Source organism: Tetrao urogallus, assembly GCF_951394365.1.
Source record: "Tetrao urogallus genome assembly, chromosome: 11".
NCBI classification, from domain to species: Eukaryota; Metazoa; Chordata; class Aves; order Galliformes; family Phasianidae; genus Tetrao; species Tetrao urogallus.
Window position 1 is genome coordinate 9,203,947 of NC_136824.1, and position 60,948 is coordinate 9,264,894.

The window sequence follows — 60,948 nt, forward strand, 5'->3', positions numbered from 1 at the left end:
ACCAAGCCGTGCATCGCTGCCCGGTGCTGCGCTGGGTCTCAGCCCAGAGGCGAGGGTGGGACCTGCAGCCACGTACCATCGTGTTTGGCATCAGCGATCAGCAGTCAGACATTCTAAATAAAGTCAGAGAATAAAATCTGGAAGCCGTGTTAGTTTCTGTTCCGTTGGTTTTTGTTTCGGTTTTTGTTGTTTTTCGCTTGTTTTTAATTTAATCTTATAGATTCAAACCCCAGAACTCCTGATGATTTCAGAAAATATTGGTAAAGTTGGCCTTCGGTCTGGGGGCAGTTCTGAAGCATAGGTTAAATTCACACGGAAGGTTATAAGCAAAGGCAAGCTTGTTGAGCTGGAGCATATTTTTAGCATAAACAAACACTTAAAGATAGAAGTGTCAGAGTAGTTACTGTCTTTTGTCTCCATCTGTTACCTGCTATTTCAAGCAACAGCTTGAAGTTCATGTTAACTATCATGTGTCCAATCTTATTTAATTACTTTGTAGTGAGTGAGATCTGAGGAGATGAACATCAATTTAATCTTAAGCAGAGCGGGAGAAAGGGACAGCAGGATTTTAGTAGTGCAGAGGAGTAAACGATGGCCAAATGGCACCTCTACTTGGGCTTCAGCAGGAGTTGTTTTGGACTCACGAAGGACTGATTCTGTCCATGGTTGTTAGCAAAGCAGGAAGTGAAACAGTGCAGGTGCTTTAATACACATCTCTCTGGCAAAGGGTTGGACTGACAACGTACATCAAAACAGAAAGGAAACCTGGATTTCAGGAGATTATAACCACCTCCACGTAAGAGGGAGCACTGATGTAGCAAACCAGAGGCAAGAAATAGGGCAATCAAAAAAATCAAGTGCACACTTCAGCAGAGTGCTGCCTAGTATGTTTCTGTAAATAACTTTTACACAGTAAAGAGATGTTGAGGAGCACACTATCAGCAGCTTGTTTCTGTCAGCTGGATAATTCAGTCACCTCTTGCTGCCCGTTTGCTCTCAGCTGTTTCAGATGAGAGCTGCCTTTGGCACCTGTGTGCACTTGCTCAGATACCTGCTGCCTCTCTTCACAGTGGGAACCTTTCTGCAGGCAGTGAAGAATCAGGAGCAAACACCATTCATTATACAAGGTAATGGTTTGCAAAGAAAATATGCAATCACGACCATCGGGCTTTTTGTAGGAGGTTTGGTGCTGTCCGATGTTCACCTAAAGCTTTCCAGGGCATCTCAGAACTGCTTAGGGGGAACAAGATGTTAAGCTATGTGCCTCTTGCAAGGGTCTCCTGTCTCCAGAAGTGGCCCAGCTATGTGTAACAGTGAGATCACAAACTTGGCAGAAGGAGCTGTAACTCCTCAAACCCCTAGGATGCCTTAGAAGATCTTAGCCTTACTGTGTGATTTGTGTCTCTTACAAGAGCTGGAGCACATTGGTGAGCTTTCACTGCTATAGAAAATTGAAACATTTGTCTGCTTTTTTTTTTTTTTCTCTCTGTAACCCATGAAGATTTTCACTAGCTAGTGAATGCACTATATAATTATTATTTATTAGACTTGTTTTGTCTGTGTAATGCTTTTTTCTTTGCATTACCAAGGAAGCCATTGAGGTCTGTTAAAGTCAATTTTTTTTTTCAAGTTTGATTTACCTTCATGTAGACTGTGTTAGGCTTTTAATCTTCTATCTTTCCATGACTGTACTCAGCTTCTGTTTTTCTGGTTGGTTTGGGTTTTTAGTCTTGGTGGGAGGAGGAAAGAGAATGCTTTAAAGCAGGTCTCTCGTTTGCCAGTAGCCTAATCGTGCTCTGACTTCAAGTGCCCAATCCATTTCTTTAGAAAGGTAAGAGCTGTTAGTCATTCCAGATCATTGTGCCAGTTGTGCACTAGGCTGGTATTTCAGTAAGTGAGGGCAACCTTGAGTCTGCTGTGATCATATCCTCCCAGTGAATAAACCAATCCTTGGTGCTTTCTGCCATTGAACCTTCAAGTGGAGAATTTTGAGAATCAGAACTTGGCTGAGAAATCAACCAGATAATGTGCTACAGGTTAACTTCTCAGGTAGCCTCTTCTGTTTAATAAACATGTGGCCTTTGTTAATCTTGGAGCCTTGACAGTGTGCTGGTGGGGCCATTCCACAATCACTGGAAGAAGACTGGTGCTGGGTTTGGCACTGCTCAGTGTGACAGCTGTAATTTACATTTCCTGCTACACATTAGTCTCCTTGTCAGTATGAAGTAGTTTGGGTTGTTTACAATATTTTTTGTCTGTAGCATTACTGTAGTTGTTGGGTTTTGTTACCCTGCAGACAAGAAAGTCCTCCAGCCAGGGGAAAAGAGCATGGAGAAAGGTTCCTTCTAATACAGATTAAAATCAAATAAAAAAATTATAACTGATTTTGGAAGGGATTGGATCAGATCTTATGTACCTAAGGAAAGTCATCAAATGGAATGGGGAGAGAGTAACCTAGAAAAATATGTTCCTTTGCTTTAGTTCTCCTGCAGATCTGAGACACTGCAGAAAGAAGCCACCAAAAACTGCAGAATTGAGGAGAGCAGATCTATGGAGGAGTAAAGAAAAACTTTCTATATTTTGGACAGTATAGAGAAATATGCTGCAAAAAACTGGTGAGACAGTTGGTACCTACTGGTTGTGGGCAGCAGGGGTATGGCTCTTAAATTGCTTCACATGTAGCTCACTTGCGTAGGTGAACACCAATTTTTTCAAGTTCACGGAGAGTATGCAAACTGTAATCATCAAAGTTCTGGTACTTTGGTGCTTTGACATTTAAAGAGCTCTTCCTTCAACTTCAGAATGTTTAAGAGTTACAACCTGTTCTTGAAGTCTGAATGCCAGGAATAACCATTTAACTGAGAGTGATGTGTAATTCTGAAGCAATAAATACAGAGAGGAATGGTTATTTTTGTGTGTGAAAGGGCAGGCACTTTGAGAGGGTCTTCGTTTGGATGCATCATGTGGCATTTTGAGACTTGTTTTTTTTTTTGCAAAAAGTATATATTTCCTAATGATAGGAATAAAAACAACTGAGATGCCGACATCTGACATCTGTAGGAGCAGTGTTCGTTCCTGGGGTCAATGCCCCATTTCTGTCACTAGTTGTTTACCTTTTTTTTGGACCTTTGCTCATGATAGAAGGCAAAATCCAATTCAGTACTGCATTTTGATCATCAGTTGCAAGTTTTTTAACCTAAGGCAAACCCAAAAATGTGTTGTATCCCTCCGAGTAACAAAAAAACCCTCTAGAAAGGTGCCTTTGGTCCATTATGTCACATTTTTCTTCCTCAGTTGCTCAATGTTCACAAAGTCAAATCAAGTAAATCTTTTTCTGTTGTGTGATGACTGAAGTTCATTCTGCTGTGCATTGCAGTTAGAAGTACAAAAAAACCCAAATATCCCAAAGGAAATGTGGGGAGTGTACAGCAACATAAGTTCCCTTTATCAATTAGATTTTGTCAACCCACGAAGTTTTGTACATAGCACAAGCTTCAAAGATTAAAATGGGAAATTCTGAGTAAAAAATACCACTTCAGAAAGATTTCTCTTAAAAAACAAAACCAGATCCCCTCCAGTCTGAGGGTCTGAGTTTGTAGGTAGGTTTGTGACAGTCAGCATACTTTGACTTCTGGTTTATTTCACAAAGGGCTCAATAATCATTGAAGAAGCAGTTCTTAACCTGCCAGCTTGGGGAATTCATGAAACCTGAGCAATCTGTCAGTAGAGAAATGTTCCCAATGCTGCCTTGCTTACCTTAGCTAGCTTGTGCTTTTTTTAAGTTAGATTGTGCCAAACACAGTTGTATATTTTTTTATATCTTTTGGATAATGTTTGTCAGATTCTGTTTTGATACAATTTGGTGATTCAAGATCATCTATAAATTGTTGGATAAAAAAGTCATTCTCTGTGATACCAGCTGACAAATGAAAAGTAAGCTGTCACTCCCTCCATCCTGAGTGGGCAGTTAAGCTGGACTGCAGTTCGTACCCATGAATGTTATCTCTGCAACAGGGAACAAAGTGTTTGTTTGTGTTTGTCTAATAACAGTACTTGATTTACCCTTACTGCTGTGTCTCAATGTTTTCATTATTGTTAAAGCACTGAGTGCATATTTTCCTGTGTTGTCTGGATACTCAGAATACATTTCCTGCATACAGTACAAATTATTTGTCATTGTCTCAGCTGTGAATGTTTATCTGTATGGCATGATAGGTAGTTTATTACTGCTTGTCAGTTTCTTTTTCTTTTGGTCAGTCTTACAGCCACCAGCACTAAGAGCTGTTTAAGAGAACCCAAACAATGAGTTCAGTATGATCACTAGCATGCCTCTGGCAACAGGAGTGTGTCTTAATGTCACTGTCTGTTCACTGTGACTAGTAGCTCCTTGTTCCACTTGTGCTTTTCAGACCACTGATCTGGCAATACACATTATGGGAACATTGTTACTGTTTTGTTGGAGCTGTATGTTTTTTCACATGACCCAGTGCTGGCACTTTGGGACAGGTTTCTTTCATAGTCTCAGCTAAAGAATGCATGGCGCTCAATAAGGTTTGCATTTTCCCGATTGAATGATTCAGTAGAAAGAGAAAAGTCTACCAAGGCAAGAAAGCAGTCAAATATAAAATAAGCTTGAGTCTCCATTCCCTCAAGTTAGTTTTGCACAGATACGAAAGATGATTTGTGTTAATATGGAATAAAACCGACATGGCAAGGTCAAGCCCTGCTCTCCTTACATATTCCATAGTTCTCTACTTATTAACTAGATATTCAAGAGTGAATATTTTATGGAGAAATACCTGAGCTAGTCCTCCAGCATGTATAAGGGTTAAATCAGGCATCCAGGAACAACCAGGCACCAGTAGGCCATACAAAGCAATCACGTAGTATGGCACGGAGTAGAACATATATGCCAGCATCTGCATTTTAAACACAAATATTAGTTCCTTTGCAATATGAGGGAGGTACATTAAAAGTTAGCCAGCTGTTGACTGTAGAATTGAGATTATTCAAAACTTTGTATCTAAAACCTCTTTGAGAAAAGAGGATGCTGTTGACTGGATCCATACACCCCCAGGCCCCAACCAGTATCAATGGCTGTTGTCTCTTTGCCTGATCCAAATCCTCTTTATCCCAGGACATGTTTTCCCTCATCATACTGCTTGCCATCCTGAGACCATGCCAATAAGCATGGCTTGTCCTAACTCAGCATCCAGTACATCCACTGGATGCTATTCAGAGTCCATTTCTCAAGCTCCATAGTGCTTTCTGTTTTGGAGTGAAATATATTGAAGTGTGAAATGTATTGAATATACTGAATACCCCTTTTTCCAGAAAGTATAGGTCACTGTCTGAATGGTGAGTCTTCTTATCACTTCAGGACCTGTCCTTATAAGCAGCAGACAGGGTTGCAAAAGAATGGCAACTTTGCAAATATTACAAAACTGAAGCAAATGTGCATTTAAATAGGTTTGGCAGGAGGCATTGTGGTTGAAGGAGCATGTCATTGGTGACAGAAGCACAACATGAGCTTAAGGAACCTAGTTCTGCACCTCTTTTTGCTCCGCTATTCCAGACTGAAGGTCTGCTTTGTCCATCTAAGAGAATAATGATTATAAAAAGCATGCGGATCTATCTCATGAAATATATTTAAAAAAGCCTGAGTAATTAGGATGTGTAACTCCAGGTAACAGATCTGAATCAAGGTTAAGTTTATCACAATGAAGAACTGGTATCCTGGAAGGCTGTTTAGTAGGAAATACAAAATACCGTTTAACTTGCCATAAACAAATACTTTCCTTCTTGATCTTGTCATCTGTGTAACCCGTGGCGTCATCTTTGTGCCAGGTAACAAATCACTTCGTAACACTGTACGCTTTCACAGTCAATGCTTTACCTGAAGCTTAGGATAGGCAGCAGGATCTTTTATATAAGGCTCGTGCAGTTGAATATATAGCCGGCAGAGTTCAGCAGGGCAATCCAGAGCAATCTAAGAAGAATTTTTAAAACTTCCCGTGAACAAAGGACTTTCTCTAAACCTGTTACCAGCCCTAAGGCTCTAGGAGTGGGCTGAAGTACTGCTTCCTATGAGACTTGCTTAGCATCTGTTCCAAAGGTGATTCCTTTAATCATCAATTTAAAAAGGGGAAACAAAAAAAAGCCTGAAATGCAGTCTCCTCTCATGCTGCTCAGGGAGGTGCTGAGGAAATGCTCACAGCATACTTGAAAAATTTTGGCTGGAAGAGAATTCAATCACTTGGCTGTGCTAGTAAAAAATATAACAATTATTGATTTGGTCTGACAGCCAGACTTTAATCCCAGTGAATGGGCTTTTGAATGGAAAATTGCTCAAGGAGTGTGAGGAAACTTCTGGTTAAGCACTCAAGTTTAGGATAGCAAGCTACAGGTGTAGTCCAAGAAAAGATTTGCAATGTGGCAAAGTAGCAGTGGAGAGCAATGCAGATTCCAAAGACAAGTGTAAACTAAAAACAATAATAATGATTTTTAAAGGGAGTAGCAGAGAGAAGTGGATTTTACATTCCTGTAGAGCGAACAAAGTTCCCAATAAACAAGATCCAGTTCCACAAGGAATGACTTCTCACAGGATCCTTAAAACACCTTCTACAAAAAAATAACTATTCTAAAAGGAGTAAGCAATCTCTATCAAGAGCTGCCTCAGTAAGACTTGTAGCAAGGCATTATTAACACATAGTCACCAGCAGGGCTAAACGTGACTTTTGCACAACCGAATATTATGTGTATTTGTTGTGTGACTTTGGCAAGGAATAGGAAGATTTACAAGAAATGGATATTCCTCCCCATTCTTTTCCAATATGAGCATCCAAGAAGGTCTGGGTGTGTTCTAATATATTACATTTCTGAGCACTTTCATAAAATCATGGCTACTGCAGCTACATGGAGATGTTTGGTGGATCTCTGTATGTAGAAGAAAGGCCAGTAAGCTGTTCCTGTTTTGGTTATGTAAAACTATATGGAAATGACCACGTACTATAAAGAAAAAATAAAAAATCAGCAAGTTATTCCTCATAGGAAATGAAGTGGGACTACAGACTAAAGTTAGATGCTAGAGCATGAGAGAATACTTCCCACAGCAAAACTGTAGGTGAAATAGCAGATCAGCCAGCACAAGTAGTGCTCTGAAGTAGCATTGTACATAAGAAATGAAGTGATCTGCAACAAGTTAAAAGGGGAAAAAAAAGGGGGAAGAAGGGGGGGGGGTTGTGAGGCAAGTTTTTGGAGAAACAGCAGAAGATGAGTGTAATTGAGGAGCAGAACTACAGCAGGGCAATCTGCAGTAGGTCTAAGATGCTTAAACATCTGAACTTTGAGACTGAATGATACACAAATTCCTTTCTGCTTAAGACAGAAGGCGTTTTCTTTACTAACAACTGGATTGACCTACTACTGAATTTATCTACTTCAACAAGCATTTTCAACATTGACTCATTCCTTCTGAAATTTTAATTCAATCAAGTGTGCTTAAAACAAACACAGAGACCAAATCATATTTGGTAAGTAGAAACAGCATAAGTTTTTTTTTTGTTTGGGGGTTCAGTGTTTTGGGAGTTTTTTGTGTGCTTTTTTTTTCTCTCCAACATAGTATAAATTAATTTTGTTTCCTATATAATTTCAATGAAGTATCTGTTTATAAAAACAGAGACTTAATTTAGTTGGCTTACCTCAATGTTTTTGAACATAAATGCAACTCTAAATCACTCAAAACAATTTTGTTCCATTGATCTGCACCTGGGATCCTATGTACTCCCAAAATTGTGTGCAATTTCTTCTGAAAAACACACTTTACATATGGTAAAATGGAGAAACAAAGAACCAATAATTATCCTAAATTTCAGTTTATGTATCTAAGGCCTATTCCAATCTTGATAATGAAGGAATTTTCCTTGACTGAAATGTACACATTTTTTCCACACAGTTGCAAAAGTATCTTTTAGAAAAACAAGTTTAACATTTTGACTGAAAAGGAAAGGCTGTAATATTGAAATATCTTCAACTTACCATGCCCCTGAATATGCAAAACCCCGCTGCCAGAACGAGATACGCAGCTAACATTAAATCCATTGGTCGCCTTAAGAGTCCTTTCTTCTGAACTTCCTGAACCACCTGCAATGCACAACACGTTTAATACATCCCAGCTCTGCCTGACATGTAATTAGCTCCAGATCATTCACTACAAGAAGGTTCAAGCAGTGAAACATTGTGATAGAAGCAGTTCACAGTTGTTACCTTATTTTTCCACTAATTTCAGGGACTGAAAGATTTCTGCATCTGAAAAGGAGACCTTGGACTTGACAGCGTGCAGTCAGGAAAGCTAGTCTGAATAAACTCTAGAAATGGATGGATCCAACTGAAGCCATTTCAATATGGATTAGTTAACTTTCAAAGCAACTTAAATAATGGTACTTTAACCCTGAACTCACATCAATCTTTAAAGCAGTATTACAAACTTCCTTTAAAGTTGCATCTGTTGTTAATTTAAATGTAGAAAAGCTTTAGAAGCATTGGTTTATTATCTCAAACATTTGAAACTGAATCTAAGGACTGTTTGGAGGGACAGCAAAATGAGAGCTCATCTCATCAGTGACAGTGAATGCTTATTTTCAGCAGCCTGTGATGCTACTGAAATTAAAGGAACGTGGATAAAAGAAAAACATTTCTGTGGTCTCTGCTGAGATCAGTGAACAAATACTATATCCAGATACGTAATGCAGAAATAGCTTCAGAGCAGGATCCCCTATAGCCCACCATGTGTGCCTGTAAGAGCTGATGGCTCTGTGTTACCAAAAGCTGTTTGGAAATCTAACTAGGAGGATGACATGGAGGAACAAGAGTGACTGCTTGGCCTACTTGGTAGAACATATTAGACTCATGGAAACCATTCTGGGTACAGTTTCAGCACTGCGTACTGACGGACAACATGGTAAGCACATCAGAGTATCTTTGTAGTTCAGGGGGAGAACTTCCCCATTTATATGTGTTAGTCATTTCCTCTTCCTTTTTATTTGCCATGTGTTGGCATGCACACAGCAAAAAGAAAAATCTGATCTCCTTCCTGTCTTATACTTGTGGAATTGTCTCCAAAGGCACAAAACAATAATTAGGATGTAGAGGCACAGTTAAAAGCACTTGAGATTACAATAAAAGCCCTAAAGAAGGAGAACTAATTTGCAAGCTCAGTTCCTGGGCAAGGACTGTAAGATCTGCACTGTAGTTTAACAAAAATAAGGCCGTTTGATACTCAAGCTCTAAGAAAGGGACGGCCTATTTATTTTATTTTATTTTTTAATCTTTTTCAGGAAAAAAAACCTGTTGCTTTGCAGTATTTGAAGAACTTTTATAAATGTTGCTGCGCTTAAATACATGCAAATAATGTATATATATTCTAACATTTATTCGAGAGAGAGACAAAGACTTCCCAGGGCTGTCGAGTTAAATCATCATCGGATATAAACTACTACATGGACGTTCCACTTAGTCTAAGTATGAAGCATACACACATTTCCATATATATTTATATGCATCACTCCCTCATGTCAAAAGGTACATTACTGAATGTATATATTCACTGTGATCACAAAACTACAACAAATTTTGGTGCAGTACTAGTTTGTGAAACGGCCAAGGTGCAGAAATGAATGCACCTTTTTTCTTTATGTCTACACTAAGCAAAATAGAAATGAAAAGCTTAAGAAGGGGGAAAGATGCACTTTACTGTCAGAGCTAAGCTGCACAGTAACTTTGCCCTATGCTTCTTTTTACACAGAAGAATCACATCAGCACATGCTGAAATGAATGAGGCGCTAAGCACAGCGGCCTGGCAGAGATAACCTGCTACAGGTCTCCTACTTACTGCAAACAAAACTGACCTCTGCACGGGTCCTGCCAACACTGCTGTTTCTTTTGTGTGGTGAGGAAATGTGCAGGCACATGGAGCATTTTCTCTCGCGTCCAGGAAAAGGAATTTTCCATAACCTCTGAGGGGCTCCTTGCATGCTCAGATTTAAGGAACAGGAATAATCTTATGAGCTGTCTGTAGAAGTCAGTCCCTCCAGAATTCATGTACAAATCTGACTTTATGTGTTTTAATTTTGTAAATGAATTTTAAATTACATTAACCTGTTCCCTGAGCTGATACACTTAGAGATAACCTGCTGGGCTTTGTAAAAAAAAGCATGGCACAGTTTGCTTTGATTCTAAGTGAGGGCGTAATTCTTCTCCTTTCCTATGCACCTCTTCTATTAAAAAACACCCAACATTTGATTATCTCCTTGAGTTTTGTTGCTTTGCTTTTGTTTGGGTTTTATTTATTAATTCATTTGTTTAACTTAAAGGTTTATCCTAGCCTTATAGCAATGAGTATTTTGGCCCCAGAATTGCATCTGTTGCTTCCACGTAAGTTCTTCTCCATATTTGCTCTATCACACTTAAAGTCATTATTAAAGTTTCTATCTAAACCTATACTGACTGCATGATAGCTGAAGCTGTTCAATCTTTCAGCTAATTGTAATTGATCTTTTGAAAGATCCTATTTCCAGGATTTACAATGATTATTTAAACTGATTAGCAGTAGCATTATACACAATTATTTCCTGGAAACAACACTCACTTTAGAGCTGAGAAAGTTTTATTAAAATAATAGCAATTTTGTTATGGCTTGAAGGTATTTTAAATTATACTGTTAATGGACCGAGATACAAATTTCCAGTTGTAATCCTTGGATACAGAGGATAAAATAGCTGTGAACAGAAAACGAGTTCTGAAAACGAAGTGGCTGGGCAAGGCTTGATGGCCCTGGTGAAAGGAATGAAGACTCTTTTTTTCTTTATGGTCTTCTAAGGAAAGGAAGTTCAGCTTCCCAAGAAAGGATTCACTTACAAGTGCACCGTCAAACTTTCAGCTCACAGGCTTCTAATTCAGTCTCTTTTTGAAAGAAAATTTAGAAAGTGAGTTTCCCTGGCATATGTACCAGTACCAAATCTAAGTAAGTGGTTGAACTCCTTGTGAGCGCTGGAGACGTGGCTGTATTTCAGCAAATAAACAACCCATCACATATTTACTACTACAGCAATTTCTGCAGTGTTTTCTTTGCTGGGAAAACAAACTGAAACCTTCACCAATTCTTCATGCAAAGAATGTTCTCACTAATACATTCAACAAAAGTCAATGCTACATTTAACTACACTTAACTTCTTCTAACAGATAAGCTTCTGGCTGATAATTACTGACAAGTTCAAGTAAATCAGCTCAGACTTCCACAATATGGGACGTGGTTTCCTGCAAGATCATACGGGAGAGTAGAAGGGAGTTTGGCACATACACTTTCCCTGATTTTTACCTTTAAGAAGGATGTGCCCCAAAAGCGAGGCACAGCCCATAGCTTATCTTCAAACTTCAGGAGATACGAAAGTCTGTCTACGCTCCTCTTCCTCACCTAAGATTCATCATGTGTGGATGGATGGCTGAATGTTCTCTTCCATACATTTCTGCAATATTTTTCAGTGCGTCATCTGCTGTTATTCTACTCCCTAGAATGTGCTCCTACTAGCTATGGAATAGTAATTCTTTTCATCTGTGTCTTTATTTTCAGCTATAGAATGAAGCTGACAGGGACTTGAGAGCTCTTGAGATGCAAAAATATTACTTGGTTATATTACAATATATTACATTGTATTATATTTACATTATATTTATTGCTGTGGCAATAAACTGGCTTGCAAATGGCAACAAAGAGTTAAATGTCTGTTCAGTGCATTCTATTACAGGGTTGTTTTATTTTGTTTGTTTTTAGTAAGACAGTGCATAAGCCATTATTCCATTATTTTATTGCTCAGTTATATTATTACAGACCAGCTATTAAATTCAATGGCAACAGCCTAACCAGCTTGTAAGTAAAGATGATTTTTACAATCTTCTTTGAAAACGTAAAGTGTAGAAACAATTAGTGAGTAATAATTGAACAATTAATATTACCTCTACAATCTAATATTGCAGAATACACACACACACATGCAAAAAAGGAAGGAAATGTTTAAATTACATAAAGTCTGTAAGTCTTCTACGGAAGAATATTTTTCTGTAGAAGGTCTCTAAGGATTTTGTGGCACCTTATGACATTGGTATATTTTAATGTTTCCATCAGTTGAGGAATTGAAACAGTCAAAAGCTGAATAAATAGAGGGAAGTAACAACATTACCTTTAAAAATGAGTCCTTTGCTTTAAATAGGAGAGAATTTTGCTATTCCTTTATCCCACCTTAATGATATGTTCTTGTAGTACAGGTATATTTACAGTGTCTACACAGCCTGGCAGCAATTGTCGTAACAGTGAACAATTATAAAGCATTCCTCTGCCACAGAGGGGCCTGGAAAACTCCATACAGACAATAGGCATATTTGAGTTTTTCTAACAGTAACCAACGCTTAAATACAATAATATTACCTTGACTGGAGTATCAGGTGTTGCTGAAGGTTGATTATAAATTCGGAACCCAGCCCATATGGGAAGGCAAATATATGGTACACTCAAGAAAAAAGCAGGACACACTTTTGTTCCGTATTTTCCTGTTAGAACAAAATGATCATAAGGTACTTGAAAAATCTGTAAGCTGTGCTGAATACTATGTATCTAATATCAAACCGGAAGCAGCTATGGTAGTGTAGACATAAAACACTGGAAGCTGCTGTGAAAGCAAAGCAGATCTTGAAAATCTGGTACTCAAACAGTGCAAGGCACGGTGAGACTGAACCTATCAGCCAGGAAGGCATGTCAGAAATGAGAGAAATTGTCCTTTTTTGGAGAGGACAAGAAACCACATCAGTGACTCTGTGCTAGGTAATCCTACAGGAATAGAGGGCTGTGAACTCTCCTAGTGGAACTTACTTCAAATAGAGACTATGCTTTGGAGAAAGAAAAAAAAAGGAAAAAAAAAAAGAAATTTGCCTATTTTTTAAGATCTGGTATTTTGTGGTTTTTCAACATCCTGAAAGTGGGGACACTTTAAGGCACCATGCACCAGAAAGACATTATGTGAATACTTAAATTACAATTCTAATCTCTAGCAGTTATGCAATGATTTATCTTAATCAAAAAATGTTCAATTTTGAAAACTGAATAACTTCCAGGTTTCATTTTGTTAAAGGTAATCTGGATGACCCTAATGCTGCTTGAAAGTCATAATATTAATTAGTAATTTTCTGCAAAATAAGTTTGATATTATTTACTTGGAGACAAGTACTGTATCCCTACTAAAATTAAACCTAATTTGGATGAAATCTTATGGGCATAGCAAAATACAATATTTTTATTTTTCCTTGAGAATGTGAATCAAAACAATTTCTTTTCATATTTCATATTTAAATTTTGAAATATTCTGTCTCTGTTATTGATAGTCCTAAAATTTGTCTTTCACTTCATTATAAACAGGAAGACTTGGAAGACTTAGATTTAAGACTGCAGCAAAGCAGAAATAACCTATTGCTGAATTTTGAAAACGTTTCACAGGAGAAATTTAGTTAAATAATTACATCCTTACCTACAATGTTTCCAGGCATAAAGACAATGATGCTCATGAAAATGGAACCCAACCAGTAAAGGCCAATGGTTCTATAGCTTTGTCTGTTAAAAATTAAAAATAAAAAATGTATAAATACAAAAACATCATTTTTGCACTATCCCTAAAAATCCACTACCCCCAAATCATCTTCAAATGTTATGATTGGTGTGGTTGTGTCCTAGTAAGCAAATATTTAAGATCTGTACCACAAGACAGCACTGGATTCTTGTTTCGAGGTGGGAATTTAGAATACTACACTCCTGTCTGAGCAGGCTATTGAATGAATAGTACAGGATCTGCTCATACTTAGTTGTCTGTCATTATGTTTCACACATCTGAAGGCTGACTGTGTGATTTTGCATGTCATATGTACGCAAATACGATAAAATAATAATTATTTATTAATTAACTGAATTCCAGTGTTGCTCCTATTGCCAGTGTGTGTACATTAGCCTCTGGATTCAAGAGTTTATCTTCTCAAACCTTCTTCAACAGAAATAAAGAAAAGAACTTGTAGAAAGGGCTGCTGCCTGCTAAGCAAGTGATTCTCTCCAAAATGGAGAGAGTATATCATAATGCTAAACTATACAGTACTCTAACTGTAAATATGCTAATGGGGGCAAGATATCTCATGGTTTTAATGTGTGTTCTTTTGCTTTTAACTAGCATAAAGCACACAGATGGACTGTGCTCAGGGTGAAGGAGAGAAACCATAGATCAATGGATTTGTTGGTCTTACAAAGCTGAGAGAAAAGGCAACTTGAAGAAGGTACAGTTCCTGAAAGTAATGACGTTTCAGTAGTGTTGCTTTAGCCTATGACATGAAACAGTCCTGAAAGAACAATCTAAATGCTACATAGAAAAGAAAGCCCTTCGTGGGTTAAATGAGAACACAAGCAAAGTAAGTATTATACAAATCAGAATGACTTACTCCCAAGCAATAGCTGCCACCATCAAAAGATACATCAGATAATGAGCAGAGCCATCCCAATAGCAGATCACATGGCCATATGCAGTGTTCAGATATGGTTCACCCTAGGGAAAAGTTGTTTTAAAAATCATGCAATGATTCAAGAAAGAATAATCAATTAATAAAGAACAGCAGGAAACGATTTGATAAAAGTAACTGATGATCATACAGTTCAGCAGCACACTTTTCGACTGTTAATAAAGATGTTTCCAAGCACAAACCTGATTTAGTAAGGATCAAGTGTAATGAAATCAGTTCTATGGTTACAGAACAGAGTGCAAGATGAAGGGAAATCTCCTGCATGTGATCATCATCACTGCTCTGCTATATTGCCGTATTTCAGTGTTAAAAGAAACAAAACAAAGACACATTTAACAAGTAACAAAGATACACCTGTCAACCTAGAGATCAACAGCAGTGCTGGACATGTTAATGATGCCAACAGGTAACTTTGTAGGCCCCAACTCGTTCCACACTAAAGCTCATGGAATCTTTTCAGTGACTTCAGTGACTTTGAGAGGAAGATCTTACTGAGCTATTTTTGGTGGATGTTGCTAATCAGCAGCCAACAGATTCTGCTGAGTAGGTGTTTGGCACCATCGTTTTGTTAACTCTACTTCAATTCCAAGTATGAAAGTAACTGGGCAAAAGCAAAGGAACGGTTATTATTATTTCCTTCTTGGTAAAACGTTTAGATATGGCAGCACCCATCCACCCCATGTGTTGACTATGGTTTTCAGCAACTGTTTTCCATCCATATAATGGCCATATAAGTTAATACAGAACAGTATTACTTTAATTAAATAAGGTTGGAGTTGAAAGGGATGTTAATTTTCCAAATGAGTCAGTGATTTCAAGTCAATGACAGTTTTGCCAATAACAACAATTAAACAGGTCAGTGACCAAATTTAAGAAGGTCCTGTTGAACATGTAAGAGACTTTTTTTTTGTGGCAAATACTGGAACAAGTTATTCACAGTGAAGATTTTATTTATATTTGTAAGCCAAGCAGTCCTTTACCTCTCTCAAGTAATGAGTCATGAATCCATCAATAATTCCATCTTGTTCCAGCCCAATTATTAGATTCACTACACTGGTAAAGGCAAATACAGCATAAACTGTAAGAAGACAGAAGAAAATAAATTAAAAATAAATAAATAAAAATAAAATTTAGAAATGTATAAAGACTTGAAATCATGCAGTCACCTCACAATCTAATAAACACAGTCAAGCAGAGATCCACTGAACTATACATATCTATTTTGAGTCACAGATATTTAACATACATATGATGTGACAATTTCACATCATTTTTCACATAGTTTCACATAGTTTTTCAATAGTTAGTAACTCAGGAAGTTCTTAGAAGGTTTTTCAAAGGAATGTGAAATCCCATGGAGCTGTAGGCACAGCCCCCGTGAATCTCTGTGGAAAAATCAGCATTTCCAGAAGGCCAAGTATGCTTTCAAAGATCTTAGTCATAAAGTGACCTTGATTGTCGCTACCTCCTGAAAAGGGATAGGACAAAAAAAAAAAAAAAAAAGAAAATGTAACTTGCCATTTTTGAAGGAGAATGCCATTAGCACATTAGCATTTGCCCCTGCAGTCCATGGGAGACCTATCCAGCAAGGCCGAGTGGCATTCAGAGTCGCTCATCTGAGACAGAAAACTTACTTATGTTAGGCTTTTTATTTCCTTTGACATCTGTGGGAATTGAGAGTTCTAACCTCAAAACACTGCAGGACAGATGCCTACAAGTTGTAATAAGGAGGAAGACAGAGGATAAATACACGAAGTTTATGTGCTGCTTCACCTACAGTCCAATGTTGCAAAATTTTCAGCTTAGAAAAAAATGGGCCAGCCAAAGACACAGCTGCAGTGTTTTTGCTCCAAGGTAATCTAAAAGTAAGGTTTCCTTTCAGAAAGTAATCGATATCTCCATGCTTTGATGGCAAAGTGTAAAAATAGAAATGTATAGAATGAGTTCTGAAGCCACGGTTAAATTCTAAAGCTGAAACAATCACTATATATTATCCTTCACAAAAATCGATACGTTCTGAATTTAGCTCCCATGTTAACAGGACATACCATAAAACAGCGGATCTTTTGGTGGTTTTCTTTTGACAAGAACACGAGCCAACAAAGCAATAAAAACCAGGACCAGTAATCCAACTGCAACAATTGACCAGGAACTGTAAAAGAGAAGTGGGGGTTAAAAGAAAAACAGGAAAAGAGGCAGAATTACATTTATTCAGTTTTTTTTATCAGCTGTTCTCAAATGACAGGCCTACTCTCACATGTATATACTCTTAAAGTAATTGTTTTTAATACAGAAAAGATTGTTCTAAAAGTCCATTTCATAGACTGTCATAGGGTTCATTTTGTAGTTTTGCATGATTTATGGGCCTGTCTTTTTACATGTGATTATCTAAAAAAAGAAAATACAAAAATAGATAGATAAACAAAATGTCCAGTAGTCAAGATTTGTCTGACTAAAATCAGTTTCCATACTGCTGTCTGCAAAAATAAATAGAAATGATGGAAAATGCAAAGGCCAATGAGACATGAAAGTCATGAATGCAGAGATTTCAAGGCCAAAAATAGGATCATTAAGGACATTAAGTCTGACCTCAGCAATCATTTACCTAACCTAGAAACTACGTATTTACAAGTAAAGCACATTACTTCTGCAGCTAAGAGCAGCAGTGTGGAGCACCTGTGATGGATCTAATTTCCAGTTTTGGAAGTGCTACGGAAGAGCCCTCAGTCCCCATAAAGCAGCACTGCTTGAGGTGATGCAGGAATGCAGGAATCAGCTCTTTGGCAGTAACACAGGTGGGCTCTGCAGGGCAGAGCTTTCCTCTGAGATACTGGGGGCTCTAATGCTGCTGTGTGAGCTGTTTGTAGAAAGGAGTACCAAAATCTTCAGCAGAAACCCCAGGAAAAGGTGCATTAAGAAAATGTGTTTGTGGTTTAAATCCCTGTATGTGCAATTGATTCTGTGAAGACTCTCTTCTCAGTCCTCAGTTTTGTGCTTGTGCACAGAGGAGAAAAAAATAAAAAGAGAGAAAAGTTAGGTAAACTCCAGAAGCACCAGCTAAAAATTTTTGGCATGTGATTATATACAGAGTGCCGCTATGTGTGTCCAGAAAACAGTGTATAAGCAAACAGTGCTGATTGTGGTGACTTCAGCCTTAGTGAAGCTTCATTTTAAATCACTGAAAAGAAGTGCAAGATAACCATTTTGGAATATACACCCGGATGCTTCCTGAACCGTGGTGGGTGCTCCCAGCCTGCTGGCTTGCTTCATGGCTTCAGTCTTCTGCCGCTCCGCTCCACCAGTGATGGATTTCTTCATGCCATTACAGCCGCTACTACCACAACAACTCTGCGCTGTGGTTTATCAATTTGAAACAAACATTGGCACCGTATCACATAAGTCAGCACTTCTCCAGCAGCGAGAAACCAAGAGAAATAATTAGGTTATGAGCCAGGAGGAGGCAAATGAGGAAGGAACGGAGGCAGTAAAGCCTTACAAACACGGGGCAGATATCCGTGCAGTGCAGCAAAGTAGCAAAACACGCGTGGCTGTGTGCTCAGCAGGATGCCGGGCTGCGCCCGCTGCCGTCCCTCGAGGGGGCGCCGTGCTGCGGGGCCGCTCGCATCGCTGCCGGGGCGGCTCTGCCCCGCTCTGCCCTCGCTCCGCCGGCCCGGCCCGCTCAGTCCCGCGGCCGCAGCCGCCCTCTCTCCCCGTGCCGCCGCTAAAAATACCCTCCGGGCTGCCCCTCGCCTCGGCTCCCCTCACCTCAGCCTCCCGCTTCCCCTCCCGCCCTCCGCCGCCCGCCTCACCTGCCGCCGGCCGCCAGGCAGTTGAAGAGGTACGTGACGGGGATGGCGGTGAGGGAGAGGACGAAGACGCCGGTGGCCGCCGAGGCGCTCATCCCGCGGCGAGAGGCGGCGGCCTCTCAGCGAGAGCCGCGCATCGTCCGCGCCGCCGCCCCTCAGCGCCTCCCGCCCCGCCGAGGGCCGCGCTCACGCGCCCGCCGCCCGCCCCACCGCCCGGCACCTCGGGCCGCCCCCTCCCGCCCCGCCGCCTCGGAAACCGGAGCCGCCCGTTGTTCCCCGGCGCTGGCGGCTGGGCGGAGGGAGCCCCGTCGGAAGGGCCGGCGCGAGAGGCCGCGGTGTAGCGGCGTCGGAGCCCCGGCGCGCGGGAACGCCGAGTGCCGGCACCGAGGGGATCCGGGCTGAGGGCCGGCCGGTGCAGGTCCGTGTCAGGCACGCAGCTACATCTCTGCTATCTGCGTTAGGATTTAGCTGAGTTTCTAACGAGGACATCGAGATTTTATACGTTTCGATACAGGAGAACCGCGCTCCCAGAATCCGGTGAGCGCTCAAACCGCGGTCGGTGGTGAGAGAGAAGCGTCCCGTGCTGCGCGTAGCGCAGCGTGTAGCGTAACTTTGTACGGGCATCCCGCACCGCTCCGCGCCGCTCCGTCCCGCCACGCGGCGTTCACCACAAGTGGTGCAGAGAAGGACAGCCCAGGGCCCTGTCCATCAGGAAGAGGATTTGCTGCAGCGTACGAATGCTCCCAGTAAATACCTGAGGAGTTAGCACCAGATAGAGGAAAGAACCGTTTAATGTGTGGGGCAAAGCTGTGAAGGAATTTTCAGTCATCTTCTGGAACGGATTTTTGGCTCTGAGAAGTGAAGGCTCTGATTCTTTTACACTAAGATAAGGAAAAACAGAAGTCCAGTCTTAGGATGTCTGTCATTTTGTATGTTTACATTCAGCAGACCATTTTACGTGACCATCTTTTAGAGGAAGGAACATGGTGGCCCACAATGTGTCTGTGCTGTATGCATTACACGCAAGCTGTTGTATGGTTATTTCAAGTGAGAAAGGTCTAATGTCTGTCCAAAGGAACAGGAATGGGTTAAACTAAACAAACGATCTGGTAAAAACATGATGCAACTCCTAAAAGTAATTTAGTCCACCCTAGTGTCAAAATTGCCTTTGGATGAGTCAGGGCTAAATTTATCACCTCCAAATGCCTACCTTTCAATGCACAGCCGGTTTACTTCTCAAGCTCTCAAATCTATAGGCTGCTCAGTCCTGTGCAGCTGCCACTGTGCAGTCTCAAGATTCACGTCTCAAACTTCATTCCTGTGTCCTTACAGTCAAATGCTATGTGGGAAACTTCTTCCTTAGCACTCTGCCAGCATATTCCAGCACTGATTTGCCCAGTGATTGCTTATCAGGTCCTATTTCAGCTTGAGTAAGAACTGTCAGAGCAAATTGGGCATGGCAGACTAACAACAAATTGCCTATCGAGGGGTTCACTGCTTGAATCTATTGTGTTGAGATCAACTTTTCAGGAAAAAAAAATCATTATGAGTGTCTGAAAGGAGAAAAGGCCCATGAAAGGGAATGTTTGAAATGATTGTTCTCAGGAGCATGTTTTCTCCTTACTTTCTTATCTCTCACCATGTACAGGAGGAGGTACTGAGCCTTCCTGCTCCCTTGTTCCTTTCCAATTTGGACAGAGGAACCCCCATGTCCATCTCTAACTGCACTGACGATGTGGATTCCAGTATTCAAAACTTTCCACTACATAAATCTTAATTTCTAGTAGCTACAGATCTTTCTAATTCTGCTTTTGCTTCTCCATGCCAAAATATCCTGGCTTCTATTTCAGCCTTTATAAAGAAAATAACAACTCAAGCATTCTTGTTTCAGTAGCTCTTGCAAAGCAAAGCCACCAAACTGATCTTGTCCTCCAACAGCAGCATCCAAAACCATTCTGTCGAGCAGAAGGTTAAGCATGGGACCTTGCCTTTTATCTTTTCAAAAAAGAAGAAATCTGTCATTTTGAGTAAACTGTAGTGTACTTTTTATTTTTTCATTTATTTATTCCTCTTTGTAAATTCTAGACCCAAATTCTAGAAACAAGTGGGCAAAAATTTGTTCAGCTAATCCAGTCTGTAACCACTGGCCAACTTCTCCATCAGCAAATATTTCAAAATTTGTCATTTTGTCAAAGATTAAGCCAAAAAGCAAGCTGTCTTACTGAGTGAACACCGTCAGCTTAAAAGCAAGCATCCTCAAAATCTACCAGTTGAATTTCTTAAAAGCTGAAAGTATTGTTGTGGGGAAGAAGTAGAAAGACCTTTCAAATCTACATAACACCACTTGCACCAGAAGAGCAATGTAAAAATGAAGTAGGTGTAGGAAGCCTTTAACAACATAATCACTGATAAGCATTTTACAAGAAAAGGGTGCTGATATGCTGCTGTCACCAGAATAAGTGTGACTTCTCAGCTTCATGTCACATCATCAATTATATTCATATATTGATATTGCAAAAGCATCTTTTTTTCATAGTTTTTCTTGAATGTTATAAATGGTACCAACTTCATAAGGGTGCCATCATGCAACTTTTCAACTATCTAGCAATATCAGATGTCAGTTTAAGATTGAAAAACAAGCATATGCCACTTAAACAGTAGTGAAGGGCAGGAAAACAAAATGGATTAACAAAACCATGAAAATTTGGACTCATGCAGAAATTGTCCCAGAATCATGTTTATTGATAACACAATTCCTAGGGTTCTGGTCTTGTGTTTCACCTGAAAGACAAGCTCTTAAGCTGCACAGTGTAAAAAATGATGATCCTTCACCACACTCTAATGTTTCCATGTCAGAAATCATAAGACTTTTGTCTAGATGATCATTTTTAGATAGGTAGCTCAACTCTTTCTCAAATGACCAGTACAAGCCTCATTCCACGTGAAGAATTCCTCACTGGGAATCTCTGTCCTTAGCAACAAACCAGATCCAGATGTGTGGCCATCAGACTGGCAGTTCTTAAACCACAAGTGATGTGCTGAGAACAATGCCAGCTTCTTGATTAGACCATTACTGGCTCAGGAATCATTTATAACACAAAAGATGTTTCTCCTCATCCTGTCTACTAAATGGCAGCAGATCAGTCTTGTTCTCAGCACTTAGAAGGCATTTGTAAGCATGCCAGCAAAAGAATACTGTGGACTTAAATATGCCTGTTCAGTAATGTTCAGCTTCAAAATAGGAGACTAACAGACCACTTGGTTTTTGTGTCTACTCTTAGTCTGGGAAACAGCTCTTACATTTCATAACTGCCTCCAACATCACAACAAATTGGAGGGCTTAACATTATATTGAGACACGGCTAATTGTATCTTGAATCAAAGTAAGGACATTAATCTATACAAATACAAGTAGGGTGAACCTTAAGCAAGCACATGAAGATCAATTCAGGGATTAAGAGACTATTTATAGATCATGGAAGCATTGCTCATGTGTTCACATACAGCTCTGCCAAGCAGCAAACTTTCATTGCATTATGATGCCAGCTGCAAAATACCATCCCAGTGCAAAACAACTTGTGTCACTCAATTTCACTGAACTAAGATGGCAGATTCTTCAGAGTATATTCCCTTTATTTGCAAATAAGTTTTGAAGGCAGTAGAAGTCAGTAACCAACTGACCAGGTAAAGATGAATTAAAAGATGAATTAAAAGCTTCATGATTGGGGCTTTTGTTTTATTTATTCATTTGCTGGGGGGCAGCTTAAACCACATATAACAGCAACCCCTTGACAGCTTTAAATCCAACCCATTTTATTTGTGAATTTCTTGCTAGTTGAGGGCATAAGACCTAATAAATAATGTTGTACTGTAACTCACAGACTGCAAGGCTCACCAGAGGCAATACAATGTAGTTCATATGGTATGCACTGGGTGTCAGGAGGGCACCTGCTAATGATCTGCTGAGGATTTGGGGGAATTCCCCAGCAACAATCACACTACCAAAGAAACAAGCCAAGAGAAGGTAGTCATTAGCGTGCATTTCACTTACAAAACTGGAATATTGGTACCAAAATCATGGAGCTTCTTTTTGTATTACAGCCTGTCTCCTCAGCAATGAATAATCTCAGAAAAAGAGACATTTCAGAACAAAATTAGTAGGCAGTAAAAGAGAGTATGTATGCCAGTTATACTATTTGACTTAAACTGCAAGGGGCAAGAGTGCGGCTTCTCAGTAAGAATCTTGTTAATCATGTGGAAATCAAAATGCTAGCTGAACACCTTGTTAGAAGGGGAGGAGATGTGTCCTCTGTCTGAAGTAATGTCGTGCCTTGACAGATTGCAGACATTTAGCAGCGACTGAAAAGCAAATAGTTTCACAAAATATTCACTGTTCAATTGTAAAGATATCTTGGTAGGAAGTAGTAAGTAAAAACAAAGGTTTTTCTCGCATTTGCTTCTCCAACTACGCAGTAACAGAGTCTATTGTTTAAAGAGTAATTGTTTAAAAATATGTCAAAGTGTAACATTTTTATAGGGCCTGCCGTGTCAGTGTTGGAAATGCTATTTCAAATAGGTATGTGGTGAGAGAATCTTCTAAGCCCTAATTAATTGGTTTCATAAAGCGTTTTCAGATAAACAATGTGAAGAATGCTATTTCTTGTATATCTTTGAAACATGTAAGTGTGCACAATGAAAACTGAAAGAGCTACCTCCGCAGCTGGAGTGACTCAAAATTTCCATGATGTTTGTGCCAGTCGTACACACAGTATTCTAACTTAGGATTCTGGAAATGTATTCTCAGGAATATATTTATTAGCAGGAATTAGCAAGAATCACTTGTAGAAACGATATGGCAAAGAATTATAAATTTGAAAGCAATCTGTGAAAGTTGTATTATTGTCAGCTTTAGATTACAATAAATTTTCTAATAGAGGAAAAGACATCAGCTGCTCTTATTTTGGACTTTTAATCAACATTATATAGGCACTATAAAAGACATTAAAAAAAAATAAAATCCTTGCCCTTAGTAGGGCAGCAATGTAAGACTGAATTTCTTGCATGGATCCAGTTCTCCAAAACTGCAAGGTCACATTACCTGTACACTCCAATTGAAACAGCGCAGGTTGATGCACACCAGAAAGAAAACAGTAACAACCACAATAAAAAGATCAAGGAGATAACTTTATTGTTATTATTTGAGAGCATTTTTGCTATGAATTTACATATTTGAATAATTTTAATGCTAATACTAATTCAGTTATGGAAATGTATGTCTGACATTCACAGCAGTAGTATGAATCAGATGTAAGAGATTTTAAGAATGTAATTGAGCATGGAAAAGAAAAGCTGTTAAATTGTCCTAACAAGGAAGTTTAATTAGAAACAAATCAATTATTTACTCTGAATTCTTTTTCCTCCCAAAGCAGAGAAGAGATACTACCTACTTATGAGAACAATTGCTAGTCCCTGTAAAAATACGTGCCAGTGCAAAAACTCAGACTGTAACAACAAACTACATACATCATAGCAACAAACAAAAAGCTACTTAGAACATGCACAAATCTGAGTTCATGTGAGGAAAAGGAAAGGGAGGAGAATCGGAATAACCTCAGGAACAAACGATTGAAAACAGTGTGCTTTGTAACCCAAACCTTGCTGACGGATCTCACAGAACTGGCTGGGTTTAACTGGAAGGGCCTCTGGGCAAGTATTCCTGTCCCTGGGACCTCCGTGGCATCACAAGTATCTCAGAAATCCCTGCAGTTTGATCACCAAATCCTTCAGTTCTTCTTCAATACAAGTCAATTCAGCTTCTCCTCTATCCTCTTGCTGATGGGGAAAGGAATCTCAAAACAAAGTTTTACGAATTTCCATAGCAAAAAAGCCACAGCATGAACTAGCTCAGGCCATTACACAGACCTTGAAATTGTGTTGCTCAAAAGCATAAACACTCCCTGACCTTCTGTTTTGCTGGCTAGCGATCAGGACAACCTTCATTGCTATATAATACAATACTGTTGAGCTTTTGTCAGCTGTTAATTTGTAGCCATTCTGTTACATGAGATCAAACAAAAGCTTCTGCTAGGGCCAATTTGAACTGCTACAGTTAGATGATCTTTCCCCGTCAGTATTAATGCCTACTATATTTCCTAGATAAAAAACTGAGCATATTAAGAAGGCAAAGGAACAGGACAGCATTTTACTGGCAATCACATGTAAGTCCTTTTGGGAAAAGGATTTTTTGCAATTTTTTCTAATTTGACTGGTGAATATAATCCCATGACTTCACATTTAAAAATGGCTATGATCCATCAGATAATTGTACAGATAATGCCAAAGAAAAGCCAGCTGATTTTTAAAGAAGGAACATAGCATAAATATTACAAGGTGAAGCAAATGTTTGAGGCTTATTGTCTACATGTAGGGAAAAACAAGAAAAAAGCCACCTACAGCCATCCCCCCAAAAATCACAAGAAAATCTGTTGTTTAATATTCAATTAGCTCTCACTTTCAAAACTTTTTGAATTAGTCCATTTGCCTTTGATAGAATCTGATAGGTAGATAGCTATCAAGGTTGTAATTCTTCTTTCCTTTGTCTCAATTCCTGATTATTTTCCTTTTTTTTTTTTTTTTTTTTTTAAGACTCTAGATTTCTTTCATGCTATTTTCATTTCTGTTCCCTCATTTTTCAGTGTCAACTTTTTTATTCCTTTCTTAGGCTTTCTCATCTGTCTCATAAGTCTTTCTTAGTCTTTCCCTCTTGCATAGCTTTCTCTTCCTCTGATCGAGGCTGCCCCAACCATTATCCTTTTTGTTCATTAGCCTTTCCCTCTTTTCTCCTCAGCCCTCTTCCATATTAATTAGCTTTCTGTAGCATGCAGTGTATTACTGACATTGTTCATGACGTGTTCACATTTTCACAGACAAAGTTCTCTGTAAGCCAGGCAGTCACAAATGTTGGCTCCCACGTGACAAACCAACCTGTGAACGATCATAGAAAGATAGGAGAAAGATAACAGTGAAGAAAACTTACTAATGCCCAGGTCATCCCTCGACTGAAAAAAAAGTACTCGCAGACAATAATGTATCCATCCACATTGTCACCATCCTTTTTTCTTTTTTCCAGTTCCATGTCCCTCATCCTTTTTTTTTTTCCAGTTCCCATGACAACTGATTCATTTCATAAAAAGCTGGTACTTTATTCCCCTAAAACGAGCTCTCAAACCGGTCTCTTCAGGTTCCCCTGAATGTAACAGGTACATGGCAACGAAGCAGCAAGCTTCACAGCTTCCAGGATTTCCAGAGCCTCAGCTATTGGAGGGAATCTGGGCTTTGCCTCCTTGCCATTCCATGTGTGCCTTGAGGCAAGGAAAACACAAAGGTGCTAGTTTCGTTCTTCCAAGTCAGCAGCATGACTTTACTTTTAAATATAGCCTCTGTGCTACTTGCTGCTGTATGGTTGGTATACTATGTCTTCTTGTGCCCTTTATCCCATTTAAATCGCTTCCATCTTGCCTAAGGTTCCCTAAAATTCGTTCTGAGAAGCACACCGCATTTTCTTGGTCTCAGTTTTGTCCTAATAATAAACCTAAACGCAGAGAGGTGACATACTATACTCCTCTTTTAGCCACACGCTGCCATAAATGCTGACAAGTCAGGAGCTGTGACGAATACCTTTCAGCTCCATAATTTAAATTGCTGCTGTATTTACACCAAAGCTCCAGCAGATGGCAAAAAGATCCACCTTGTGTTTCTAAGGTCAGCGCCTGCTCTGATAGGACAACCGAGTCTTTCTTCTCGCTTTCGTACCTGAAGCCCACAAACGTATTAAATCAGTAACCTTGTTCTGTTTGTCAGAATTTGCCGAGTTAATTCACAACTTTGGGCCACTGCTGGACCGACGATGTTAAATACGATGGCCTCCGATGGAAATAAACGCACCCGACCATGTGCGTTGAGGCTGTTTGGCCTCATTTGCCTTTAAGATGTTCGATGCACACACCGAATCGATTGCTTTCATACATAAACTGCACAACGCACACACCCAACAGGCGTCCATATTTTAATGTTATTCCACAAATAGTTAAAAGAGGCGCCCATGCTTGTTTTGCCTGTTAATGCACCAAGGCAAATGTCCGCACCGCGGCACGGCACTCCCTCTCGCCTTCGCGGCCCAGCTCGGCCCTCCGGCGGGCAGCACACCGCCGCGGCACGCAGGGCAGCGCCCGCCCTCACCAAACCGCCTACGGACACAACCCTGCTCCCTCCCACCGCCCACACGCAGACATGGCCGCGCCCGCCAGGCGGGAACGGTTCCGTCGCGCGCTTGCGCAGAGAGGTCGCGGCGCATGCGCAGCGAGCTTCTGACGTCGCGGCGCGCGGCGGAGATGCTCGTGCCGCCGGCTGAGTGAGGGTTCGGCCCGGCGCGGCCCCTCAGGGCGGTGATGGCGGCCGCCGCCGGCGGTGCGCCCGTGGAGGCGCCTCCCGCCGCTACCGGTGCCTCCGCCGCCGCCACGAGCGGTGCCGCCGCCGCGGAGAGCGGCGCGGTGCTGCAGCGGGAGCCGCTGTACAACTGGCAGGCCACCAAGGGCTCGCTGCGGGAGCGCTTCGCCTTCCTCTTCTCCAACGAGCTGCTGAGCGACGTGCACTTCGTGGTGGGCAAGGGCGGCCCGCGGGGCGGCGGAGCCGGGGCAGCGCCTCCAGGCCCCGGCCAGCAGCGCATCCCCGCCCACCGCTTCGTGCTGGCGGCCGGCAGCGCCGTCTTCGACGCGATGTTTAACGGCGGCATGGCCACCACCTCGGCCGAGATCGAACTGCCCGACGTGGAGCCCGCCGCCTTCCTGGCGCTGCTCAGGTCAGCCCCGGAGCCGGGAGGTTCGGGTTGGCCGTCTGCGCTGCTCGGCCTCGGCCGGGAGCGCCGCGCATCCTGCCCGCGCTCCGGCCGCAGTCGGGACGAGGGCGCCGCGTCCTGCTGGCGGCCTGCGGGCTGCTGCCGCTCCCCGCGCTGCCTTCCGCGAGAGGAGCGGCCTCGTCGGGCTTTTCGATGATGTAATTGCGGCGCGGTGATGGGATTTAGTGACTCGGTAATCTCTGTTGTCGCTGCCCGACCGCCGAGCAGCGCCGGGATGGAACTGAAACTGTCGTGCTGAGCTTTTCATTTCATTTGATAGTTTGCTTTGAAAATGTACTCGTAGAATCCTAGAATATTCCAAGTCGGAAGGAACCCCTGAGAATCATCACATCCCACTCCTGGCTCCATGCAAGACCGCCACTCCTCTTACAGTGAGCTTTTTATTTTTCAGAGGCAGAGCAAATTGTATCGCTTTACCAAAGTAGTTGACATCCCTTTTAAAGTCAACACGTTTCAGATGTGGCTGGAGAGAGCACACTGCAGAATGCAGTTATCTGATCTGATGCACAAGTCACACAAGTGAGAGCAGGAGTGCAGTGATGAGGAAAAATGCAAAGCGGGTACTGATTTCTGATTTGACCACAGTAGGTTCTGTTACTTCTCGTGCCCGCAAACCTGTCTGCATTTTATTTTTACCCAGCATAGTGGTAAATAATTGTAGACACAGTTACTCGTAGTTTCTCTGTGCATCAGGCTTGTTGCTGAGGTGTGGTCATACAACTCATCTGCTCAACATTAGGATTTTTTTTTTGCTTGGCAAAACTTCTATGAAATGCGCTAAGCAGATTTCCGTAATTAACATTTAGAAAATAGCAATATTATTGCCTGGAAGGAAATTTGTAGTGTCTCTAAACTGTAATGGAAAGAAAATAGCTTTCTTTTTTTGTTTTGAGGTGAGAACAGTGAGAAGAAGAATCACACAGTGCTTTAGCAGTTAGGGAAACAAGGTTTGCAGCAACTGATTTTGCTTTAAGAAAACCCACAGAATGGTGACTGTTGCTTAATAGCAAACAAACTGTATTTTCTGCTTTCATAGCCAAGAGGGAGTGGCAAAATGTAAGGTGAGGGGTTGGTGCTGAGTAGTGGGAAGCTGTCTTCCAAGCAATAATGGTTTCAAAGGTTAGAAGTAAGTCACTGTGACGTGTGTGTGTGTGTGTAGATACATAAAAGCCACCAGCAGTGAGAAGTTGATATAATGAGAGATGCTTGTTTTGATTAAAAGCAGAAGCACAGTAGCAGGAGAGTTCTGAGTAAGGCTAAGAAGTAGAAGTGAGTGCAGAGTCGCTGTTAGAAGCAAACAAAAGCCACCTTGTGTTTGCAGAGCTGGTAATGGCCGGGGGACTTGTGTAAGTACGACTATACTTGTATCATGTCTAAACATCACCAGACTGATGGACTGCTAGAATGGCTGAGGTTTGGTGTTGTCTTTGGTATGGAATGCTTGGCAGCTTTTTAGTACGAACTTCAGTATTTTATAGAGTGCTCCTGCTCTGGACTGGAGCCTTGATACATATACACCAAGCTAACACTGGAGTAAATATAACACGTTTGTTAGAAAGATACTTGAGGAGATCTTCAACACAGACTGCTACTGGACTTCTGTGCCCCTATACGCTGTTTTTAATGTACACCAACTGTAAGACAGCCTGTTTTTTTCTCGCTGTTGGCCATTAAAGTAATGAAGTAATGCAAAAACTGTTGGAAATAATTTACCAGTGGCTAGAAACTGAAGAATTTTAACACCTGATAGTCACCAAGTGATTTTGACGACCCTTTCAATTTTTCTGTTGGATATATTTATTCACAATTTTATATTGGCTGCAGTTGCACCCTTTTTTTTACAGGAGAAGTGATGTTCAACCCCACTGAGCTGAGTGGAGGAAGAACAGCAGCATTAACACAAAGTCGTGCCAGTTCAGGCATGCCATGAATGGAAGCGTCAACAAAGAGATGGAGGTCTTGGCTCATGAGCAGGGAGGTTTTTTACAGGGAAGACACACCTAGAGTTCTTTTTTATGAGCAGATGAATGCATCGTGATTATCCATCCATATACTAAAAGGAACCAGGATTATACAATAAGCACAGTGCACTTTATTACCATACATAACAGTTCTTATAGCTACCTTTGGGCTTGGCAGATCTGTACTTGCAGAGGACTTTTGGCTGTGAAAATTACAGAGAAGTATTGGCATTGTCAAAAACTTGAAGTATTGAACTTGAAAGAGTGAAGACAAAAAAGTCCTGGGTATGTGACATTCTAAAAATCTTTGGGCAGTGCATAGTGTAAGTTTTCTTAGTTCAGAAGTCTGCACTGTCACATACTCTGTTCCCATCGGTTCTTATGCCAGTGTTGGTCCATGGCTAGAAAGAGATCGTGAGGTCAGTGTGATGGATTTGATGCTGTGTGACTTTCTGTTATCAGAACTTTAGCTACTGAAGTCCCATTAGTTTTGCTATTGACGCACTTCTGGTTAGGGAGTGTCTCCTTGGTGTGTCCAGGCATGCACAGCAGGAGGGAGATGGGAGCATAGAGCTTCACGCGTGTCTTCCATGGGATGACAGAACGTCCTGTGGCTAACAGAACTCACTTGAATGAAAAGCTTGTGTGCATATTCACTGTTACCACATTTAAATTCCTCTATTTTGGCTGTGTAGTTGTATTTTGTGTGTTGATTGGATGGGGCAAATGCCTGCGAAACAGGGAAAAGAAGCATTGGAAAAGAGCAGTTTGGAGCTGTACCCTAATTCTCAAGGAAGTGCAGAAAGTGAACCAATCCATACGTTGGCTGCATGTTGTACATACTTCAGGAATAAAATCAAAATTGTGTTGTAAAAACAATTTGGTGATCTAACTTTCTTTTCCCTTTGTTAGATATAATGCAGCTTTTTTGCAGTCCGTTTATTTTTGACTCACGTAGTTTTGACTCCAAGTTTCATAAAGCTATAAAAGGAAGATTAGGACTTCTTGAAGCAGGCTTTTAAAAATCTTAAAACCAAAATCTTGATGTGCTTTTCTGGTATTTAATAAAATGCACAGAACTGCATGCATGGATCAGCTTTAAATGTACTGTCTGAAACTGCTAGCAACACAATTCACCTTTAGTTAAACTCCTTTCTAAAAGCTTTAGTGTAAATTTGGTTTAAAGAATTAGATCTCCCCCTGCTGCAAACAAATGTGAGCCTGTTACAGGTTACTTCTGTTAAACACAAAGTGATTGTTATTGCATCAGAACCTATTTCTTCCATCTCAACTTATTGTTTACCATTTATTTTTAGGAAGTCTGAAAAGAAAATACAAAGAACTGTAAAGAAAAGACTTGCCCTTTGTTGTGCAATTCATGCATTCAAAAACGTGTCCTGGTTTATTATATTTAATCACCTGTGTTTGTTGGGAGCAGAACCGTGCACCATGGATAAATGTCTGTAAATCTGATGAAATATTGATAAGGTTATCTTCAATGTCATCTGCCATTGTAAGAAAGGTCATTTTTAAGAAATCGTCTCTTCCATACAGAGCCTCAAAACAAAGCTTATCTCACCTGGTCTCAAGTAACAGCTGTCAGTATAGAGGGGTTTGTGCCTGTTTTTATGGAAACTTTTATCCTTTGGTTTGCTCCTTTATGCAAAAATTTCAACAAATCGAGCGGCCTCAAACAGTGCAGAGAAGCCAAGGCTTTTCTTGTTGCTGCCTGCAGCAAGAATAGAAGAGTCAAGGTCATCTCTTAGAATTCTACTCCCATTTCCTTCTGAGCATTAGAGAATGGTGACTGACACAAGGCACACAATTATCACATCAGATGTTGACACTCTTTTCAAGAGTTGCAATGAAGCTAATGTGCATTTTCAGCAGATTGAGACAAGTAGTACAGCCATGGAGGGTTATGTGTTGATATGTGCACCTCAAGATGTGTTTTTATTATATATATTTGTATATTGATTTCTAGGTTTCTTTATTCAGATGAAGTTCAAATTGGTCCAGAAACAGTCATGACTACTCTTTACACTGCAAAGAAGTATGCAGTTCCAGCCCTGGAAGCACACTGTGTAGATTTTCTAACGAAGCACCTCCGAGCAGATAATGCCTTCATGCTCCTCACTCAGGTAGGTAAATTTAAGCTTATTTTGGTTTTCTATGAAAATTAGTGTTTGGGGGGAAGTGAGCATATAGTATTACTTCACAGTGGGTTTACCATCACATAATCTAATTTTTGTGTGAAAATAATTTTGTTGTTTTGTTGGCATTTTTACAGACTTTCTTGGCTTCTAGTGATACTAATGTAGAGGAAGAAAAGAATAAATAAAACCTTTTTTGTTGTTAATATATGATGTATTGGGATGCTTCAGATGGGTTCAGTTTATTAAGCTTATGTGAATATCTCAATTGGTTGTTTGTTTTTTTGTTAAGACAGTTTACTGTGACAGATTCAGTGTCTACTTCTTAAAATTATATGAAATGAAAAATACAAACATGAAGGAAAACCCAGATGGAGTGTATTTTCAATTATGTACTCCTCTTGGAATTTAAGTGCCCTGGAAGATAGAACCACAAGGTGTAGAGAAATCATGCTATTTTATTCTAGACCTATACTAGATGAAAAAAATACTTGCTTATTAGAATTAGTAGCTTATCAACAGGATGCTTGCAGCAGCAAATTAACTGAAGATGTACTTTACTTTCTTAGGCTCGTTTGTTTGATGAGCCTCAGCTTGCTAGTCTTTGTCTTGATACAATAGACAAAAGCACTATGGATGCAATAAGTGCAGAAGGATTTACTGATATTGATATAGGTAAGTTCCTTCTTGTGTCTTAAGCATTAAACTTCCCAAGGGAATCATGCTGTTGTGTTGCTACACTCTATTTCTCTTTTCAGGGTTGCACAAATCGGATGCAATGTATAGAATTTGTGTAAAAAATAAAAAAATAAAAATCTAAAATGGTTTGAAATTCTGCTTGTAATTCTTCTGGTTTCAATGTTTTTTCTTTTACAAAAAGTCAGCAGTGATAAATCAGTTTAGTTAAATTTGATTGTTACTGTGTCTATATAACATTTCACTTCAGTTCATCTAGATTATGTCTCAAACTCAGACTGAAGGAAGGCATTCCAGCTGCTTCAACATCTTGTAAAGTCGCTGTTAACTTGTGTTCAGTGGACTGATACCCAGACTGTGAATGTTGATCTCTACTCTTGATAAATCTCAAATCCAGCCTGCATTTCTGATATATATTTTATGACAGCAAACATGGCTTGCTCAAATTCAGGGCATATAAAAACTTCTGAAGACACCAGGTTCAGAATGCAAAACCAGCTTTTTAGATTCATCATCTATGATGAACTGAGAGGAAAACTTGAACAGACTAAATGTTGAATGGCCTATAGAATTATTATTTTTTTTTTGCTTAAATTGTTTATGAAATGCAGCAGTGAATAAGAAGTACAGGAGAAGCTGCTCCTGTAAAATGCATGCACCTTTCCTCCCACCCTGTGTTCCTCCTTCAAGCTTTGTGGGAGGCAAATGTGTCAATGTTTAAAATCCTTTTCATGCATGTTTAAACTGGCTTTATGTGCACCACTGCTTTGTGTGTCTGTAGTTGATGCAGACTGGCAGACAGGTACTTGGATGAGAACGTGGCAGTGCTGTCATAGGTGATTTGGTTTTTTTCCTAGTGTACATTAACATCATGTTAACACTTTACATGATTGCTGCCAGTTTTGATCTTGCCATAGCTTTGGAAATTCTGTATTAAGATTACTTAAAATATGTAGAACTTGTTTGGATGAATAGTGACGTACATCTGTTAACATTTTTTCTTTAGACACATTGTGTGCAGTTCTAGAAAGAGATACCCTTAGTATTCGAGAAAGTAGACTCTTTGGAGCTGTTGTTCGTTGGGCAGAGGCTGAATGTCAAAGACAACAACTGCCTGTGACATTTGGAAACAAACAGAAGGTCCTTGGAAGAGCTCTGTCCTTAATCCGTTTTCCATTAATGACTATTGAAGAGTTTGCAGCAGGTAAGTTTTGGGATTCTTTGTCTTACTGTTAGACCATAGCTCTGCACTGCTGGTCTGAGTGTTGAGTTGCTTAACGCTCTATTGTGTTCTTAACACCTTACTAATAAGCATTGTGATGCAATCTTAAGGAAAGCAAAACATCTTGTATATAATATACCCTGGCTACTGGAAAATATTAGCATCATCCTTGGTTTGCAGATAAATGTGGTTTGAATACAACAGTTGGAGTAGTTCTTAGAATTACCTTAGAAGTTTTTTCTTTTTGCAGGCCCTGCTCAGTCAGGAATCTTGTCAGATCGGGAAGTAGTAAATCTTTTTCTACATTTTACTGTCAATCCTAAGCCAAAAGTAGATTATATAGACCGACCAAGATGTTGCCTCAGAGGAAAAGAATGCAGCATTAACAGGTTTCAACAAGTGGAGAGTCGCTGGGGCTACAGTGGAACAAGTGATCGCATCAGGTATGGCTTTGGAAACTATTTGAAGGAGAGACAGAAGTGTGGGAAGAAAGGCAGGGTATTACTCAACTTCTGCTTTTTGGCAGAAGATATAGTAACAAACATGTATCAGAGAACCAAGTTCAAAAGTCTGGAGTCCTGGAGTGTTTGCTGCATATCCAGTTTTGAAATACTAAGTCTTGATCTGTTTTTATTCCAGTAATTAAAAAAAAAAAAAATCAGGTTATTAATTTTTTTTTTTAAAGCCCAGTGGCAAAATGTCACCTTATAAAGCTGATACCTTAATAAGGTGGGGCTTTTCTTTACTATTGATATTTAAATGCAGAACACTATTGAAAATATGAATGCAGTGCTGTTTCTGGGTTAGCTTTCTACACTACAATGCGAGTCTTTCTTGCTTGTCTGGGAACAAGTTAACAGACCCATCACAGTTGCCTGGATTCCTTTATTGGCTTCTGTTTTACTAGGTTCACAGTTAACAGAAGAATTTCCATAGTGGGATTTGGATTATATGGATCTATTCATGGACCCACAGACTACCAAGTTAATATACAGGTACAGTGTATTCTATATACGCTTATTTAAGCAGAAACTATGCTTAATACAAAAGGTTTGGAGTATATTTGGATAGAGTAGGAGCAGTCTGATAGGTCAGGAGTCTAACCTGTTTTATCCCCAGCAGTCATAACTGGATGACCAGGGAAACGTAAGAGCAGTATAAAACTTACCTTCCTTTTCAGTCTATTCTTCAGTCATTTTCAGAATAGGTATTTCTTGGGGCCGTTTGGTAACTCCCAGTGAATTGTGCTGCAGAATACTCCTATGGTCTAACCTCAAATTCCTGCAAGTTGTCTGTAACTGAATTTCACAGCTTTACAATCGGTTCAGTTGTGCATTAAGTCTGTCCTCTTAATAATGTTTCTAGTAATTCAGGAAAGAATTTTGCATTTGTCATTAGCAGCTGTCAGAAATCATTGACATATGTAATGACTGCCAAAAAAGTCTGCTAAAAAAGCCCACTGTGTCATCATGAAGGTACTAGAAAAAAAATAAGATGGCACTGTGTTACTTCATGAAAGCAGGGCATGCTCGCATCTTGGGTCCTGTGGGAAGTATTGGTCTCTCACTGTAAAGTGCAGAAGGTAGTAAAAAGAAGAATGACAATTATTCATAAGCTACTGCTTTATGAAAGTGCGACCAGAAATGCTAGGACACCTTGCATTTGTAGGGGAGGAAGGTAATGAGCAGATGGGAGCAATACTTGTGAGAGCAGTGGGTAAAGTATCCTTCTTTTGGATCTGATTGTTTTTGAACGTGTTCATTCACCTATGGCAGACTCCTGAGAAGATTGTAGAAGAGAGATGTGCACTAAATCTTCCCTAATGAGATAGTTCTGGATGGTGGGGGAATGGAGCTCAGACTCTTATTTTAGCTTCTTTTGAGCCAGCTTCCTTATTTTCCTTTTTGAAGTTCAGCACAGCTGTGGTAGATTTGATTTTGTTGTTCGTGTAGGAATGTTGACTCTGAGTATATTATGGACACTGTTACATAGTGTTTCCATTATGAAATTTTAAATCTGATCCTGCTAATCACTCAGTACCAAATGAAGGGTTGTGTTTCTTCCTACTGAGCAAGTGGTGAGCAAGCTCATGAAACGATCAGTGATAGTATCTAAAAATGTCCCCCCTGCTTCGTGTCCTGGTGTGACACTTGCCCAGTCTGAGAGGTTAGTTGAAGACGCCACTAAAACTGTATTTCCTGCTCCTGTAGCCTGTCTGATCTCTCTTAGGACATTGTGCTGAGTATTGCCTGCTAGTAATGTTGATCCACCACTGTATCCTCCCCTTTAAAGTATGGAATTTCAATCCATTTGAATTCTCTTACTGAGTTTAGCTTTGGTTTGATTCTAAGCTTTCTAACAAAGTTTTAACTTTCTGCAGCTGCTCTGTTACTCTGTGCTGTGCGTGTCAAAGCCTGGCATTACAACACTGCATTGATTTACTGGGTGTGTGGAAAAATTTGTGAAAGAACCTGTGACTTCAGTTAGGAACAGACACTCCCCATCTTATTTGTCCCCACCTTATTTGATAGACATCTAGCATTTGCTGGTAATTCTGTTTCAGTTTATTTCTTCACGTTGTATTTAAAGGGCAGTTTGTCTTCTGCTTCCTGTTTGATGCTTACTGCTCTGTTTTGTACTCAAGGACAGGAATTCTGTGCTGCCTACCAGGTTAAATCACACCAGTCTGTTATGTTAAAGGAATATTACTTCAATATTAGAATTGTTAGTATTTCTTTTGATTGCGGATGGAAAAAAAGACCATGAAACCCTGTTTCAGGGAGCATACCTTGCCTGAAAGGACTTCATGGTTGTTGTTGTTGATGGTTTTTAGTGGAATAGTCATTAGAAATGTGCATGTTACTATAAAGCTCTGATATCCTACTTCTCCAAGAAATGTTCAGCAGTGTGGATTAGAAATGGAATGAGAAGTGTGATATCTGCTGTTTGTGGTGTCCTGGCTAGTGACTCCTGTTTGCCAATGAAACTGAAGGCAAAGGAAATATGAGATGTGAACATAAAGACATAAACAGTGTAAAGCATGGAAGAACAAGTTCCTGCTTTATTCTAAGAACACGTCATTGACTGTTCATCTGTAAAATCTTGTTTACTGAATGAGCCACAGCCAGTGAAACATTTAGGTCCAGCCTCATGCGCTTCTCTCATGCGGGCTGTGTAGGTGTGCAAAGATCAGCAAATCTAAGTTACAGGATCACGTGTAGATTATTAAGGTCAAATGCGAAAGGTTTAAGAGCTGTTTATCTCCTGTCAGACAAAGCCTTTAACCTGGTTGGTGTGGCACTGTGGGCTAGATTGGGCATACAGAATGGACAGCCTGTGTAAAACTCAGAATCTGTGGCTCAGCACAAGGCCGGGTCAGCCCTCACAGTACTACTGTTACGAAATTAAAGCTACCTTTTAATCTGAGGTGCACTATTGTTGTAATTAAACTGGATGGAATAGTCATTTCTTGTAGTGTTCCAGTGTGCATACAGTGAGAGCCTTTTGCAAGTTTGTAAATCTAAAAGCACAGTTCTCATGTTTTTCTGCAGATAATTGATTATGAGAAGAATCAAACTCTAGGACAAAACGATACTGGATTTAGCTGTGATGGAACTGCCAATACATTCAGAGTTATGTTTAAAGAACCTATAGAGATTTTGCCAACAGTTTGCTACACAGCCTGTGCAACATTAAAAGTAAGAATGCTTAACAGTGTAAAGTAAAACATTATTGTGATGCAAAGGTTTATCTTTTATCTGTTTCGTGATGGGAATGTGTCATCTTGGGGTCTTATTCTTGGTGTTGTGTGGAAAGGAGGCAGTAGCTAAACTGTGTGGTAACTTTTAAAGCTGCTTTCTCTTTGTTCTGTGCACAGAATTTATAACTGGATCCTGTGTGACTTCCCACTTACAGGAGTTAAAACAAATCCTAATGGAAGTCACTGTGGATCTGTGTGGGCAAATGCACTATTGGGAATATTTAATCTGGCAGCTGTCTTTATCAAAACTTGTTTGATTTCTTTTGTTAAGGACCAGTTGTAATAAAAAAGACTGAGAGCTTTCTTTTCTTTCTTTTATATGCCAATGCTAAAATAGAGGAAAATAATGATTTGTCCTAGGAAAATTGACTCATTCAATGTTTTCTGTAAAAATTTTTTATAAATAAAATTATTTTAAAGATAATTCCCTGCTCAGAAATCAAAGTCAAGTGGATTGAAAAAAAAAAAGTGCTGCATCTGAAGTGGGAGAATAAATGAGAATATAGACAACTTGTATGACAAGGAGAAGTATGAGAAAATGTTTATTCATTATTAGTGGGATAAAACCAAGTGGTTTAGATCTACTGTCAGAGAAACCTTTTTTATTTAGACTTAAAGAATCTGTTTCTGTTATTTGTAACTTATTATGCAACTTCTGTTATGTGGATACAAACATTTTTACTGTTAAAATGATTTAAGTCAGTGGTGTTTAAGCTTCAATATTGTATGGGTCGTGCTTGCATTTCCATTCTGCTGCTAATCTCTTGCTGTTTTTCAGGGTCCTGATTCCCACTATGGAACAAAAGGATTGAAGAAAGTAATCCACGAATCTCCTACTGCTAGCAAAACATGCTTTGTGTTTTATAGTTCGCCGGGTAACAATAATGGTACATCGATAGAAGATGGACAGATCCCAGAAATAATATTTTATACATAATTTCATACGATCATCTACATGTCAGCATATCAGTGGACTTTCAGGGTCACCCCTAGTGAGCTAGGCAGTGCTGTGAAATGACCTGGATGTGTAAAAGCGGAACTGACTTGTTTGAGAGGTACCAGGAAAGCGATTTTATCTGCGTCGTGGTTGGTGGAACCTAATTTAACTTTTCCTTTTAACAAAGTGTGCAGTAAGTACTCTGTATACTGAAGATTGTTTTGAATGGTATGTTGTGATTTAATGGCTTTGTATTTTGAACCCTTTGTTTCTCATACAGTTGAATTCATTTCTTGAACTGGAAAATACGTACTGGTTATGAATTTCATCTGTACCTTTTCCTCAACTCATCTAACAAAGACAGTGCCTCTGCTACTGTACTCCCAGCTTGCACTTCTCTGTAAAATAACCTTGGAATGACCCTGTGGACATGAATTACTGCTATTTTTTTTTTTCCAAGTACATCAGCAAAGCTGGATTCATATTGCTATCAGTGGTGAGTTGTTGAATGAGTCCTGGAGCGTTGATGGACTTAGCACTCCAGGCAGTACCTGCAGCTGCAGTGAAGAAATGCTATAGCAAATCCTGCAAGGAATGGGTCTTTCCAGAATCTCTTTTAATTAAGAAGGGCTGTTTTGGAACATAGAGCTGGTTATGGAAATAGCCACTGTATATACATATGTGCCTATAAGAAAATGTACAATGTGAAAATGGGAATACAAGCCTTGTTATGATATTATTTTGACTGGGTAATAATCTAATACTAAAGAATTATTATCAGCTGTGGCCTATTTGCGTGCAACTTGCTCTGCGGTCATCTGCTGCAGGCCATGGAAGCCATCGCTTCCGGTCGGGTTTCTCCGCGCCGGGCGGCCGTGCCGCGCATGCGCAGCAGAGGGGCGGGGCTAACGCCGTTCCCGGAAGGGCCGCGCCGAGCCATGCCGGCCCTCGCCGGCTTCCGTCAGCGGCTGGCGGCACCGCTACGGGCCCGCGGCGGGGCCATGCCCCGGAAGGTGCGGGCGGGACGGCCGGGACCGGCGCCCAGCGCTTCGCGCCGGTCGTCCCGACTCCCGTTTCTCTCTTTCAGGGAAAAGCGGCCGGGAAGGAGCCCGCCGAGCCCGGCGCCGCCGCGGGGCCGGTGTTGGCAGCGGGCGACGGCGGCGTCAGGGTGTCGGTGCGCGCCAAGCCCGGCTCCCGCTGCAGCGCCGTGACAGGTGGGCGCCGCCGGGCCGGGAGCGCGGAGCGGGACACGCGGCGCCGCGTGATGCGCGTCGGGGCCGGACGGCGCTGTGCGGAACTGCGGAGCGCGTGGCCGGGCGGAGCCGCGCTCTCGACTTGCGTTCGGATGACGAGCGGCTCTCTTTCGCTCTCCTGCACGTAACGCCGTCCGCACAGCCGGCTGCTCGCGCGCGGACCGGAGCCGCGTTTCGCACAGGTGCGCAGCGCCCGCGCTGCCGGTGGCTGCGGGTCTTGGTGGCGTAAGGCGGCGCTGCGCCCGCAGCACAACGGGGAGCCTCAGCGCTGCGCCCGGTGGCTGCGGTGCCGGAACCGGTTACGCGCGGCTGTCCGACGCTGTGCTTTGTACTGGAAGCATAGCGTTCTGCGCTGCCAACAGCTTTAAGGGCTTTAAAGACGCAGAGTCGCCCGCAGATGTGGGAGTTAGTCGGGTCTTAAATTAAGATGCTTTTGAAAGCATAAACATCCATTTCTAGGGAATGATAGTTAGGCACTCTGAACGCTTGTTCCGTTCCCCGTTGTAGATGTGACAGCCGAGGCGGTAGGTGTGGCTATTGCTGCACCGCCTTCAGAAGGGGAGGCGAACGCAGAGCTGTGCCGCTACCTTTCCAAGGTGCTACAAGTGAAGAAGAGTGACGTTATTTTAGAGAAGGTACTTTTTTTTTTTTTTTCTTGCTTTTTTGCTTTTTTTTCCCTTTCAGTCTTATTCTGTTGCGCTGTAAATTCGAGGCTCTGGGATATTATTCATCGAGTACAGCAAGCTCAGTCCAAAAGGCACTTGAAAAGCTTTCAATTGACTTAACAGGGTGATTCGCTAAGGAAAGAAAATTGGGATAAGAAGAACCACAGCTGATCTTGAAATCTTTAATCAAAATAGTTCTAATTATGTGTTTTCAAAAATGTATTTGGACGTGCCTTCTGTGGCTCTTAAAGAGCCTTTTGTTTCCATTTCAAATTCAGCTCACGTAATTTGTGCTTTGCAGAAAAGGTGCATTTTAGGGAAAAAAAATTGCATTCATTTTTTGAAGGCACTTCTGTATTTTCTGACAAGTACCTGTGGCACACAAGTAGGGTGTATGGAAACATCACCGTTACGGCTGGGCCTTAGGAGTTTCTTCACATGAGCTGTGTTGTGTGTTGACATGTGTTGACTTTGTTAGGTGGAAACTGTTTTATTCATCATGCTGAATAAATAATTTCACTTTGTGAAGGTGAGGACTCAATGAAAAATGGTGCCTCTTATTTTTCTATATTTAATGCACTAGTTGGAGAAGTCTTTTAAAAGATGGTCAGGGCAATGTGATCAATGAACTGAGCCCTGCTTTGGGGAAAGGTAGAGGTGCTGAGGTTTGATTCTTTTTTTCCTGACTCCTGGGTAAATTCTTTAATTCTGTCAACATTTTACAAATTACAGTTTTCCTGCCTTGAAGAATTGTTCAGATTTAATTAATAAATATAAATGCTAAGCAGAGCTAAGGATAAAAGGGACCAACATTTTCTGACCTTCTTAACTCAGTCCTCCAGTGTCCACATAAGTACAAGCTCGTGTTTGTTTTCCTCAGACCACTGTTTATTCTTGGTGGAGCATTGTGTCAAAGTTTGTACTTTATTTGTGTCTTTGCATTCTGATCTGCTAGGTGCACACACTGAGTGGTTTTTGTACTGGTTGCTCTCTGCTGTGTGCTACTTGCTTCGTGATAACACTGACAAAACAATCCAGTGTGGCGTGGTTTGGTATAATACCAGGCTTACCACGTTTCTATCCAAAAGGCTTGATTTTCATTATCAACTGTCCAGGCTGCTTCAAAGGACTATTTTTCATTTTTAAATTCTTGCCTTATTTCCACATGGCAGGGTTAAGACATTTTTCCCCTTCAGGATGTTCCAAATGGATCTTCCAAACTTTTTATTATTCATAGATCAAAATGTAGCACATTTGTTTCTCTTGTTTTTACTGAATCCTGGCAAATGTGTAGCTTCAGGCAAAATGAAACGAAGTTGCATGTTTACCAGTTCTGATGTAAAACAGCAATTTTGTCAGTAATATAAAAACATGTCAATGATACTTAAAATAACTGCTATTTGAATCCAAATATCTTATATGCTATATACAGTGCAGTTTGTTGTCATTTAGTGGATATTATCAAGTGGAGAGTTCAGCTTAAGAGTAACTAATACTCTATTGGAGGCAGTGCTGAAAGATCCGAAAGTCCACATCTACCAAAAGTTTGTGGTAACTCTGTAAAACCTCAAAGAAGATACAGTTGGAATTTTGCTTCTAGCTAATACAGTAGAATAATGGAAACTTACTTTTTGTTCTAGCCTATAAGAAAGGCATTATTTCAGGGCATGCTCTGGGAGCTGTAGCTGTTTTTAAAAGGAGAATAGATAAGACATCGCTTTCGATCTTTAAAATAACAAGAAAGGATGATGATGAACCAATTCTGAAGCCTGTTAATTCTGCGTAGATACTTAAAATAATTCTCAGTGAGTAGCTATGTGATATACTGGCATCACAGCTTCTTTGAAATGCATGTTTGGTGGTGATTCTCTGCAAGATGACTTTTGTGTGTTTCTAATGCAGGGTGGTAAATCACGTGATAAAATGGTGAAGATTTTGGTATCGCTGACACCAGATGAAGTATTAGAAAAACTGAAAAAAGAAGCTTCCACTTGACCTAAAACAAGAGTGGAAAATGGAACAATGTTATGCGTCTTGGTGAACAGAATGATGGTTTTTTCTTATGTAAATTGGTCCTTCTGGGAATTTGGATACTGACTGGGAAAAGATATGCTCCTCTGCTCCTTCTTTCTTTGTTACTGGCACTGCTGTGTAGCTGAACTGTTCATGTAGGTTTGGTAGGAAAAATGGTGTTTACAGAAGCTCTGTGTCTGCTTCTGTCAGTAACACTTGTCCTCTTCCCTGCTCTCTCAGGGTTTCTGAATGCAGCAAAATTTGGTTCATAAAGCAGAAGGCTTGGAGTGATGGGCTTCAAAGGCATCAGTACAATGTGAAGCACGAAACAGTCTGGGTGGTACAGACCCTTGAAGTGTTCTCTTTAATATCTGGTGGCAGGTGTTGGGTGCAGTTCCACCCTAAATATGTATATCTAAAATTAATGTATTTAAAGCTAATGTATATACTGTGGTTGGTCATCACACAGGCAAGCTAAAACCAGAATTACTAGTCTGTAATTAGTTACTTGAAAAGCAGAGCTATAATTGTGGTAGCTCTACAAAACGTATCTCAAATGAAATGACTTTTTAATAAAAGAGCAAAAAAATATTACCAAACTTTGTTTTGCATTTGTATTTTTAACAAAAACATTATTTCCCAGGTGTTAGGTACTAGAACATTACTTTAAACAGAACTATTATGCATTTTTTCTCCAGTTAAAAAATGAGCATCGTCCTACCCTTTAGCAAAACTAGTGGAGCCATGGGTAGAACAGAACAAGAGATCTGAAACACAATGGACAACTGTAGCCCAGTCTTAAGGGTAATGAGAAAACTGAACTTTTCTTCTTAACGTGGTTCAGCTGTCAGAGTAAGAATTCAATGTACGAGATAACACATGCATCTGGTAGGAATTTGCTTTTTCATCTGAGTCACCACTGATGTCTGAAATTGTTTTATCTTTACTACAATTGCCATATTTTACACATAAGGAAATACATCTATATATTTAATAGCTACGGTAAAAAAAAAATAAAGTACTAATGTTACATATATGAAAGTTACAGCTAAATTCCTCTAGCTAGTCTCATCTGCTGCAAACTGGAGCTCACAGGTTCCATTTTTCATTGTTGAAAAGCTTTTGTTTTTTTGAATGTTCTGCTTCCTATTATCCTAAATATTGCAACAATCATTTTTGGAGTCGGAGAACTAACATTTGTCACCTCCATGAAGGTATCTTATTTTAGGAGATTTTATGAAAAATCTTGTTTGGACTGTTTGGGGAACTGACTCTAAATTGTGACTGGTATTTGCTTAATGTTTTGCAGCTGAGCTGCTTATTTTCTCAGCCTGATGGCCAGCCATACATTGCCTTACTTGCATTTGCTTTTCAGACCATATGGGCCTATGTCTATGTACTGTTCTGTCAGCTTTGGTTTGCAGCTCGTTGCCATTTCGTCTCTTCTTGCCCAGCAGAGGGGTGCCATGTCCTGCAGAAAAGTCAAAGCAAGCAAAAAGTAAACATTCATGGTTGGTTGGTTGGTTGTTCTTGTTTTGATTTTATTTATTTCTCAAGCTTCTGTTTACTATGATGGGAAACAGCAATGCGAAGATGGAGGAATCCTGCTTTCCTAGCACTGCATCCTGAGATGAATGCTGCAACAGCTGTTATACAAATTTCTCCAGAAGCTGGTACCATGTGTTACATGGCATGTACTATATGCTGTATTGAAATACTGTGTTATGCTTTACTCCAGACCCTGATGGAGCTGGGAGCTGGGTAGGCAGGTGTAGTGTCTAAGGTGCGTTGGTCGTTGGTGGTTATCTACAAAAGTAACCAGTTTAATCTTTTGATTTCCTCTCTGCTTTTGTTCGGCCTGCTCTGGGAGCAGCATGGCAAAGAAAGCCTTCATGTAATGAAAACAGAACTTATTTGGTATCACCAATCTAAATTATTTCTGAAGGATAATATAAGTAACTCTGGAGTTGCTGTGTCTGAGGACCTCTTACATCAAAGTTTTCATGTAGTCTCCCTGTTATAACTATAATATCTGAGTCCCTGATATGTTTGTCCTGATGACTTGCCTGCGAGGCAGGAAGATATTGCATGACACAGCAAAGAGGCACAGTGGAGTTAAGTGGCTTGTGTGCCCAAACAAGATGTCAGTGCCATAACTGCAATATAGGCCTGGCTCCTTTACATCGTATATTGAAGTCCAAGCCCATCAACTCTCCTCATGAGCACAGTAGAACACTTCAGTGCTATTTTCAAAATGGTGGTGGCAAATATTCTATCACTTCTCAGCAGAATGTATTTTTAGTAGAACAGTGCCTCCTTTTACTTACTGGTCACCCCCTTACCCATGTGCCTAAAAGTATCCCTTGCTCTAAGCAACGTGATCATTGAACTGCTTGAAATCCTGCTATTTACTGAAGCTCTGCCCTCATTTCCTAATGTTTTGTTTGACTGATTTCAGTAAGTTCTGATGTGATTTCATATCTTAGTTGTGGGCAGTCTGTGTATTTTTGTATGTAATTGAGTTGTTTGAACATGGAAAGTAGAAGTATCTGAATGCATTCTATGTCTACGCAGTCTTACGGTGTAGAACATTCTTGCTCTTTCTTCCTCTCAATTAACATTTATTTTCTAAAATCAAACTTTGAAAGTAGGTATATGGTGTAGGTATATGGTTTCATTGCAGCACTACTCTAATATGCTAATGAAGGCTATTTAATTACGTCCTCTGAGGCTGGCCTCCTTGCTCTTTTAGTTTCAATCCACTCCATTTATCATCTGCAGCACATCCCCATCTCTGCTTTTAGTCCCATGTGATTTTAAATCCCCATTTCTTCCTGTATCATCAGTCTAAATAATCCCGTGTAATTGACAACTCTGTCAATAACTGGCAGTGGCAATTTACCAGAAAGTGCAGTTTAATATCTTCCTTCCTTCAGCCTCCAGGAAGATAGATACACCTGCTCCTTCTCCTCATTACCTCACATCTCTCTCTCTATTTCCCCTCTCCTACTGTTTATTTGCATATGTAAAACCTGAGCCAGCTGAATCCACCTTTTATTATTATTCCAGCCCACTATATTCCCCTCCTAATGTTTTTCGCCTTTATCCCATGGGGATGATTCACTGCCACATTAGTGTGAAAATGTGCTGCCATCTCCCCCTGGGAACGCAGTGCTTTACCTGCATGTAAAGCCTCTCTTGCTTATTACTCTCTGCCCCAAGTGCAGCAGCCTTTCTTGGCTCGTAATGTAGCCAGCACAAAATAAGCAGACAGAAAGCTGCTGAAGAAATGAAATGTATGCCTGAAAGGAAGAGCCTGGTACTGCTCTAAGGTAATGGGAATTCATTTCTTCCTGGTCCTTCGTATATAACTTACAAGTAACTGTTAGTAAGCCATGAAGAACTTTGCTTTCCTCTGTAAATACTTCTTTTGTTTGTTTTTGTATTGTCTCAAGAGCTGGGAGAGCTGAAGTGACAAAGTAGGCTACCACACCATCTTACTGCATGCAGCTCAGTTTTTAGAAAGTTGTTTAAATACCATTTGGAGTTTCTAAGCTCATGTGGAAAAAGAAATGTATCGAGTATTGCTATAGCAGTCGGTCACTATAGAAACATGCTGTAAAGATAACAATTGACTTTGGCCTTAAGGAGAAAAGAATTTGAATGAATTTTCAAAGCCTGTTCTGTGCTGCTCGCATGAAGCAGTCTGCCTTATGAGAATAAGTGGGGTTACAAATGATCGTCCTGGGGTAATTGCCATGAAGCTGCCTTTTTTCTGTTACAAGGTAGGTGTGCAGGGCACTTGGGAAAGGCAAGCAGCGCATTGTTCCTTCAGCCAGCTTTTGCTGTTCGTGTCTTGCAAGGATTCATTGAGGCACAATTTGGGAAAAAAAAAAAAGAAAAAAAAAAAGCTCCCAATACATGTTAGGACATCTTTGTGTCCACCCGTCTGCAAGGGGCACCAGCAAGTTGAATTTTTGGAGATAAACTATTTATATGGAACCTTTTTATTTTTCTAGTGCCTCTTGTCAATAGCTTCTTCTAATTTCTTCTAGATGCTACCACATTATCTTTCTCGTTCCTTGGGGCTTGACAGCAGTTTGTGTGAATTTGAATGCATGTTCATTTTGGAAGGGGAAGAAAGACCTTGTGAGGTGATTTTTGCAGTCAGAGAGCAAAGCCATCCCTCTAGTGGGGCCCTGCAGCAGCTTTGTTGCCTCCTGGCATTTGCCCTTTAATAAAATGTCTCCTTTTGTCTTCAGTGAGTCTGACAGCAATCAGCTAGCACATATTCGAGGTCAAGTTCCTGCTATGAGGAAAGATTGCTATTTGCTACGAGCGTGCACTTCTGAACAGGAATTTTCTTCATTGTTTCAGCTTCTTCATTGCTGCCTTTTGACAGTGAAAATGCAGACTGTTCCTAATAAACGTGATAGGTTCATGGGTTTTCTTTAATTTCTTTTTTTTCTTTTTGTTTGGATATCATGATTAAGCTCATCATTGTCTGAATATCAGTCCTGATACATATAGAGAGGGGACCAGCCAGGCAAATTGTACTTGACTAATTTCACTTAATTAGGATGTCTGATTCTGCTCGGTCACTTCCTTGCAGAGTTCAGGTTCAACTACTAAAGCAGATCCAGAGCTTTTTGGTGAAATATTTTTAAAAGATGATCAGCTTCTAATGATGTTCTTCAGACTTCTTTTTGCTGTGATTTCTGTCATTTATCAGCTAGAATTTCTAATGAAGTGCCAGGTGATATTTCTGGCAAGGTGTGAATGTGAATTGAGAGCATCTGAAAACAATGATTTGACAATAGTTGTCATTAAATTGCACTCAGGGAAGCAAGAAAAAAAAAGGTGTTATGCCAGCTGTATTGAGGTTGGCATTGTATGGGGATTTGAAAGGGTTTTTTTTAAATCTTCCTATAAAATTGATCTCCATGAGATAGAGGTTTTTTTCTTGCGCCACTGCTTATGTCTGCAAATAAACATTCCACTAAATATATGTTTTATGAAAAACGTTTAACAACCTTTTATTTAGAAAAGCTTTCATTTCTCAGCTGCATGCAATTCCTGCTCAGCCCAGTGGACCAATTCAGTCTTTTCACCTGAGAAGGATCTCACAAAGTGCTCCAAGTTGTACATGCCTGGGCTTATACATTTAAACAAACACATCTTGTTAGTTCATTTGAAGATCTTAGCTATTTCCAGACTGGGTTCTTGTCTTTGTCCCACGGGTTTCCATTGGGAGCTACCTTGATTGATTCTCTGAGGAAACAGAATCTGTTTGCTTGTCGTGGGTTTGTGTAATAGGTAAACTTCTCATATCTGAAAATGAAGAAGATAAAACATGAGGAGGGGGAAAAAAGGAATAATTTTTGTTTTATAAAGGTCATTTATTGGTTTGTTAGGCTGGGAGCAGTTTTTCTTTGCTTGTTGGAAGTATTGACTATATATCCTAAGCTCTGCTGGAGGAAATCATGCACAGAATAGAGGAGAAACTCTGGATGTTTTATAGCACTTTGCTGCTTAGCACTCAAGTCAAAATAGGGAAAAACTGTCACAAGAGTAATACTTTTGTAGGCATATTTTCAAGGACCATAAATCTAATAATTTGCAACATAATTTCCCCATCTTCCACAGTTATTTGTTTGCTTACAATCTGTGAATCCAGGTGGAAGGAGGATGTTATACTGCCTATAGTCCTCTTAGTGTGAATTGTGAGCCCTTAAATGCCAAACTATTTTGTTGGGGTTTTTTTAGGAAGTAGAGATTCATCTTCTGAAATCAGAGATCCACGCAAAGGCTGCCCATTTGTTATATGGAAAGAGCATCTACTGGTGCTGTTGTTATTTAGAGGTGTGTGAGTTAAAATACAAATATAGATGGAAAAATCTGTGCACTACTCAGAGCTCATCTATCCTGCCTTCTCATCTCGTGTAAGTGAACTGATTCTACAAAGGCAGCTACAGTTTGGTGGTGTTTTTTTCTCTCTGTTGACTGAACTTCTGCCTTCACAGCAAGTCAGGACTAATGCTTCGTAATTGCTCTGAGGTTGGCGCATCCCCCTGACACCAGTGTCATCCATCCGCATCTCCCAAGGTCCCACCTTACAGCAGAGCTCCCTCAGAAGCACTGTGAGGTCTCCCACAGGTTTCCACGATGCTGACCTGGCAGCCCTGTGGTCCCCTTGCAGTGGGGCTGCTGCCAGAAGTGCTCATTCAGGTTAGTGTGCTCCGTGAGTTTGCTCTGCAGGGGGAGGATAACCGTAAATTGTATTAAAACTTGTTTCCAAATGAGACATTCCTTTCTTTTTCTGTGTCAGGAAAGCATTAAGACATAATTAAAAGAGAAATTCGAACTCAGAGAAATTCGTACCGATCATTGCTCCTCTGCTGTATTAATTTCCAGTGTTGAAAGAGGACAAATACCAAAGGGGATGATGTGTCAAAATTTAAGTGGTAACACTTAGGAATGGTGAAGTCAGGTCTTCTGATTAAGTGACTCTTTTCGACAGTGTTGTACATGAGAAGGAAAATCAAACACTTGTTTTCTTTTGCCTTTCTGCCTGTGAGCAGCATCAAGCAGAAGTGTTACACATCCTTTGTCTCTTCCAAAATGAAGTGCTTTTCTCCACAAAAGAGCCTTTGGTCTGCTGCTACATGCCTGTTCAGTTTTAGGGGATAAATACAGCCTGTGGCTTTGGAGGGTCAATAAATCTGTGACTTCTTAGTTGTAGCAAACAAGTATGACTGCCACCAGATTTGGCAGGAGAAAATACACTATCAAGACTGTTGTGAACTTAGAATTGGCAGCAGGGGAGAGTGAGCTGTATTTAAGTATTTTAAAGAAGAACATGTCCTAAACATTAAGATGTGAGCCAATTTTAAAGACTAGGACTGCCAGTTATCTTTGTGTCCAGTTCCATGAGGATGTTTTCAAAGAAGAATGTCAGACTTAAAATAACAAGAGCATATGAACTAGGTATAGCAATCTGTGTTTTGTCCTTTTCCTCCATTCCTTTCTATCTGTGATAACCTATGTATTCTCATTGTAGATTAGATGCAGGTTCTTGGAGATCCATACTCTTTTCCATAGGTAAAGCTCCAAGTCTCTAGTTGTTGCTGTAATACAAATAACAATAACAGCATAATCAAGCTTGTATTTGTTTTGTGGTTATTCTGAACTCTAGAGGCTCACAGTAATTATAATACCATTAAATACTAATGGCAAAAGATTTAAGAGTAGATCATGAGACTCATGGAAGGAGATGAAAATGTTGCTCAGTCTTTTTCAGTACCCCAGGCACTGCATTCCTCTCTTTTATAGCAAAATACCAACTTAAAATAATTTCCAAACTGCTGGAGCATAGATCAGCTCCTCTGTGCTAAGGGCAAAGCATGATATATAAAAGGCAGGTTTATGTGGGAGAAGCTAGGCAGGAATCAACTCAGTCACAAAAATCAGTTTTCTGTGATTTTGGAGCAGTGCATCTCCCTCCATTTAGCAGTCAGAGAAACTGCACTGAGTGCTCAGAGATAGGAATATAACTGTGAAGAAAGCAAGTCTTCTGTATGTCTCAGTATTGCTCTCACCATGAAATCTGATTGCTTTATGAGTTGTGGAGCTGGGGTTATGACTTCATTTCGAAAACTTGTGGAGTGTACTGATGTGAAAGCATTACATGACATGGTTCTGTGACCCAGCCCTTTGCCTCACACAGCTGTGTTCAGTACCAGCATAGTGATTTATTTAAGCCAGTGCAGAGTGGTATCTGTCTCCTGTCCTCTATCATAACGTGTTCACAGTGTAAAGCTCCTTTCACGTGCTGGACTTTGTGTAAACACAGGGGATAAGTGCATCTAGAAACCAGGTAATGGAATTAGTTGTGCTAAGACTTAAGGTGCCAAGCTCCCCGTGTGAGATAGACCAGCTCCTCGCCAGTCCAGATAGGAAGAGAGCATCCAAAGGGAAGGGGCAGTGCATGATAAATGCCTCTCCTTTGGCACAATTAGAGAGGGCTCATAACAAATGTGAAAAATGCAATTTTCCTGCAGCTTTTTAATTTCCTACTAATGCCTTTCACAGATGTAAAAAAATGTTTGTTTGTTTTTTTGTCAAAATCATTATCATTTAAAGCCATATAAATTTGAAAGCTCCTTCAAGGTTACAAAGGTTAATTGAAATATTTATTTTAACTGTTCTCAAAACATATTATGTTTGATTTTTTTGTTTTATTCGTGTACCTTCTCTTTGCCTTGTGTATCATAAAGTTTGCTGACTGAGGGCCACTGGACAAGACTTACAAACTATTTTAATTTAAACAGCATCTTGGCCTACATCAGTATTCAGGATGTCGTGCTTCTCTTCATCTGATATGATGTGTTGACTTGGAAACCGAGCAAGGTGTGGACACAAAATAGTTGATTGAATTAAATACAATCATAACTACTGATCAGTGGTTCTGCTGTACTGCTTTGCCAATTAAAATAGAAGTCCTTGCTGTTACTGCATGGGAATCTGCCGTTTGTCATCTGCCTGCAGACCATCAGCCCTGTTTCACATGGTGTGCTCTGCAGTTCTGCCTGCAGGCCAGCATGGCGCAGGGACAAGCAGGGCAGCATCAGGCTCAGGAGCTGTGCAACCCAGCATGGTGTTACCCACCGCAGTTGCAGTGCAGATGTTGCATGCATGAGATCCTTCACGCGTTATAACATTTGTTTAGGTTCCCAGCATGCAGCAGTGTGCTGTCTGCTCCTATGTATTTGTGTCTGTTATGCTCACAGGAAGGAATGTGCTTTACTTAGCAGCTTAATCTGTAGGAATTCAAATAAATTCTGCTTTTTGACCTCTGCTTGTTTTTCAGGTCTGTTGCACTCTCCGTCCCCCTCTGCTCTAAGGCAAATCTTAGTGAGATGTCCGTGAGTTTTTAATACCTTCTGTCCTTTTCTGTTGTTAAAAACCTCCTTTCAGCTATTGAAACTGAGGCATTCTTCTGCAGTTAACTATGAGATTGCCACGTTAAACTCTGTGTGGCTGAGCGATATTATGGGGAGCTAGGAAAGATTTTAATAGGTTCCTGGGCTCTCCTAAGTTCCTGAGTCTAATTTAAACCAAAGCAGCACATCCATACCTTCATGTACAAGCATACCACAGATGCTTCAACTATGTCAGCTTATGCTGAACAATGTGCCTTTGCCCGGTCTGTAAGGAACCAGACAGTGCTGACATTTGGTTTCTCTTTGTGTAGCTACTTTTCCATTTAGAGACTATTTTAAGTCCTCGCTCTAATTTTGCTGAAGGAAACCAAGATGCAGACATTAAATCTGGTCTTAATTCAGGGTTGTTACAACCATCTTGATGCCCACTTATGGAGGCATGAATTAAAAAAATAAGCTGACATTCAGCTGTTTAAGTTTCTTTTTGTGTGTATGTGTTACAAGCCTTAGTTTTCTAGCAATCCTTAAGGTTTCTATGCTAGTAGTGGAAGACCTGGATATCTTGAGAAGGTTCTCTGAGCTATATGGATGTGTTCATGGGCAGGTTTGTGATTTCTAAAGCATATTTGGAGAGTGTGATCCAAAGAGAGGAAAACTAAGCAGATAAACTCATTCATCAGCTCATGTCCTGCAGCGTGCCATTTGCGTATGCAGCAAAAGTGGAGTTGAGCCAAAGAACAGCTGAGTTTGTGGACGGCTTTGAATCCAAAGACACGACAGGACCTGCTGAGATGTCTAGGATCCTCCCCCAGAGCATTAATGAGAAAGAGATGCCATCTGGAAGAATTTTCTTGCCAAGATATTGTGATGCCATCTTTGTCTTCCAATTCTCATCAATTACACATGGCTTTTAAACAGATTTATATTTTACCTTTTGTCAAATGATTTCATCTTCTCAGCTTCTGAGAACTCTCTTTGACCTTTCAATAGACTTTTTTCAGAAGAAGACTTTTTATTTCTGATAAGACACATTGGTAGTGATAATCTGCCGCTTCTTTCCTTTGCCTGCGTCAGTGTTTTCCCTCTTTCATCTCAGTTGACTCTTCCACTCCTCCTATCCCACTGCATTTTGTTTCCTCTTCCTTTGCTGTAGATACGAAAAAACGACTTGATTTTTAAGAAATTAATTAAATGTAAATGAATAGTACATTCAGTAGTAACATCATCAGTTTTATTGATGTGGAATCAAGTTTATGCATATTGTCCCTTCATTTTTAATTCACCTCTGTTTAATTCAGTATTTAATTCAGTATTAACTTTCAAATTGGACAATTCGTACTGCTATGATGAGGCTGGTTTTATGCAGCTTATATTTTAGAAGGTTTCTTCTATTACACCCATAGGAGTTAGAATCATTTAGTATAGGTCTAGCTTTGAGAGCTTTCTAGGCCACATAATCCCAGCTGTGCACTTGTAAATACTGTGCTGTGTAACTACACAGTGAAATAAAGGCAGCGTTTAAATCATCGCTGCCTGCACAGTGTCCAGAACGTGTTTGGATTTGTTTAAAAGAAAAAAAAAATCAGGAGAGTAAATCAGCAGAATGTTTCTAACGCCTCATACTGGGGCACAGCGATCCAGCTGAGGTTGTTATGCGCCGTACCTGTACATTTAAATGAGGCAACCCATCTGGACGATCTGCAGCTGGAGTGCACAGCACAGAGAAGGGAAGCAAGGCAGTCCTAACAGTTTTACAGATGGGAAACTGAGACACACAGGTATTGAAAGTGGTTTGTAATTGAGCTGGGAATTAACACGTGTGTCTGGTTCTATCTTTGAAAACATCCTTGGCTTTTAACTTTCTCTTTTGTTCACACAGAATGAGTGGCACTGCAGCAAAGTTGTCTTTTCAGAATTATACAGTAACTCTGAAAAAGTCTTCAGGAGCATTCAAGAATATGAGAAACTGTGAAAATGAATATCTGACATAGAATAGTATAATGCCTGTATAATGACAGGAGGGAGAGAGTAAAAAGAGCATGGGACTGAAAAAAGCACACCTTTAGGCAGTATTAAGAGTTTGTCTAATGCAAGTATGAAGGTAAGCAGAAGTAGGCTGATCTTTTATTAGCTGGCACTAAATCCATTTTGTCTCTTAAAGACTAAAATTGCGCTGGTGAGGTCTGGAGACATTCTTCAATTGGAGTTACACAGGCTGCAGGGCATGTAATCAATAGTGATTTGTTTATCGTCCCTTGGATCTATCTACCTTATGTAGGGGCTTGAAAATTCTGCAGATGTGCTAAACTGCTTCCAGACTCCTGGGTCCCTGCTGTGCTTCTTGTGGGCCGCAGAGGTCCCTGCAGTCTGGGGGAGGAAGGAATTTCTCTTTCCTTACCCCAGGCAGTGGAGTGGCAGTGAAGTCATCTGATAACCAGTAATCCAATCTCAAAACATATTTTCCCCTAAAGGATTCAGTATACAGAGTGAGTGGCCATGAAACAATAGCTGCTTTAGCCCAGCCCCGCACCTTCTAATCTTTCCCTGGGCAGTGCAGCGTGTCCTTCCCACTCCCACCTTTCCTTAGGACAACAAAAACCATAATTCTGCTGATGGAAATGTTCTCTGAGCTGCATGGCTGCAGAAATAGGATTTGCCCCTGTGGCAGTTTGAGGTTAAGCTTCTTTATGTTCTTGCAGCAGTTCAGCTGCGGTTGGGGTTTAGATGAGTGCATGTGGACCCCGAGCTTGGTGCTGCATCAGTTCATTTCAAGTGGGTGTTTTGAGCACGTGGCATATAGATGAGTAACACGAGCTGGATCAGAGGAGAACACGTATCCACACAGAGCTCTTGCATTAAACCTGAACTCCAGAGGTTTCATTTGTATTCAAGTGCTCATACAATTAAAACCACTGAAGCAAACCTTTGCCATGGAAAATCTAATTTTATTACATAAAAAGAATATGTAATAGTTTGGAGTTGGTTGCGCTTGGTAATTATTACTGTTAATTTATTTTTATTGAGTACGTGGCTCAATAGAAAATAGGTCTTTCCAAATATTTCTTCAGAAACAGGCTTCAGACATGAATTTGGACAAGGAGCATCTGCCTTCTGATCACGAGAAGTGCTTGGAAGCAGTGGCCAAAAGCTGCATTAAATGTTATGGTATGCTGATATATGGTTCTTTAACCTTTATCTAAACAGTACTAATTTTAGCCTTAGATTTTTAAATTTTGTAGGTATGTATGAAATACCATTTGGAAAAGAAGCTTTTAAGAAAAATCAGCATTCATTTGTATTCCTGCTTGTTACCAGTAAACAAAGAAGGTAACCAATGGAAATGATGCCTAGTGCTTATTAGACTTGCAGAAAAATGTGGCTATTATCAACTTTTACCATCTCCTGTAATAAATTTGCATTTTAATAGGACAGGGCACTCAGGAAGTCGAGGGGTGAGTGGCATTGCAGAAACACTTCAGCACTGCTGTTCACATAAACAGATGAGGACTGACAACCACTAAGTGCAGCCCATGCTGTACCGAGGAAGAAAATAGACCATAGTGTAAACAAAAAAATGAATTCCAGCCTGCATGGCCTAATGCAGAACCAGTCCTCTTGAGAGGAAAGATCATTATGCACCACCATGTTAGGGTTGCCATCAACTGTCCTGGCAGTTTTGGAGCCACTGGGTTCTGTTTTGTTCTCCAGGTTCTGGGTCTGTGCACCTTGAACTGGGCTGTATACTATCTAGGTACTTCTAGAGAAATCTGATCTACCACATTATCTTGCTTAGCTCCAGATCATTAGAATATCAGCACTATGCATAATTCAAGCAGGATTATATGGCTTTCTTCTCATGTGCAGAAAACAGATGGTACCAACTTTACCTAATTGGCAAATGAAACGTGAGGGAGGTGCAGTTCTGTTGAACCGCTCCGAAGGCAGGAGCTGCCCTAAGGAATAGTCTTGTCTTCCTTCCTTGGCCGCACTCCTAACCCCTCCTGTCTGCCAGGACCAGAGGACATGGGTCTGCACAAGATGAAAAATCCACCCAAAGTTGTGTGATTCAGAGATTTTGTGAGGAATAGCAGTGGTAGCAGAGGGGAAATGTTAGCTTAAATTTGATATAGAGAGACCTTTCCTTCCAACCTCAGTATAAGGAGCAAACAAAACCACGTTTCTTGGCTAAGCAGAATATTTATTTGCAAATTATGAGAAGGAGCTTAGATACATTGAAATAAATTGAAAGAGCGGACGATGAAGTACACATTTTCTAGAAGCTGTGTTGATTATACCTATACCAGAAATAAGACATTCTCTTCAATGTCTGCAATCTCTTTTGAAGTGCCTCTTGAAGGTATTTCAGCTTCAAGCTAACCTTTCAAGGCACGTCTGCACATTGCTATTCCCAGCTGCAGAGTTAGGGCAAAATAGAGGTTGAACTGCAGTGAACGCTTGTAAAATTGTATCTCACAAATCATGCTTAGAACATTTTCATGCACTTTCTTTTGCTTTCAGCTACATAGTGACTTAGTTGTTGGCTTTTTTAAAAGTACTAGTTGGAAATTGTATGAAATTTGAGTTTTCTTGCAAATAGTTTGCATCTGTAATCTAGCATGGTAATTCTTTGGTGTGGATTTACCATCTACATGGAATTGCTGTACGTGTTCAGGAAGGGATTTCAAACGGCTGCAAAAGCTGTACTCAAACTTTGGTCCTTTTCAGACTCCTGATAACATGGCAGTCATTTCTTAAAACATAACATTTATCTTTCTTTTGTTTTATTCATATTAATAATGACATCCGAGCAAATGTCAGATGGAAGAATTCTCTTTAAGTCAGATTCCAGGCACTGAATTTCAGTGTTTACCTTGAGAGCTTCATTATATTTAAAGCAAACCATTTCTGTAGTGTTCGAAGCTGCAAATGTTAACGTTGTCTTGTTTCAATTTTATCATCTGCAACAACAGTACCTAATGGTTTTATTTAGCTTGACAGAAGCAATAAACTGGACTTCATCACAGATAATGATTCATCAAAGTGGAAACTTCTAGAGGTAATATATATTGAATTCTGTTTACTTTTTTGTCTGGTGTGAGGCACGCATTTATTTAGAAATGCGTTCGTTAATAGAATGGATTCCCGCTGTAATTATTCCGAGGAAATTTTGTATATCATACAAGTTCTTAAAGTTGAATTGAGTTTTAATGGTGACACAGCTGGTCAATAGCATGAGTCAAGGATGTAAAGGAAGCTGCACTTGGTCTTGGTGTCTCTCCTGATCACACAAAATATGACACTTGAGACCATTGAACATCTGATTCTGGTAACTTCAGACAGGCCATCCAATGGATCTGCTTCTACAGCTTGTTCACAGTTGTATTTATTCACTCGCTGAAAGATACTAAAATTAAAATAGTCATTGGGCTTTTGAGGACAAGTAACAGATGAGACAGAACCCATGCTTTTTGCCAGGTTTTATTTCAACCTGAGATGCTGCTCCAGATGGTAAGGAGGAAGAATATCCTGGCACAGCCTGGCGTTCCTGGCACAGCAGGCAGCATCGGGCTCTTTGCAGAAAGAGATGCTCTCCTTTCTAGGAGGTAGGAGTCCGGGTTATCTGGCATCTTGCATGTGATTCTGCATTAAAAAGGAATTCCTCCAAACCACCTTGCAGGCTTTCTGCAGTGTGCAGAGAGGAATTTTGGATGATCTCTTAAATCCTCTGGTGTAACAGCTCTTCCACGTTAATTGCAGTTAAGTATCAAGGATTAAAAAGGGTGCATTTTATCCAGGAGAACTCGAGGAAGAACAAATCTTCCACTACTTTTCCAAGGTTAAACAACTGAATTCAAGGCAAGTACTCTGGGGAGTACGATACTAAATATTGTATCAAAGCTCTTAATATTATATGAAAAAGGAAAAAGAGAAGAACTTAGCAGGCAGGTGAAAACACTTGTAAGGACCTTTAGCACCACAGACTGTATACTCTGTACTCAACATTGGTGAGACTGCACCTTGAGCACTGTATTCCTTGTTGGGCCCCTCACTGCAAGATAATGAGCTGCTGGAATGTATTCATAGAAGATTAATAAAGCAAGTGAAGGGGACTAGGACACAAGACTTAGGTGCAGGTGAAGGAACTGGGGCTGTATAGTCTAGAAAAAAGGAGGCTGAAGGGAGACCTCATGGCTCTCTACAATTATCTTCAAGGAGGTTGCAGCAAGGAGAGTGTCAGTCTCTTTTCTCAGGTGTCAAGAGACAGAAAGTAAGAAAATGACTTCAAGACTCTGGGGAAGGTTTGGATTGGGTATCAGGAAATATTTATTCACAGACCTGGTTGTTAGGTACTGGAATAGGCTGCCCACAATGGTAGTAGAATCCCCATCTCTGGAGGTATTCAGAAGACATGTGGTTATGGTTTGGAGTTAAGCAAAGTTTGGGCTTGATCTTAAAGGTCTTTTCCAACCTAAATGATTCTATTTAAAAGCTAGACACAGCACATTTCTAAGATCAACAGTAACCATGCTCTTTAGTTTTTCAGCAGCAGTTTATGAGCTGAGATGTGCTTTTGACTTCTGTATTTAAACTATACACAGTAATCTGAACTACTTACCACATAATGTCATGACTTTTACAACAGTCAACAGGGATGATTCTGTTTCTGTACAATAGCTGTAGAAAATATCAAGTACAAAGAAATGCACAGCTCCCTTGATACAAATTAGCTTATCGTGCAAATGGTGAAATAAGGCACTTTGACCCTATTATCATCAGACGTAAAGTAAGGGATTAACACTCCAGACTTCTAATTAATTACAATGTCTCATCCTCTTTATTTTAGCTGAGTAGGCCACTCTTCTAATTCAAACTAGCAGCTGTCCAATATTAATACTTATCTGTTAGTACTGCTTCTTGAGCAGCAGTCAGCCTGGATGAGCGTTGCAATTCTGAATGTTTCAAAAGTAGATTTCATAAATATTCAGAAACATCCTTAAACTTGAAATAGCTTTATTGTGTGAATAATTAACAGTAATTAAATTCTACAAACAAACAAAAAACCAAACCACTCTTCACTGCTTATTTCTCATGAAATTCACTGCTATTTCACTGCTATTTCACTGCTATTTTCTCATGAAACAAAGTAAAGAACAGTACTGAATATAGTTCCTGTGTTGTATAACAGCCACACAGTATTCCATACAAACTAATTACAGTAGACATCACAGTTCTACAGCTTTACTGAAATGGAAATCCAGAATATGTTATGCACATACCAAATTTAAGATGATACAAATTAATCTAATCTTTTAATTAAAAATAAGCCTGTTATCATATCTCAGGTTAAACAAGTATAACACTGAACTGCTAGAGTAACAAGATAAATATTTAAACTACTTAATTCTTACACTAATTGTTAGACCATGTTTCAAAAGGAATACTGCACAAAGATTTAAGCCATTGGTTCAATGGACAGGAGTTTACATAATATGGGAGATCTCATTTGTCCTACAATTGACAACAAATCAAATATTGAGATATCATACCTTTATCAAACACCTAAGAAGTTCCTATTTGAGTTTTCATAAATTCCAACCCCCCAAAATGCTTCTGTAATAGCAGATTTCTTCTCCTCTTTAAGGCATTTGAAATTCAAACTAAGCTTTTCTCACTATCAAAAATTAAACTAAGAAATGCTCTCTGGAGAAGGCCACTGTCTGTCACTTTTACAAACAGCTATCTTCAGACAATGCTACAGGCTGCAGACAAACCACAGCCACCTTCCCCAAATCTGTTATGTTTTCCAAAATGTACCAGGGAGGATCTCAGTGGTGGAGATAAAAGAATATGAAATGGATCTTACATTAAACGTATACAGACTAAACAAGCCATATAATGGACTTCTATTATTCATAAAGGTATTCCCTTTTTCAATTCACACTACAGATAAACAACATTGGACTTCAACATAGATTCTTTAGTTATCTCTAAACTATCCAAAATAAGGAAACTGGTGACAAATGAAATCTAAAATCTAACTTATTACGTAGTATTACTGGACTTTCCATCCACAGGTACCATCAGTAGGGATGGTAGCGAGGCCCTGGGTTGTAGGAGTTGTAGCCATATTGTCCATAGTAGGATTGTCCTTGTCTGTGCTGCTGGTAGTTGTTACCCCAACCTCTATCTGGCCTCTGATTAGATCTGTGGTCACTCTGCCAGTTGTATCTGTCCCCTCTAAAATACCTGCCATCTTGAAACCTGCAAAGAAAAGAAATACCAAATACTCAAACTGTGAGTTTTTAAAAGATTAATGATAATGAATTCTTTGCATGTAACTAACAGCACAGTCTTGGAATTTGTACCGCAATATATTGCTTAACGCTTCAGTCCTTTGTGGCTTCCCATACTCAAGAGCACGAGCATATAGCATAACTTAATGACACTCAATGAGCTAATTATCAGTGGCAGTTAGCCACTATTCAGGCTCAATTATTGCTTTCCAGCTGTAGCACTACTGCTATAGGCAATGTTAATTGTTCAGTGTTAGTATTATGAAACATACCATATCCTGGAATCACCCTTTTTCAGCCTCACAGAAATGAGACGTTACTGTCCAGAATTAAGTAAAAAGCTACAATTACATTCTGAAAAATAATAATAATATAATTCAAAGTATTTAGCTGTAGTAATGTAATATTACCTTTGCTAGGCAGAGATGATAGATTTTACAGTCTCTTCTAATAAAAGAAATACAGACTAGTCTAATAGACTAGTCACAGAGCAGCAAATATTCAGGTTACAAATGAAAAGTGTTTTGGACAGCTAGCAACAGGTCATCATGTTATTAGACTGTTCCTTTGCATGTCTTAAACATAGATAATTAAAAGGGGTAGTTTTGCTATCATTACAGATATTGATATCTGTAATATTGGGAAAAAAAACAAAAAGAGGACACCAGTACCGATCTCTGTTTCTCTGATTGCCACCAGATCTGTTTCTCCATTCTTCAACTATTGGAGGGGGATCTGCAGGACGTTTCAGGTACTCTTGGTACTCTTTATCATCTGACGTGAACCGATGAGCGAACATCTTCTCATAATCCAGGGGTACGTCAACCAAGGAAGTCATTCTGAAAATGTTTAACATTTTGAACAATAAAAGCGCATTTAACAACTTATAAAGACTCCCACTGTAACAGCTCCTAAAATCCAGTCAGGGCAAGGGAAGGACAATGAAAATTTACTCTTTCAGATGAGCTCAGCAGTGAAGTTTTGGGTTGGTAACACAGATTACCTAATGCCATCCGGATCTCAGACTGTAAAAACAAACAAAATGCCTTCACTGTTTCAGCTGTCCTGAATGGGCTGTCTGACAGAAAGCAATGCCAATTCCACATCCAACCTCTGCATCTATATTGGACACACAGACACTGATCAGGCTAAATACTTGATAGCTAATCTAGACATATTACGTGGCAGTGTCACTGAATCAATTTTGAGCAAGATGAATTGCAGCAAAAAGAAATGGGGCATTTGAGGGTCAGCAACAGAGAAAAAGCTATTTCTCCAGCATGCGCTCCCAAGCCATTCTGAATATGAAAAGCATTGCTACAATCAACTTGAAAAGCTTGCTTAGGCAGAATACAATGCAAATCTTACAGGTAACTACAGCCCGCAAAGCGGTCAGATTTATTTACCATAATCTGTGTGTTAATAACTTGTTTGAGAGAAAGAACAGACCTACGCTAATGTTCAACCGCCTCATAACCCAGCTCTCAAATACCATTCGTGCTTAAGGCCTTTGTTAACATACGTGCCTATACGGGAATCAGCTCTGCCCTACCAGCAGACTGAGAACAGCTCTGTAAGCCCTGCCTTAACGAGCCCGGCGCGCTTTGCAGCATTACGGGTCTCCGTCTTTTCCCTTCCTGGTCAAGCCCTTTGCTGTTTTGCCTGCTCTTTGCAGGCGGAAGGACGGAGCGGAAGGGGCTCCTGGGGACCCTGAGGCCTCCAATGTATCTC

At 40.2% G+C, this 60,948-nt stretch overlaps 4 protein-coding genes across 5 annotated transcripts in view; 2 read left to right on the forward strand and 2 right to left on the reverse strand.

Annotated features, from left to right (window-relative positions):
- Positions 1-18,502, reverse strand: part of TM6SF1 (transmembrane 6 superfamily member 1) — a gene marked incomplete at its 5' end in the record, with an annotated part of 19,134 nt that extends 632 nt beyond the window's left edge. The window contains 9 exons of one of the 2 annotated variants that reach the window (XM_079540709.1): positions 4,800-4,919; positions 5,897-5,989; positions 8,038-8,142; positions 12,479-12,600; positions 13,572-13,654; positions 14,524-14,627; positions 15,582-15,679; positions 16,650-16,753; positions 18,411-18,502. In XM_079540709.1, coding sequence (XP_079396835.1) covers positions 4,800-4,919; positions 5,897-5,989; positions 8,038-8,142; positions 12,479-12,600; positions 13,572-13,654; positions 14,524-14,627; positions 15,582-15,679; positions 16,650-16,753; positions 18,411-18,502 — 921 coding nt within the window. The remainder of the gene's footprint in view (positions 1-4,799; positions 4,920-5,896; positions 5,990-8,037; positions 8,143-12,478; positions 12,601-13,571; positions 13,655-14,523; positions 14,628-15,581; positions 15,680-16,649; positions 16,754-18,410) is intronic. The other variant, XM_079540710.1, reaches the window with a different exon arrangement.
- Positions 18,503-26,854: 8,352 nt separating this feature from the next.
- Positions 26,855-38,050, forward strand: BTBD1 (BTB domain containing 1; the record flags this gene model as incomplete). Its single annotated transcript, XM_079541029.1, has 8 exons — positions 26,855-27,264; positions 31,267-31,423; positions 32,005-32,110; positions 33,138-33,335; positions 33,604-33,796; positions 34,261-34,348; positions 36,905-37,051; positions 37,892-38,050. The coding sequence occupies 8 exons, from the start codon at positions 26,855-26,857 to the stop codon at positions 38,048-38,050; spliced, it is 1,458 nt and encodes a 485-aa protein (XP_079397155.1).
- An 850-nt stretch (positions 38,051-38,900) lies between these two features.
- On the forward strand, positions 38,901-41,963 carry LOC306950748 (UPF0235 protein C15orf40 homolog; the record flags this gene model as incomplete). The annotated part of the gene is made up of 4 exons (XM_079541110.1): positions 38,901-39,063; positions 39,138-39,264; positions 39,811-39,938; positions 41,871-41,963. Exons 1-4 carry the CDS (start codon positions 38,935-38,937, stop codon positions 41,961-41,963), a joined length of 477 nt encoding a protein of 158 aa, XP_079397236.1. The 5' UTR covers positions 38,901-38,934.
- A 17,041-nt stretch (positions 41,964-59,004) lies between these two features.
- Positions 59,005-60,073, reverse strand: RAMAC (RNA guanine-7 methyltransferase activating subunit; the record flags this gene model as incomplete). Its single annotated transcript, XM_079540993.1, has 2 exons — positions 59,005-59,185; positions 59,889-60,073. 2 exons carry the CDS (start codon positions 60,071-60,073, stop codon positions 59,005-59,007), a joined length of 366 nt encoding a protein of 121 aa, XP_079397119.1.
- Positions 60,074-60,948: the final 875 nt, after the last annotated feature.